We start from the raw sequence: 56824 nt of genomic DNA on the forward strand, positions 1-56824 counted from the left end.
CATCAGTGAGTATCCTGCCAATAACATCAAGCATCCTAACTTTTATGGTACCTAGTCCAATGGCCTTGCACCTAGTATCATTGCCCATTAGCACTGTACCCGCATTACAAGATTTAAATGTGTCGAACCACTGCCTATTCGGACACATATAATATGAACAAGTAGAATCCAAAACCCAAGAGTTTATGTGATAATTTTTACTTGAGGAAACTGAAAGAACATCTGCGCTAACCTCGCTATCATCAGACTCACCATCGGCCACACTAACTGAATCTACGGAACCTTTATGATTCTTCTTATCTTCAAGGTCTTGTTTCATCAGCCTGTAAAATTTTATATAGTGCCCTTCTTGTGACAATAATAGCACTCCACATCTTTTGCATCTAACCAAGATTCTCCACCTTGTGCCGATCGTGACATAGATCGAGATTGCTTACCTTTGCCATTCTTCCCCTTACAACTTATCTCTTTCGTGCTTTGGCTCAAATCGTGCCATAAGCCCATTAGCCTGATCATTGACAGGTTTTCTTCGCTTCTCATTTGACAAGAGAAATTCCGTCACCTTTTCAAACGCCAGAGTCTCTTTTCCATATAAGAATGTCGTAACCAGGTGATCATAAGAAGGGGGAAGCAATGCCAATAGAAGTATTGTTTTATCTTCTTCTCCAATTTTCACTGCAAAATTTAACAACTGTGTATTCAATATGTTGAACTTGTTGAGGTGCTCCAGCAGATCTGTATTTTCCTCCATCGGTAAACCATATAGCTGCTTCTTTACGTACAACTATTTGTCAAATTCTTCCCCATATACAAATTCTTCAATTTATGCCAAATTGATTCTGTCTTTTATTCATCAATCACATTGTGAATGACTTCATCTAATAAATTAAGACGGATCGCACTGATAGCCTTCACATCCATCTCTTCCTAAACATCATTCTCCATCTTCTCTTGTTTCTTCGCCTTTCCCAATAACGCCTTATGGACTCCTTGCCGAATCAGCAAATCCTTCATTCTTCTCTGCCAAAGACAGAAATTGTTCTTCCCATTAAACTTCTCCACTTCAAACTTGATACTCGCCATATTTGCCATCAATTTGATTCCTCGAACCTGAGCTCCGATACCACTTGTTGTGCAAAAAACGCACGATCACAATTACGGTTAAATAATGCGAGAATAATCACACATAAAATAACACTAAGATTTAAGTGGTTCCCTTAATGTAAGGTACGTCCACTGGCGGAGGCGATCACGAAGAAATTCACTCTGAAAAATGGAGTACAAAAATATAATAGAGAGAAAATCACTCAGACCCAAAATCTCAATACACCCAAATCTCACTATCACACAATAGAGATTATTCTCAAAAGAGAAAACAAAAGACAGAAATACTAACTCTTCTTCTTTTGCTAGGATACGATGGCCAATGGTCTCTTATATTTTTTCTCCCACTTATTTCTCTCTTGCTTTCTTTGCGGCCCATACCCTGTATGGCACGACAAAAACCAAGAAGAAATGCTCTCTTTAATTTTCCGTTGCTGAAAAATCACAAGAAGCTGTGCACAATTTGCACTGACTTCCAGCAGCCCATCTTGACGTGCGGCTCTGTTTAGTGTGTATTCCAAAGGCTGAATATGAGGCTTTATATAGGGTTAAAAGTCTGTGCTAGGTCTCCAATATTCATACTACAAGTAGGTCTTCTATTCCAAGTTAGACTTGGATTTCTTGTCTCCCACACCAAGAAGTAAAAGGAAAAGAGTAGTGGTCCCATACATTGATGGGTTATAAGTCACCCACGTCAACAATATATATATATTGGTCTCTCCCAAGCGTTTACTTGACACTTGACAAAAAGGTAAGGTGTGGGATTGGGTTCAAATATTAGCAACGCTAATGCAGAAAATATTTTATCCGAAATATGTTTTTGTATTTTTGATGTGATCATGCATCAAATGAAAGTTAAATACACTTTCTTCCAAACTATTTTTGCCGAATGATCGAGGAACAAAGTTTCAAAAATTAACTTGTACTACTTGTCACTTTTTTTTTTCTTTTTTCAATAATGCAAACTTACAAAATTTATAATTAAATATTTAAGAAAAGAGAAAGACAGAGATGGAGAGCAATAGAGATGGAAATAATGATGTTCAATGAATTTACACCTAATGACAAACATTTATATGACAAACATAATGATTCCCGAAGTTTACAAGAAGTATGTATTTAACATTTAACATTTTAAATATTGCATTCTAGTATATGAATCATTTAAGTTTTTATGATTATCATTTTTTGTCTTATAAATCCTGGGACATGATTTATCACATTAAATAGCTGAAGAACACAAGTTGATGATGATTTGACAAGTCCATATGAAGGAGGAAGATCAATAAGAGAAGACAAAAACATTCTTAAACAAGTAAAAATACTACAAGTTTCTTTAGTTAAAATATCATTGCATTATATCAATTAATGCTCCACTCGCAAAGGTTGTTGTGAGTGTGGAGTCATCTGCTACCCACTCCAATATGAGAGAGGGTGAATTGTGGATCTCGTCGGAGAATTTCACCTTGCTTATCTTGTAAATTTAATAATATATTAAAGAGTAGTTCAATCAGTTATGAATTTTGCCTCATGAAGTGAAGGTTAGTAGTTTAATTTTTTTTTTTTTTTTTCTTGTGTGGACATGTTTATATATATATATATATATATATATATATATCAAGACGAGGGAATCTTTACCTAAAAAAAGAGCACGAGGGATCTTTCTATTATTAATTCCCACCAATTTGGCATAGAAAATAAAAAATGATTCCATTAACTTTAACACGCAGGGTTTCATTTTGTCTCTTTCAAACGAGGTCTCGAACATAACAAAACCAGAGGGCTGTTGCCTGTACTAGTAAAACGGTTCCCAAACTAATGCTTCGAACTATTTTTTTATTTTATTAAAGTTGGTATGATTTTTTAAATATTATTAAATTTCAGATAAATTTCCTTTAAATTTTAATTTAATGATAATTTTAAAATTCACATCCATCCTATCGTTATTAGTAAAGGCAAGGCCAGCAATTGTACGATGCCACGTAATAGAATACGCGGTAATTTTAGTTTTACGAGGCATACCATAATAACGCCCTTTTCTTCTTTAGTATTCAAACATTTTGCAGAAAAGGATTTATCAACTAGCCCAAAAGCTCTCCTCCTCGTCTATATCCCTGTCCTTCCTCTGCTCTCTCTCCCTCTCTCTGTTAGCTTAAGAAGCTCAATCCTCTATGGCCTCCGTACTGAACACAGTTTCATCTATTATTCTATCGAACACCAACGCCAACCGAATTCGGTCTCGGCCCGTTTTGGAACCGATTTCTGTGTCATTCACTAGTGAGTTCACTCATCAATGCTCCGTTTGATTGTCGGGAAAAACGAGGTTAAAATGAAGGAAAATTTGGAATCCGAAACTACTGTTTTATATCCACCTCATTATAAGATTAGTCAAAGATTTTTTATTCTACCTACTAAACTTTCTCGGCAACCAAACGTTGGCCTTAGATTCAGTTATTGAGTTTGAATTGTCTGTTTTTTCGATACTGAGGATTTCTGTGGAATTTTTCAGGGCGGAGACTTACGATTAGAGCAACGGAGACTGATGCCAACGAAGGTCTTGTGAGATTCAATTTGTTTTTTAAGATTTTGGTTGTCAATAAAAAATTCAAGTTGTATGTAGTAGAAATAGTGATTCGCAATGTGGGTTTTTAGGGTTTTAATGGATTCTGTTTGTTTGTGAAGCGGTTAAATCTCAGGCACCGGATAAGGCGCCGGCTGCTAGTGGTTCGAGTTTCAATCAGCTTCTTGGCATTAAAGGAGCGGCACAAGAAACTGTGAGCTATTTATTTATCTTGAAGTTAATTTTGAGTTCTCTGGTATAACTTGAACTGGGTCTTGAAAACTAATAGCCTCCATATTTCAAGTACGGCTTTCATGCTATGAATTGTTTGAGATTCTCCGTATTTCAAGTATGGCTTTCATAAACTTAGGGTAACTTCTGATTTAGTTGTTTTAGGATTTGCTTTCTGTAACATTTTACCATGTTTCTTTAGGATATAAAAGAGTAAATGCCTTGCAAACCGTTTTATACTAGAGTATAAACTGTGATTTTTGTTTTGCAGAATAAATGGAAGATCCGACTTCAACTTACAAAACCTGTTACTTGGCCTCCACTGGTATGGGGAGTGATTTGTGGAGCCGCTGCTTCTGGTATCATTCTTGCATATTATGGGATGAGTAACATCTTTTGTCATTAATATTTCTGATCCTTCATTTTAAGCATTTGTTTGTTCAAAAATTCTGTCCAGTCTTTTATGTGTTTGTCCTAAGAGCAGTCAGTGTTTATGCTCTTCTCTACTAAATTTACGTCTTAATCTTCTTCCCCTATCTTGATACCTTCGCTGTTATTATAGAATTAGTCCTAGATCTATATCATGAAAACCTACAGATTGCGATTGTGGTGTCCATCACCAATTCCCAATTGTGATAAATCTTGTCAAGCTTTGGCCTCAGATCCATGGAGAATCCAAGAATCTTGCCACATGCCTATAATTTGGTTATGTACAGACTCTATGGCCTCAATAAGTACATGTATGTGTGTGTGCGCGCATGTGCTTGTATTTTTTATTCTTCTAATTCAATTTTGCTCTCATGGCAGGAAATTTTCACTGGAACTTGGAGGATGTTGCCAAATCAATTGTTTGCATGATGATGTCTGGCCCGTGTCTAACTGGCTATACACAGGTGCAGTCATTCGGGGATACAAAATAGGGCTCCACTTTAAATGAATAATAGCTTCAAACTCATCTAACATAAACTTCTCTGGCTGTTTCATTTTTCAGACACTTAATGATTGGTATGACCGAGATATTGATGCAATAAATGAACCTTATCGTCCAATTCCTTCAGGGGCAATATCTGAGAATGAGGCATGTAACTTATATTTTTCTTTTACCCCCTTTTTTGGGACATGTTGATCTAACCTATTGTAATGTATGCACTTAAGTGCTGCCAATTATAATGTTTCTGTTCTTTTTCTAAATATTTCCTCAGGTCATTACACAAATTTGGGTTTTGCTTTTGGGAGGCCTTGGCTTGGCTGGTATATTAGACGTGTGGGTAGGTAATTTAAATGTTTTTTACATGTTACTCCTTATGAAATATTGAAGATGAATGTCAGCTCCTGAATCCTTGTTCTTAATAGGCAGGGCATGACTTCCCTATAGTTTTTTACCTTGCTCTTGGTGGATCCTTGCTATCGTACATATACTCTGCTCCACCTTTAAAGGTACTTACTTTTCTGGTCTTCCTTGTCATTAAGTCAAACCATTATACTTTCCTTCATGTTGCTGTGGACACTTTGTTTTAACCATGACTAAGTTCCAAATCTGGTTGCAGCTGAAACAAAATGGATGGATTGGAAATTTTGCCCTGGGAGCAAGTTATATCAGTTTGCCATGGTACGATATCCTATGTGTTACTGTCCTTGCTAAAATTAATGTAACTTATAAATATTATCCAGGGGTCATTAGCATGTAGCGTTTTTTAGTTGGATGATCATCCATTTGCTATTCTTCAGACCTTTCAAGAGAAGAGTGTACGTCTAAATGTAAGTGTTTATTCACATGATGCACATAAAGAGGGGAGGACATATCCAATGGATTCTAAGCAAGGAATTCCTTGGTAATCAAAACTCAATTTATTAAATTACTATGATAACCAATTCCAAAGTTTTCCCTGAAAAGTTATAGGTCTTCTTCACTTACAGCCTAGGATTTTGATTTGATGTTCATCATTATTGCTTGTTTGTGGGGTTGGGAGCTTTCTAGGAAGTAAAGTCATCCAAGTAGTAAGTTCAATTCTTCTCCATGGGTTGTCTCAAATATGTTACTTGAACTCAAATTTCATGCAATAGGCTAATCAACAACCATCTTAAGTCTAGTTTTCTAGGTTAATTGACTTTACAAAGCTGTACTATGAACTTCCATCATGTTGCACAACTAGTTTCAATTCGCTCTCATTGACAGGTGGGCTGGTCAAGCTTTATTTGGGACGCTTACACCAGACATCATTGTTCTGACACTCTTGTATAGCGTAGCTGGGGTATGTTTTCAGGAGATGTATCTCGTTGTGTATGTTAAATATGTGATCCAATCATAAGTATTTGATTATTGCTACATCACATGTCAGTTGGGTATTGCCATTGTCAATGACTTTAAAAGTGTTGAAGGAGATAGAGCACTGGGACTTCAGGTATCTCTATTGTCCGTTACATATTTGTAATACTAATTCTTGCTATCTTAGAAACATTTAAATTGCTCATCCTTAGAAGTGGCTGTCGCAATCTTTTGTATATTAATGTTGTTTGAGCAGTCACTTCCAGTTGCTTTTGGTGCTGAAACTGCCAAATGGATTTGTGTTGGCGCTATTGACATAACTCAGATATCTGTGGCTGGTATATCATTTTTATCTATTTTTACTATTAATATTTCTTTAAACATATATTTTTTTTCCCTGATATTATGTCAGAATTTGCTCTTCTATATTCAATAATGATTTGGTGGTTGCAGGGTATCTGCTCGGGGCTGGTAAACCATACTATGCCTTAGCCTTACTTGCTTTGATAATACCTCAAGTCGTTTTTCAGGTAAAGCACTGAGAATGGTTCTCCACTATTGAATTCTTGAATTCGTTACCTGTTTGCTTCTTGCCATGACAAGTATTAAGCTGTTATGTTTAAAATAATATCGTAATATATGATTGTGTTTCTTTCTCATTATTTATTTTAAAAAAAGCACTCTGCTAATACCAATTTTTGCTCATTGCAGTTTCAGTATTTCCTCAAAGACCCTGTTAAGTATGATGTTAAATATCAGGTATGTCATTTATTTAGTTCCACCGGAATTTTTTTCCTGAAATTTAAGCATACTGCCAAAGCAGGTTCGTTGAGAATGTGCCTTCTACTCACATATGGATAGTTCTACAGCTTATTATACATAACAAGGATCTCAAAAATGGATTTAGCTTAGATGCTGTACAAATAAGTACATGAGATCTCTTCTTGTTATTTCAACGGTTTAGATTTGATTCATCTCTCTTTCTCATGGAAAACTTAAAATATGGACCATACAAAAGCTAAAAAAAAAAGCTACATATAGTTATTTTTTACAGAACCTAAGCCAAATCCCTAAAAAATTGTCCACATAGGCACCACTCTGTGGGCAACCTATTCCTACAAGCTCAAGTTCTGGACATCCAAGACCCTCTCTAGATCTTCCCAAGTCTGATTCTAGATTACCATATGGTTGTCCAATATGATGTGTCATGACCCGAGCAAGGTCGTTTACTCCAATGCTAGATACAATGCCGTACGCATTTAGGTGCTTCTTCATTAGAGGATCTTGCATTTGCCCTATCTCTCATTTTTAGCATTAGAGAGTAAAATTTTAGTCTACATGTTTCAGGCAAGCGCGCAACCATTTCTTGTGCTTGGTCTTTTGGTGACTGCTTTAGCAACCAGCCATTAATCTCACAATGTCACGCTTACCAAAGGACGCTACGGGGAGGAGAAGAGATGGGCTCAGAGTGAAAAGCTCACTGAACAGCTGCTAAAAGGCACACAATTAAATCACGCCAGTTCCACTGAACCCTTTTGTTAATCATGTTGTACCGATTAAACTGTCATAATTTTCCACTTTCCTTTTCCCCTGAACAGAGAGAGAGATGTAGGCCTGTGTATTTACAGCAGAATGCGAAACTAGAAAGCAGCTATTGTAAATGTGATGTTTGTTGTAGCATTGTGCTTTTGTCGTTATCTTACATTATTTGCTTCTCATTGCACGGAAGCCTCAAATGGTGCGATCCTGATTGTACTATGTTTTTGCTTTTCTTTGTATTTGATTTTGTTTCTCACACTGTCATTGTATTTCACATGCTACTTCGCACTCTTGTTCTCACTAGTCTACTCCAGGAGCTCCCTATAGCAATTAACACGAAGGAATAGCCTGCCGCTCGTTCACTCGTCTGTTGCTCCGCTCCCCGAAGCAATAAACACAGCGTTGGCTGATGGAAAGACCTAATATGTTTGATTTTGTGATTTCAAAAAGCGCTATTTAAAATATAGCAATTTGATTTCAAAACATGCTATTTAAAATATAGCAGTTTTAATTAGAACGTGTGATTTTAAAAACAGTGTTAAGCATTTGATAAAATCACTATTTAATCTTTAAAATAATGCATCTAAAAACATTAATTTTTTCACGTTCTCCCAAATGAGATGATGAAATTTTGTTTAAAAATGCATTTTTAACCTGTACAGTTGCACGATCAAACGGACTCTAAATTGAATATGGCAGAGGGCCAAATGTTTGGGTATGTTTCCAAAAGATTTGGTTTGCAAAACCGAGCAATTGTTTAACATATTATTCATGGAAGGAATCAGGCTGCCGATTAGTAGTCTAGTAGATATGCTTATCCGATTAGTCGGTTGGCATTTTTGGATTTCGCGCGACTAAACAAGTGTAATAGAGCATATTTTATTTAGAGAGCTTTGAGATTGGGTTTGAGCGGTTTTGAAGTAAGAACTTTTGGGCAAAAGCATTATTTTTTAAGTTTATGTCAAAAATGCGTTTTTTTACCATTTTTAGGCTTTTTAACTCTTAAACACGCTTTTAAATTTTTTACCAAAACAAATATTTTTTTTTCAAATAAACTTTTTATTGTCAAAAGGCAATCCAGCCCTTGACAGATTTTCCCGCAACCAAACAACAATTTGTACGGCATTCTAACAAAGGCACCAAAAAGGAAAAAAAACGCAATAGTTTTGCTGACTAGCCGACTAGCTGGCAAAATGGCCTTGCGTATTAATTATTGTCCCCCGTCTTTCACAAATGTTGTTGAAACGCTACATTCGACATTATTTCTATATGGGTCGGCTTGCGCTGTCTTAATGTCGTCGTCTCGAGATGTGTCAACTACGTAATTTCAAGTTGGTTTGGACTTTGGCGTATGTTTGCTCCATGTCATCAAAGTCCTTTCTTAGATGGTCAGAGACTCTTGCGTTTAATGTCATTTTTATATGATAAACGACGCAGCATTACATGTCTTTTATATAGATGTAAAAGGGTACTGTCCGATGGAGGTAGTAAAGCCAAAGCTGAACCAAAAGTCAGCAGCTACTATTGAAATTAACATCGATCAGTTACATAACATACAAAAAAAGGCACTATAATCCCAAAAAACCAACATCCAAACACCATATAATGCCTTTCCCATTCTAACTGATCACCAACTGACACCTAAAGCAAACCACTGCTTTACCCAACAGATACACACCAGTGGATTATAAACACAACGACACGTACGTTATTATTGGGCAAACTACGAAACCTAAGACACTTCTTTATAAGGCTAACTTCCCAAACTTTCTATATATAGTCATCAGCGGTCCCTAGTCTTGTACTTGGACTCGTCAATCTCAATCCCTTCCTCAGAAGCGCGCTCTCCTCCAGACTTGTCTGTTGAGCTGAGTCCACCTTTGCGGCCCATCTCCTGGTACCCCTCATGTCCAATCTGCTCTTTCCTCGTCTGTCCTCCTTTGCTTCCCAGCTCCTGGTACCCTTCAGGCCCCAGCTGGTCCTTCCTCGTTTGTCCTCCTTTGCTTCCCAGCTCCTGGTACCCTTCATGCCCCAGCTGGTCCTTCCTCGTCTGCCCTCCGCGGCTCCGCCCTTCATCACCACCAACATTAATATTGCATGCCAATTAGCACCACCAAAAAAAAAAAAAAAACGCAAACCTTGAAATGATTGCCAAACGTACGTACACATGCAGAGACAGAAATAGATTACCTTCGGCAAGGTGCTCCTGGGCTTCAAGGCTCTTCCCACCAGTTCCACCAGGGACGACTGTCTCTCCCTGCCCTGCCTTGGCGTCAAGTTCTCGCCTTTCCTGCTCGGACGACATTTCTCTCTTTTGGGACTTCTCTCACAAATGTAAAAAACCGATCTTATTATTACTCACCAATCACACTGATGATCGATCTACTGCTGTGAAGAGCCAAGGAGAGAATAATGCTTTATATAGAGTATATATCCGAAAGGGAAGTGAGAAAGGAGGGGCAGAAGGTAGACGACGCGTCAGCGTATACACGTTGCAAAACAGTAGCAGTGGTCCGTGGAGAGATACTAGAATCGCACGCAGGTGCTTGAGTAAGTCAAAACAATGTATTTACAGCAATCAAAATGACACGAGTCCTGGCTTTGCATGCATTTAATTGGCTAAGGTAGCTAACGTCTTCCACGTGTCCTTTGCGGTCGCCCATTCCTTATCCTTCAATTCAGTTGGCTATTCGCTAGTCTGGGCTTGCACCAGGCTGCTGGAAGCCTGGAACCTCGTACACATTTGGGTTGGAAAAATGGAAAATTTTTGTTTATAGTAGTTTTTTTATTTGAATAGTAATAAAAGGTAATTGATGTAATATAAAAAATAATAATATTAAAAGTTAAAACAGAGTTTTTTTACTATTGTTATCTCACTCCTGATCTCGTTGTCAATATCTTGTCGTCTGTCCTGTTCTGATATTGTAATTTCAAACAGAGTTTATAGGTGTAAATGTGAGTCCACACTCACTAACTATATATATTCTTCCAATAAAAATGGGTATAAAATTAATGAGACCCTAATTACTTTAAAACTTCTCCCTCTGTTTGTTTAATAGAGTCATATATAAAAAGATAAAATCAAAGCAAACCTTTTTTTTTTTTTTTTTAAGTCAATGCATTGTTTTAGAAAATTTGTCGCTACCACGCGACCTTTGCGGAAGCGTTAGTATTCCTTTAATTCTGAAATGAGAGAAACCTATTCTTTCATTGACTCCATATCATATATTTTCCTTAGTATTTTCTTTTCTAACAGGCTGAGCCAAGGGTTTGAAAGAGTTAAATGCCAGCTCTAAAGATGGCTTTTACTTGTCTTGTCTCGCCATAACAAGCTGAGCTAGATGGGCCCGAACCTGCTCTTTCATTGGGGGCAAGCAATATAGAAATCCTATATTTTAAAATCCCACCATAAACTCAAGGTAGATAAAAAATAATTGACATTTTTTCAGGTAGCTAGATTTTTTTTTTTCATATTTCTTTTTAATGAAATAGATCTAGTGTGGCGATGACCAAATTCGAAACGTGAGCTCGACCTTTCATCGATGAAATGTCGATTCCCTGATGAAGGTGATAATAATCGTGTGTGGCAACAATAAAAGGGTGAATGTGAGCTCGACAATGGCACTAATAAGGTGCGATGCACATCCAAATTTGAGTGCAAGTTCAACATGGAGAAGTCGACAAGAGACAAAGGTCTCCACCGTACACGACTACGAATTGTTGCCGGAGGTGGCGCTTGTGAGTGATGGAATTGGTAGCAAAATGACAGCTAGACGGTGGTTGGAGATGGTGGCAGTCAGACGGTGGTTGGAGATGGACTGAAAATGGGCTAAAACAGGGCCTATGAACAAAGTTGACTTGCAATAATAAATGTGGCAACAATAAGCGGTCAATTGGCTAGACAACAAGGACAACTATGAGCCAATACAGGCCAGATTATTGGGCCAAGCGATAGGGTCACTTGGGCCAAATGAATGACCTAGTTAACCGAATCAAAACAGGTCATCTGACTTGTTGATGCAATTTTCGGTCCACATTACTGTTTGTCAGTGATATTTCTTCATGGTCGGGTAGTCAGTGAAAGTCCTGTACATCTATGATGTTCCTGCAAAATAAAAGAATGGTCAAAGGTCTTCAGTTGGGGCCAAAGATTCTCTGATGTCTAAATTAGCATAAGGTAAAAATACATAATTGTGATATGCTTCATACACCTAACAATTTGAGATATATGAAAGAGAGAAAAAGAGGTAAGGGAGAGAGAAGTACCTCCTAGAAAGAAGGAGACGTGGGAGAGAAGGGAAGCCTCCTTTATAAAAGGAGAGCTTTCTCGTTTTATACCTAGGTGTGATCAAGGTGGACACTTGTCACCGTGGGTGGGCAATGGCATATTATTAAATAAATATAAATAGGGGATAAATAAACACAAAAGGGGGACCCACGAAAATATACTTGGGCATATTTTCTCCTCAACAAGACTCATGATAGGCTCATGCACTACACGCACAAAATAAAATTGGAAGGCTCGTCAAAAATGCATGACAACGTGTTGCAAATCTAGCGGACCATAGAGGCACGTGGCATGATTGGCAAAAACTTTTGGTGGCACATGTGGGCGGGTGAAACCTCCGATTTGGTTGATTTTTGTGAGCTTGTGTAGATCGGTCTATCATCTATGAACTTTTGATTGATGTGTTCACAAACTTGGTAGAATGCTCGGAAAACAAGAATCCGAGATGAGAAATGGTTGAACAAAGAAAATGAGTCTCAAGAGAGAGAGAGAGGCACTACTGGGAAATAGAGGAGAGAAAAATAAATAAATAAATTACAGTCCACATGAAAGTGGCCTGGACACCATGTGAAGATTTAAAAGAAATATAAATAGAAATTATGGAATTGTTTGGTGTTAGATACCTATCTCCATACTATGAATCATCTTAAGAGCTACATCGTGGTATTATTTATAATAAAAATGGCTCACATTTATAGTAAAATATGGTAGGTAGAAAGAATACAAACAAGGTAGTCAAATTGAAAATTTTAATTAAAATATTAACCCAATACAAAAGTCCTATATTATAGCATACTCCACCTAATTATTTATTTTGTCAAGTTGAATCGCATTTGAAGGCTACAAAATGTAAGGAGCTCCCACTATTTCGATTGATTATGAAGTCAACAACATTAAACAAAATTATATCACACCTCAACCATGCATGATTAGTAAAATATACCTATTAGATTGCATAATTGATGTTATTATTTACTGGAAAAAGAAAAAAAAAAAAAAGAGAGAAAAAAACTCTCGTTTTCTTTAAGAATATGTTTTCAAAGTTTAAGAGTATGATATTTTTATATAAAAAAAGAAGAAGCTATTATACCTATAGAAAATACATGAATTTTACTATTTTTTATACTAATATTCTCAGTACTATATACTACTATATCTGCTTTTGTTGTCAAGTTAATTACATGTTATCCAGCTTTCATTTGTTAATCCTTTTCATATGGTATAATGTGACATGAAGATAAAAATAATTTTGAGTATTTTATGTTTTAGATTGTTTATTAATATTTTTATTGTGAAAAGAGTAAACAAAATGAGAGAAAAAGGAAAATGTTATCAAACAATTTATATATATATATATATATATATATATATATATATATATATATATATAAGGAAATGTTAGGAGTTCTTCTAGTGTTCTCCTAAATGTGATGTGGAAATGCTAGGTGTTCTCCTAATGTTCTCCCAAATGTAATGTGGCTTTAAAATTACCGTTGAATATTAGATTATCATTATTGACTTTTAATTTATTGGTGATTTTAAACGTCACATTACAATTAGGAGAACATTAGAAGAACACTATTTCTCATATATATATATATATATATATATATTTTATTTTTATTTTTTGTGTATAAGTTTGAAAATACTTTCATAGACGAAAGTTAGAAGTTGTTCACCTGAAACCGTTGGCTATAAAATCACATGCTGCAAAAATTACTTCGGAGTTGGCAAATTCTTCCCGCTGGCGCTCCTCGTCTCCCTTTTAACCGCTCACTTTCTCTTTTAACCGTTAGATTTTTAAATACTTTTCAGATAGCAATATTTAAATTTTTTGAATTCAAATAGCAATATTTTAATAGTGGTACATCCGTTCATGTACAGATCAGCAGCCAATTGTCCGCATGTTCATTCCTTGCTCGCAGCCAATTGTCCGCGTGTTGATTCGTTGCTCGCATGTGCTGCCTCTTGCTTAAGGAGAACCACTACAGAAAAGCTCCTGACTATTCAAGTGTTGGGAAGGGAAGAAAAGAACCTCCACAGGTCTTGTCCTCTTCTCTCTGCGCCCGTCAAATTCCAAACACTAAAACTTCAATTCCACCCCAAATCGAAGAGAACAATGACCATGAAAGAGGAACAACAAAGTCCCAAGAAGACGATCCCACCGTACATGAAAGCCATATTGGGCTCTCTCGGCGGGGTCGTGGAGGCTTGTTGTCTACAGCCCATCGACGTCATCAAGACCAGGCTACAGCTCGACCGGTCCGGGACCTACAAGGGCATCATCCACTGCGGCTCCACGATCTCGCGCTCAGAGGGCGTGCGGGCTCTCTGGAAGGGGTTGACCCCCTTTGCGACGCATTTGACACTCAAGTACACTCTTCGGATGTGGTCCAATGCGATGCTCCAGAGTGCGTTTAAGGACTCCGCAACTGGGAAGCTCAGCAACCAAGCGCGCTTGCTCTCCGGATTCGGTGCCGGGGTTCTAGAGGCTCTTGTGATCGTTACGCCATTTGAGGTCAGTGCGTTATGGTTTTGATTTCAATCCAAATGTACATTTCTAGATTATTGTTTCTTTAATTTTCTGTGGAAATGGAGTTCCTGGGTTGGTTTAGGGTTAATTAATGCACCTCTTGGATGCTTCTCAGGCTCTGTTTGGATATCGGGATTTTGCGGGAAAAGAAAGGAATAATGTTTTGGAATGTTTTAAAACGGCATTATCATCTTTCTTTGATTCTTATCTTCGTTTTTTATTTATTTATTTATTATTTTTTTATAATGCTTTAAGATGGCCCATTATTCTAGTAATAGGATTCTCTTCTCGATTTTAAATAGGAGAATATTCAGTTAATGGTTAAGATTTTTTTTCTGAGGTTATAAATAGAACATCTGTCCCATTAATATATATATAAAATAATATTAATAAATTAAGGGGTGGCCAGCCACTCCCAAGGGCCAAATAAAAAAAGAAAAAAAATTTGGCCCTTGGGATGACTGATCTACCCTCAAGGGCCATGGGGTGGCTCCGGCCACCCCAAACCGGTCCTTGGGGGTGGCTGCTAAGTCATTTATTTATTTTACTTTTTTTATTTTTTATTTTTATTTGGCCCATGAAGGTAACCGATCTAAGGGCTATGCGGAGCCACCTCCAAGGGCCATGGGGGTGGCTTCAGACACTTGCCGGTCCGGCCACCCCATGGCTTTTGGGGGTGGATCGGCCACGCCGGCCTTCCCTTAATTTTTTATTATCATTTTTTTTTTTTAATTATTTTTTAAAAATATATAATATTTTATTATTATTATTTTTTATTAATGAGACAGATGTCACATTTATGCCCTCGGGATCTCTCTAGAAAAATTCTGACGATTAACTAGATATTTTCCAATTTAAAATGGACTGGAGATGATCTGAATTCATTAGGTTAGTGGCAGTAATAAGTGTAATTCATCCATAAAAAATAAAAAATAAATAAAAAAAGTCACGGGAAAATTATGCTTTTATTTTCCTACCAAATGAAAGATTCTCAGTCCTTGAGTATATTTCTTTAACTTCCTATTTTACTTAGAAAATGAAACTCTTTCTTGATTATCTTCAGCCTTCCCAATTTCTTTCTTGCTTCCAAAGATCCAAATGGTTAATGATTTGATAATCGAATTGCTAAATATTGTTATACTCTTCGAGGCCAATAATTGAATTGTGATACCTATAAATTATAATACATGTTATTGAGGCGCGTCTATTTTAACTTCCTGTATGTTTTCCTTGCACATGAACTCTACTTGGTCAGAGGTTAGTTATGTTTTCTTATAAGTCTTTCTCTTTAGAAATATTAATGAAATGATTAAATTTATCATTTCTTATCAGCTTTAACTTTTAAAATTAATGGTAATTTAACATAGTTTTAGAGCAGAAGTCTTAAGTTTGAGCCACACTTACAATTTCGTATCAACTTAAGCTTAAGTTAAACTTTTGGGATAAATCATGATTTAACACATGTGTTTCTTGTTCATTCTTGGCTTCTTTGAGATATATTGGAACATAATTTGCAGTTGATATTGTGATTTAGGATGATTAAGATGTGTGAGACCTTAAGTTAAACTGACAAATGTACTAGGTTCAAATGTAGAATTGCTAACTCTGTTATGTCTCAAGCACTTCCCCAAAACATTATGTGTGTAATTTGCTTGGAGATTGGCTTAAGTTGCCACAAGAGTGATATATTTTTACTAGTAGCAAGTTTTGTGAAAGTTCTGGGCACTTTTTTTTGTTTGCACAATCCCTTAGATATGGTCTGTTGTATGCTTAAAATGCTTGTGATTAGAATCAAAATTCGAAGAAGAAAAAAAAAAGTACTTTTGGTGATGTGGATACATTGAGGGGATACTACTGTGCTTTATGTAGTTGGGTGGAGTGATTAGACTTATAGCTCACACGCATTATCTACATTCTCTCTGTTCTATGACAAAATTGGGCATTACTTGGTGTAGGTGGTCAAGATCAGATTGCAGCAGCAGAGAGGTTTGAGCCCTGAGCTTCTGAAGTATAAGGGTCCTGTGCACTGTGCTCGCATGATCATTCGAGAAGAAGGTCTCCGTGGTCTCTGGGCAGGGGCTGCTCCGACTGTGATGCGTAATGGGACAAACCAGGCTGCCATGTTTACAGCCAAAAATGCTTTTGATGTCCTCTTGTGGAAGAAACATGAAGGTGATGGGAAAGTCCTCCAACCATGGCAGTCTATGATATCGGGATTTCTTGCTGGTACCGCAGGCCCCGTGTGTACTGGACCCTTCGATGTTGTGAAAACAAGGTTGATGGCTCAGACCCGGGAGGGGGGTGTGTTGAAGTACAAAGGTATGATCCATGCCATAAGAACAATATACGCGGAGGAAGGGCTTCGTGCCTTGTGGAAAGGACTTCTGCCCCGGCTCATGAGGATTCCGCCTGGCCAAGCCATAATGTGGGCTGTGGCTGACCAAGTGACTGGTTTGTATGAGAGGAGATATCTTCGTAGTGCACCCTTGTAGGAATCATTCAGATTGTTTTGCTTGTACTGGTTTTCAGTTTTGTTGCAAGCGTAAAGTGGACAACTTGTTTTCACATTGAACGTACACCATTGTCTATGATTGTATCGATAATTTGGAGGCGCAAGAAAGAGGCGGAGGGCAGATGGAGCGGGAATCACTAATCTTGCCCACAATGGATATTTCAGCACTTTCATATTTGCCTTCTTTGGAGGTAAAATAGTCAGCTGCTATTTCACATGCTCTGTTGTTTAGAAATCATTTAACATTGTTGAATCAGGCACCCTTTGTTACGGATTTGGCTTACGTCTCGTAAATTTTTCAACAAAGATCTCCTTTTAAAAAATGAATGGACAAGATTGCAAAATTAGAGTAAAAACCAAATCTGATTTTTATCGTTTCGTAGGAACGGAGATTCATGCTTGCTAACACTTGAAAAATAAAAACCCCAAAGAGATGGGATTTAAAATCACTCGTTAAAATCATACCAATGACTGTGTATAATGTCTATAATGGGGGCATATTGCGATATAATTTCTAGTTGTTTTATCATATAATTTTTGATAAATCTTATATTTACGGTGAGTTGAATGCTATATGTGTTTTAAACATAAAGAGAACATTAAGAAAAATACTATTAGATTATAAGATTATTAGTGTTTAAAACAATTCTAGGGGTACGCAAATTAACCATTTACCGTCTACTGACCGCTTATCGACCGCCACTAAACTGTCACTGACTGATAACCGACTTTCGGCGGTCGATAGGCAGAATAAAAATATTGTTTCGACATTGGTTCGGTTCAATAGGCGATAGAAAAAAAAAATTTCTTGGTTAACCGATTTAGCCGATTTTTCAAGTGAATTTTGAATTTTATTTGGCAACTTTCCTTATTTTGTTTGTTTAGCTGATTTATGGTTGTTATTTTGATCCATGTTTCATGAATTTACTTTTTCTTTTCATTTATAAAACATATTCTTCATTGATTTTGTAAGTACAATGAAATTGATAAATCTTAACATAAAAACTTGTAACTGACAATTAACCGATTAACCGAAAAAGTTAAAACTATTCATTGTCGGTATGAAGTCGGTTAATTAATCGACTTAATCGACTTTTACAAATCGGTAGGCGAAAATGTCCCTATCAACACCGACCAAACCGATACTCATTCCTATTACAATTAAAAAAAAAAAATTAGAGTATCTATTGCCTAAGATGAGATGGTTTTTATACAAGAACCAAGTATGTAAATAACTGGGTTTTGTATGATGTCATGATTATAGTTGATATGGATCTGTCTTCATAATGTAGGGGAATTACGTAAAATAATAGTTTATATATATGATTTTTGATATGTATATTATCACTCGGTCTTTGCTTTAACCACATCTAATGATGATATGCAAAATATCTCGAGTGTGAAGCTAGTAAATAGTTCCAAAAAAAAAAAAAAAAACCAAGAAAAAATATCTGGAACCGTACAACTAATTGCGAAGCTAGTATACATTATATAACTCCTTTTTATTATAATTCAGTGAGGGATATTTTTTTCGCTTTCTTCCATTTTACTTTCAAAAACATCTTTTGGTTTTAGCAAAAGGATACGAACAACTAGAGATTGGAACCACTCACTACAATGAATATGTTAGGAGCCTTTCCAAGGTTTAGCCAAAATCTAACCTTAGTCCCTATGCTGGGGCGGAACTAAAACGTTTGGTTTGGAAGGCAAAATTAAAAAAAAAAAATTCTTAAAAGGGGCAAAAGATAACTTTTAAAGATATATTTATTTATTTTGACCACCCTAAGCGATGGTTTGGCTTCTGTCCCTAGGAGTGAAAAAGCAGTTACGATTAGTGGTTATTGGCTATAACAACTAACCGTAATCGCCTAGGTGGTTAACCGCTAATAACTTTAATAATCGTTAACCGCTTTTTTAAGAATTTTTTTTTTTAAAAAAAAAAATTAAAAACTTAAAACTTAAAAAGAAAAAGAAAAAACAAAATGATATTATTTTTATGATAATATGATAATACCATGCTATATATGACATCATTTTTAGATTTTTATATATTTAAATACAAAAACGACATATATATATATATAGAGGCATTAGTGGTTTTAGATTTTAGGGTTACAAAAAAATCACTAACCGCTTATATATATAGGCGGTTAGTGATTTTTTCAAAATCTAAAACCATTATTCGTAACCGCCTATATGTTTACTAATTGGTAATTGTTTAGCGGATACGGTTAGTGAAATTTATAGATAGTTGCAGTATTGGACCATCGGAGACTTTCCAAATACGGTATTTGTATTTATAAAAAATGAAAAAAGATTAATGCGGCAAATATAGCCAAATGTCCCAATTAAAACGAGAAAAAGTTAAAATAAAATAAAATAAAAAGTAAAATTAAAGCCCAACCAGGGTATAAAATGAAAAATCCTATATAAAGCTAACGCTGCCGTAAGGTTCGTAACCCTAGCTTCAAGTGAGCCACATTTCATTTGGTACTCTCTTCCATTCTTCTCTGCTAAACCCTAGCTCCCAAACTAGCTCGACTCCGTCGCCGTCATTTTCTCCCAGTGAGTTCTGTTTTTTCTTCTTCGATTTATCTGAGTTTCACACTCTTTGATGGGCTTTGTTTTTGAACCAATTTCCATTCTAACTATATATATATATTTTCTAATTTCATTAGTTTCAGCCACAGGAGGGTTTTCGAAGCTCCAAGACGATGTCGGACGATGAAAGGGAGGAGAAGGAGTTGGATCTCACTTCTCCTGAGGTCGTCACCAAATACAAAAGCGCTGCCGAGATCGTTAATAGTACCTCTCTCTCTCTCTCTCTCTCTCTCTCTCTCTCTCTCTATATATATATATATATATATATATATATATATATATATGCATGCGTGTGTGTGTTTTGGTTTTGCTATGTGTTGATATAAGAATGGAAAATTTGCAGAGGCTCTGCAGCTAGTATTATCCGAATGCAAACCAAAGGCTAAGATTGTGGACCTTTGCGAGAAGGGAGATTCGTACATTAGAGAGTAAGCTTTTGTATTTTCTTAGAGTCGAATTTGTGCTAATTACTTGTTTTTGCATTTCAATGTTGTATTAGCTCTTGTTATTCAATTCTATGTGTAATGGTTTGTGGGTCCTGTTGTTTTTGTACTTATGTGAAGGCAAACTGGCAACATGTACAAGAATGTTAAGAAGAAGATCGAAAGGGGCGTCGCTTTCCCAACTTGCATTTCCGTTAACAACACTGTCTGTCATTTCTCTCCACTTGCCAGCGATGAGGCAGTGTTCGAAGAAGGTGACATGTTGAAAATGTAAGCTGTTCTTTGTTAAAATATCAATAATATAACAATAGAATTATTGGGCAATGCTAAATATGATGGTTCTTTCTGGACGCAGTGATATGGGTTGCCATATAGATGGATTCATCGCCGTAGTTGCACATACTCATGTTCTTCAGGACGGTCCAGTTACTGGAAGGGCAGCTGATGTTATTGCAGCTGCTAATACTGCTGCAGAAGTTGCTTTGAGGCTCATAAGGCCGGGAAAAAAGGTAATACATATGACAGTTTAACAATTGTACTTCCTAGTTGTGAAATTTGATTAGCGTTTGCTGACCATGTTAGAATTGTATTGATGTTTGGCATGATCACATAAATGTATACATGCTTTCACAATCTTTCTCTGGTTATTTGAAACAGCTTGCGCCATGATGCTGGTTTCTGTGTGCCCTCATGAGTTGCATTACAATAGAAGTTAATTGAAAAACTTCAAGTGAAGCTTTTATAGTAGTTGTAGTTTTGGGTCATCAGTTACTCTGCATTTAGTCTTGTTCTTGGGATGCTAAAGCATGACTAGGACATTGTTTGAGCAGTTATTCCTTACTGGGGTGTATGCGTTACTACCAATAGAAAAAGAGGAAGAATTCTTGATGATACTTATATTTGATTGGGATGCCTCTAGACATCGCTTTCCATGACAGTTGTATTACAATTTAATCAGATAATTTTTTCTTCCACAAATTTTAAAACTTGAAACAATATGTTTCAGTTCTTCTTGTTGTTTCAGTTCTTGTTGTTCCCCTAAATGATGAACTCCTGTAATAGGCTATGGACATACATCCAGATGAAGCTTTTGTCATAGTTACTCTGATAGGGGAATGCTTTATCTCACTAAACTTGAGAAGGCCCGATTCAATTTTAGCCACTCTGCTATTTTCATAGAATAATAGGCATCGAGACTGGGTGTGTCCGTGTGACATAATCTTTCTGTTGTGGTTCAGCAAGTACTGTCAACTTGAATATTTTAAAGTTCCCATGTTGTTGAGGTCCATGGAGGCATTGGCATTTTCTCTCTGCCCTTCTTTTTGTTTTGCAGGCATGTCTTGGTCTGGGGTTGTGTGTGTGGGAGGGAGGGAGGGAGGGATTCACATGCATTTCAAAATTTTCATTGTTGAAAGTATCAAAACACAGTAACCAGAAGATGCCTACCTAAGCATTAAAACTCAAGGCAACTTTGCCGAGGTGATCGATGGCTTGTTGATTCCCTCTTTTCCCTGTTGCCTATATTGTGCTTGCCCATGATTGTTTGCTATAGGTGGACATAATTTTGTGGTCATGCCTATATCCCAATCTTGGCCAACATCACTTCAATTGCTAGGACATATTTGAGTAGGTTTTTGAATTTTTGGTTGCTTGCTCTAGGTTAATAGGGAATGTTATAGAAATATCTTAATTTCATCAGTGAAATAATCAAAGCACATTAACAAGAAGATGATGCCAAAGCATTAAAAATCAAGGCAACTTTGCCGAGGTGATCGATGGCTTGTGGATTCCCTCTTTTCCCTGTTGCCTATATTGTGCTTGCCCATGATTGGTTGCTCTAGGTGGACATATTTTTGTGGTCATACCTATTCCCCAATCTTGGCCAACATAAGTTCAATTGCTAGGACATATTTGAGTAGGTTTTTGAATTTTTGGTTGTTTGATCTAGTTTAATATGGAATCTTAAAGCAGAGAGAGATTCAGTCATATCTTAATTTCATTAGTGAAATAATCTAAGCACAGTAATGAGAAGATGATGCCTAAGCAAAAAAAATCAAGGCAACTTTGCCGAGGTGATCGATGGCTTGTGGATTCCCTCTTTTCCCTGTTGCCTATATTGTGCTTGCCCATGATTGGTTGCTTTAGGTGGACATATTTTTGTGGTCATACCTATTCCCCAATCTTGGCCAACATCAGTTCAATTGCTTGGACATATTTGAGTAGGTTTTTGAATTTTTGGTTGTTTGATCTAGGTTAATATGGAATCTTAAATCAGAGAGAGATTCAGTCATATCTTAATTTCATTAGTGAAATAATCTAAGCATAGTAATGAGAAGATGATGCCTAAGCAATAAAAATCAAGGCAACTTTGCCGAGGTGATTGATGGCTTTGTTGGTTCCCTCTTTTCCCTGTTGCCTATATTGTGCTTGCCCATGCTTGGGGTACTTTAAGTGGACATATTGTTATTGTCAATACACCCCATGGTGGCCAACATGTATGCTCAATTGCTAGGACATAATAAAGTAGGGGCTTTGAAGTTTTGGTTGCTTGCTCTTAGTTAATATGGAATATTATATGTTCTTAGCGATATTTTACTCTTTTCAAACTGAAAGTTAAACTGTTTGCGTATTGGTGAGGACGTGCAGCTTGCATTATTTTACTTCTATGGTATTTCACGTGCTCACTCCATTTAACCTTTGTATTAGAGGATTTTTCTTTCTTTGACATGATCTCTATATGATGAAGATTCTCATGGGCTATGGATAAACTCCAATGATGCCTATTTTTGTCATAGTTACACTGATAGAGCATCATGTATCATGTTCCATTTGATTTACATAGTATTATTTTAATCTCGCTCTCTCTCTCTCTATCTCTCTCTCTCTTGCCGCGTCTGTGTGAGTAATGATTTTCACTGGCCTTTTTATCAGCTACGGTGTGTAAACACTTAAATATGTAGTTGTCTTAGACTTGTTTTAATTGAAAATAGCTGCTCAGTTATTTTGCATTTTGTTTGTGTTCTGCATGTTATAGTGATGGTTGAGTTCCCAAGTCTCTGAATATATTAAGTATTGTTCACACATCAGAGTCAGTTCATCTTAGAAGTGATTTCCTCGGATGCTATTTTCAAGAAGGCTTATAGAATTAGAATCTTTATGACGTGCTCTAGTGTCCCCATATGATGAATACCTATGAAAGCCATGGACCAACATCCAAGTGAGGCTTTTGTCGTAGTTACTCTGAATAGGGAAACACAATCCATTTTTGGGTTGACACTTCCAAAAGATCTAATTGTCCAAAATCATATCCTCTGCAAATGATCCATTATGGTTCTGTTTTTTTCTTTCAATAATCAAAATTTAGTGATTATTTTTACTATGGTAATATTAAGAAAAGTGAATTCCTATCTTCTTTTCCTTTAATCAATTTTCTCACTAAATCTTGTTTCTTTGGCAGAACAAAGATGTAACTGATGCAATTCAGAAGGTTGCTGCTGCTTATGACTGCAAAATTGTTGAAGGTGTTCTTAGCCATCAGCTGAAGCAGTTTGTGATAGATGGTAACAAGGTTGTATTGAGTGTAGCCAGTCCTGAGACAAGAGTTGATGATGCTGAATTTGAGGAGAATGAAGTTTATGCTGTTGATATTGTAACAAGCACAGGTGAAGGCAAGGTAATTGTGGAGTCATCTTAACTTAAAATGCGATTTCTGCACACTGTTCTTTTGAGTCCTCAAATTTGTATATATGGGATTTGCAGCCCAAGCTGTTGGATGAGAAGCAGACGACTATCTATAAAAGAGCCGTTGACAGGAACTACCACTTGAAGATGAAAGCATCTAGGTTTATTTTCAGCGAAATAAATCAGAAATTTCCTATCATGCCTTTCACAGCTAGGTGTGTTGTGTTGTGCCTTCACAGAATTTTTAAGTCTTTTGGGAATTGTCTTTTGCCACCTACTTTTCAACCTTTCATAGTAAATATGGAGTTTGTTTACAACAGGGCTCTGGAGGAGAAGAGGGCTCGGCTGGGTTTGGTGGAATGTGTTAATCATGAACTCTTGCAGCCTTATCCTGTTCTTCATGAGAAGCCGGGTATGAAACTTCTACCTGCGTTTAATAGCAGAACCCTGGTCAGATTCACACAGTTGACGTTAGTTTTGCTAATTTTGCAACAATGAGTTGTTGGTTTTGCAGGTGATTATGTTGCTCACATCAAATTCACAGTTTTGCTAATGCCAAATGGGTCGGATAGAGTTACATCTCATCCTCTGCAGGAGCTGCAGGCTACAAAGACAATAGATGATCCTGAAATCAAGGCCTGGTTAGCCTTGGGCACGAAGACAAAGAAGAAAGGTGGTGGAAAGAAGAAGAAAGGTAAGCTGGAACATGAACATGATAATTGGTAAACTAGAACTTTATTATCCTGAGTTATGTAATGGAAGTGTTTTAATTTTTGGGATTACTTGATGTATTTCAGGTAAAAAGGGTGACAAAGCTGAGGAGCCAACAGAAGCCGAGCCCATGGATGCAACAACAACAACAAATGGTGCTGCTTCCCAAGATTGAGTCTTTTTTTTTGTCCTGTTTCATTTTTCAACCCCCTCGTCAATTTTGGTACTTTGTTCAATCCATTGTATCAGGTTGGATTGAGTTGGTTTTATAATAGTGTTTAGACGCTGATCCTAATCATGTTTCCTGCATATACGCCCTTCTATGTATCTTTTAAGTACTCTTGATTTCTCCGAAAATCTAGAAGCATAGAATCTAGCTTCGATCAGCATCGTGGCATGCTGTGCGACTTGGGTGGGGTTACTCGAAGTTATAATCGAGGCACAATTTTTTATTTTTTATCTTTTTCTCGAAAAAAACAGTAACGGCCCTATGGCTATCAGCCTATCATCAAGTAATATATGTTGAAGTCGGTTGGGTTTTATTTTGTAAAATCACTCCCACCGTAACTTTAGCCGGTTCTGCTATGGGGAGATTACGTCCAACTTTGTTTAAGCTGAACCATTAATTTTTTGAGGTTCCATCTAACGTGGGCGTTGATAATTCTTCCACCTTAAAAGATCTGGTATTTAAAACTAAAAAGCCAAAGATGAAAGATTTGTTGAAGAAAAGAGTGATTTATCAATTAACCTTTCATACGTCAAAGAATGAGATTATTGAGAACAAAGTTCAAAGCTAAGGAGATTAAATAGACTACCATCGACAAGTTATGGTAATAGATGGCATTTAACTGGAATTCTAATTAATCTGTGCAAATTAAATCAGAATGTTGTCATCTAGCTGGAAGGATAAGATAAGATGTGCGATAAGCTTGCCACTAGCTTCAGTAAAGAAAGTTTGCTTGTGTGAACAGTTTCTAGTGCTAAATACTTGGATCAATTTGCATATGCCAAAAAAGAAAGAATGTAAGCACGAGAGTTTGCCGGTGGTTGATGGCTCCAATGCTTAAGACAATATAGTGTTTGGGAATGAAATATAAATGCACCAAGTCTGAATTTTAAGCTTAGTGCGAAAGTCTCTTTTAGTTTGTTTGAGTTTCCTGTTTTAGCATATGTTTCAGCCTAATTGTGGGTTTACCCCCATGATTGCCTAGGTATTCGTATCCCATGTCTCATAAATTAGCAACATATTGGCATAGTGGAATTGGATTGAGCATGGTTATTGGCTTGGAGTGCAATTCATTGATCCCTCGTACTATGCATGTCATAGTGGAACTGAACTTGGGATTGATTTTGGCCTTGTGGATCGGTTTTGTGGTTTTTGCATATGAATTTTGTGGGATGATGGGCCTATTGACCCCAATTCCCAACATCTTAAATACCAAAATTTTGTTAACAGACTAAAATGATAAGATAAAACATGCGAGAAGCTTGATGAACTATTTTGTAAAAAGCAAAGACTCTGTTCGCTAGTATAAAAAAAGTTAAAAGCTTTAGCCAAAACGGCTGAAGCTAGCTTTATTTGAAGTTGTAATATTAAATCCAAGTAGCAATTATCATGTTTACAACTTGATGGGTTAAATATAAACCTTCACTTAGCCTCATTTTCTTAAAATGAAAAATGATTTTGTAAACGAGTAATGTTATCTACTCAATTTCTATCCTATTGGACTAATATGACTATTCATCATCGATTCTTAAATCAATCTCGATTAAAAAGAAAACTTAAGAGTTGAAGTGTTTAAAATTAGTCTTTTGTAAATTGTAATAACCAAAGCATTTTCCTTCCGTTAATATACGAGCCCGACCCAACAAAAAAAAAAAAAAATTGCTCCATAAATAGTAACCGACCTTCCCTTGACGTGCGAGTCGCCACCTAAGCTCAAGCTCCACACACACACGCTCTATCTCTCTCTCTCTCTCTCTCACAAAGTTGGTAGCAATGGCAAGCAATGAAGCGCAACACAGAGAGAAGGAAGAAGAAAACGCACCGGCCGAAGACGAAGACACCGGCGCGCAAGTGGCCCCGATAGTCAGGCTCCAAAAGGTGGCCGTTACCACCGGCGAGGAAGAAGAGGACGCCATCCTCGATCTGTGCGGACGCCTACTCTTCATCTTCTAGGGTTTCTAAGTTTTCGATCATTTGGTTTCTTTTAGCTTTCAACTTCTTTTCCCCGATTAAAGTAAATTTTTGTGTGTGTTGCGTTCAGAAAGGCAAAGCTGTACCGTTTCGATAAAGGAGGGAAGCAGTGGAAGGAAAGAGGCGTAGGCAATGTGAAGCTTCTGAAGCACAAGGACTCTGGCAAGGTCAGGCTCGTAATGCGCCAATCCAAGACCCTCAAGATCTGCGCTAACCATCTAGGTTTCTTTATTTCTTTATTTTTATTTTATATTTTTGCCGTTACGCTCTGCTTGGTTGCTTAGAAACTGTAAACGAACAAAATTAACCGAATCGGAGAAAAAATTTAGTTCCTATCGCTGTTGTTTAGTCTTGTGGAAGCTTGTTTTCTTGCATTTAGTAAACCTGAGTAGCTTAAATCATAAAATTTGGCCATTGATGTTTTCTATCATTTTCTGAGTTTTCTTAGCAACCAAACGCGGGGCTTCTCTCTCCATCATGTTCCTGTTTGTTATAACTGAAAACTATATATGACTTTCTAAACGGCACCGTTTGATGTGTTGGGCATGTATTGCAGTTGTTCCCACAATGAAAGTGCAAGAGCATACTGGGAATGATAAATCATGCATATGGCACGCCGCCGACTTTGCCGACGGGGAATTGAAGGATGAGCTCTTCTGTATTAGATTTGCATCAGTTGAGAGTACGTGTCGTTTTCGAACTAATTATGTATTATTTTCTTCGCCTGCCTGAGTATTCGTATAATTATTTGTTGAGTTTTCCTTGCCTGTTTTCATTCTTGTGCTTTGTTGGGTTTGTCATATGCTCTTTCGATAAAAAATTAAAAATACAAGATCTAAGATTATAACGGATATAAGGGAGTTTGGTTATGGTCAAGGCCCGGTTGATAAGTAGTTTGGGCATTAAACCCAAGTGCTGATCTGCTTAGATGGGCTCTGATTCGCAGAACCAGAAATTCTGATTTGGGGGTGGGGGCAAAACTATAAAGATACGTGTTTTGTGGGGGAAACTTTAATTTTTAGGTGTCAAAATTATATATTTTAAGAGATTTTTTAAAAGGTAATGTCTATATTCGCCCCTGGTATTAATTTAAATAATAAAATTCATAATTTTCTATCAGATTAAGATTTTGTAATAATTAGAGTAAAGATTTTGAGTTTGAACCTTGAACGACTATAGTCTATACGAGTGCAGTATTCCCAAATTTAATGGGAGCATAATAGCTGTTTTTATTCAGACTGCAAGACCTTCATGGCAAAGGTTGAAGAGGTTGGTGAAACACAGGGAAAGAAAGAGGATGCGTCGGATACCACCAGACTCTTGGAAAAGTTGAGTGTTAGGGATGGTATACCCAAGGGGAAAGAGCTAGAAGAGAAGGCTGCTGCGTCCAAGGCTGTAGGTGAGCATGCAAAACCAGAGGGGGATAAGACAGACGAGCCAGCTTCATAAGACCCAAAAAGAGCAGAAGTCCTGGTATGTCTTGAATAAACTTTGTCAATTGTCGGATGGATTGGGTGTTGTAAATGTTTTTCCCACCAGGTCTATGTACTTTAGTTTATCGGCATGTTTTGGTAAATCTAGGTTCAGTTTTGTTGTAATTAAAAGCTTTTTGGTTTTGAATTTTTTTTTTCTTGATCAAATGTCCAGATTCATTTCTTTCGAGTTTAGTGTTTGCAGGTTTCTGGTGTTCGATCTTCATTTTCATGTATAATCCCCACCCCCTCCCCCCTTTTTTTTTATGGAACTAAATTTTCATTATTATTATTAGGTTAAAATACATATTTGGTACTTAAGAAATACTCTTAACTTAATGAACTAAAAGATATCTGTCAAATTAATCGGTCTCTCAAGAAACATCTCTTTGGTCTTCATTTTCTTACGGTTTTGCGGTGGAAAGTAAACGTTTATGGTTTAGATTTTGGTTTGTTGGATCCAACGTTGTATATATCATGTTATTCAAGGATACCATGTAATAATTTATAGTACAAATTTAATCTGAATCATAAAATGAATTCTCTAGTTATCAAGGGAAATGGAGAGGCGGTACTCATGAGTCACAGGATCAGTGGCGGACCCAGGAAATTCGTCCATGAGGGGCATGGGTTTTTTTTTTTTTTTTTTTTTAAATGAATACAAAAAATAAAGTTTAACAAAAATATAACAAGCCGAATAAGTGAATAATTCAACAAAAAATTTAATTATGTTCTAAAACATGTAAATATAACTTACAATTTGTTTTGTCACGACTAGCACTAAGGCAATTGTCTTCGACGAGTCTTCATACCTTGGAATCGCTTCATGATTTCTTCATTATTGATAGTCTTGAATATATCTTTCTCAATGTAAGTAATCTAGGCATTAAATGGTAGCTTTTGTTTTACCGAGGTTTAAATGATTTTATAGACCACTAGATTTAAAATGAAGGGCCACGATTAACAATTGAAGAATTTTCAATTTTTTTTCAATTGAAATTTTTTTAATTTTTCCCTAATTAAAGGAGATCCGGATCCGAATTTGCAGCCTGGCCTGCCCCCTTGGCCCATGGCCTTGGACTTGTCTTACACGTATCCCCTGGAGGCATAATTTGTTTTTGTCTTGTGTGTTGTGTCAATGACAACATATTATAATTTTATTAATTTACAATATTATTTTTTCCACTCCAAAGTCCAAAGCAGGCTGAACCTGTACAAAATTGTCAAATGAAAAACAGTGCATTTGAAAACTGAACTGTTCATCATCTTCAAGCTTTCAACATTTCATTTTTCTGCAAGACTGCAACATTCAAATTCTTAAAAATTTTCAAATTTCAACGGAGCATAATATGGCCAGAGCTTGAGGAAGGGGGCATAATCATGAGTAAGAGGGGCATAATCAGGACATAAAATCTTTTTTACCATACTAGGGGGGATTTTTGGGAGTTGAGGGTGGGCGGATGCCCCCCCTCGACCCCCCCCTGGATCCGCCCCTGGTGACAGGATGCACACTTGTTCCACAAATAAATGACTTGTGTAGGACAGTTTATGTGAGTGACATGTAGCAATGCCTTGCGGGTGGGCCAACCCGGACTTCTAGTTGGAAGCACTTGGCCCAACGATGGTCCAAATTTTGCATGAGCCTAATCAATCCCAGAATGGAAAACTTGGAAGGTAGCATGAACCACCTAAATAAGAACGGGCTTCGCAGGGCTCAGTCCATCTAGAATTTGGTTTGCTAGTTATAAGATAACATCTGAAATTACCTTTCTAAACGTGTAACAGGTTTGCTGTGCGAGTAGTTGAACAAATCAGCAACCAGGTATCTCAACACTGGGAGCCATTGTAGGCATTTTATCATAATATTTAAGCACTCTCTATAATGTAATTTTGAAGTGGACGTCTTATGGAAAATTGGAAATTAAACATTTTTTTTTCTCTCCTTGTTTCCTTTTTCTCTTTATTATATTGCAATGAAACACCAATTTCATGTATTTAGAGAAGTTGTATTACGTTACGTTACAATTGTGTTAAAAGCATGAGAATAAGACAATATCAATCATAATTCAATTCATTTAATTAAATAGATCAAATGATAATTGTATCAAGTTCGTGTTGAGCTTGCATGTCATGTAAAAAATTTACCATCCCTAAATGTTGCATATCAAGTTCAAATCATATCAAGATTATATATGTCAACCTAATCCGACCCATTTAATTAAACAGGTTAGGTGCGATTCGACACTAGGTTTGTTTACCATGGGACTTTTAATAAGAGAAATCATAGGGCAACAAGCAAAAAGAAACCCTGGAATTAACAGTGGCAATTTTCAGTCTTATCTTGTTTTCTGAAAACAAATAAAAACAAATTCACAAATTTCTTCTCTCATTTTCTGAAAATTTCTCATTTCATTTGTCTGCATTCCCTTAACTTACTTCCACCACCCTCTACACCCCGTATACAATGACATACAGATCCGCAAGCTATTTACAAAGCTTCGTGCTGTCAAATTTGCACACAAATGAATTTGAAACTATAACCCGAAACCAAAACCCAGCCCAAGAAATTATGAAGGAAAAGAAAGAAGGTAGAACTCACAAATTCATTCCCAGAAGCTTCAATTCACCTGAAGGAACAGAGATATTATAAGGACATTGCCAAATTTAAAATATATAGCAACCGGGCAATGTTGGAAAAATGAACATAAATCATCCCCTTCTAAGGGGACAAATACTTGCCGAGAGAGAGAGTGCGCGTGTGTGTGGGTTTATTCATAAGCAGCAGAATAAATACCGAGGCTTGAAAAACTCACCCTATATCTCACTCTATGGAACAACTGAAAACTGGAAGGGCCCTGGACACGAGAGCACCCAATTGATTAGAAGAATTGGAGGCACACGAGCTACGGCATCTTCAATGCCTGCTTCAATTGTTTTAATACTGCTGGATGCATGTTACCAATGGCTGAATTAAAAGATTCTCCATGAAGGGCAGCGCATGTTTGAAGATTTTCTCTAACCGATGTCTCTAATGACAACTGGTTGACAGGATCAGAATACTTGATCTACATAGGGAATAACAATTTATCAGGAAATTTTTTTTTTTCTACAATTCGAATTTATTCGTCAGAATTCTGCAATTTCAGGAATATTCCCAAAAATGTTCACCTGTCTTCTTCTTAACTCTTGACTCGGAATGGTGCCCTCACCGTGAGACCTGCCAGAGCTCATATTCTCACCACTGCCATTCACAAGAGAAAGAAATAAGAACCAAGAATTGAAGTCAATTCTAGAAAATAACCATTAACAATATGGACAAAGCACATACCTGGACTCTTCCTCAGCCAAGTCCACATTTTCACTCAAAATTACAGTCGTACATACACTACATGAATCAGAAAGCATCATTACAAGACTCATATAGAGGCCACCCACTACTCAAATTGCAAATAATGTATAAAATACAAAGATTAACACGTACCTCAGAATCTGATCAAGCATATCGAGGACTTGAGGCAGTCTCAACGTGAGAATTATTGAAAGGGCTAGGCCATATGTCTTCCTTTGGATGGAAGATACATTGTCTACCTGTGAGCAAATAAAAATAATTTGATTAGAAACAAATGAAGCAAGAACTTAAAGCAATAAGATTAAAGCTTGTAATATTGTGTTATATTCATATAGTTGAGCTCATTTTAATATAAACGATTTTCCAATTCCAATTATGTCACTATGATAAAAGCTCAGAAAACCCTGAAGTGCTAGACAGTAACTTAGATAAACTTGAAATCATGACTGTAATATATATATATATATATATATATATATATATATTCTTTTTTTTTTTTTTTTTTTTTTTTTTGTTAAGAATGAAAAAAAAAAAAAAAAAAAAAAAAAACACACCCTTTTGAACACAAATTAGAGCACAACAATATCATATAAGTTAACAATATCGCTTTCCGTTCCCCGATAAGTATACATCAAATTATTACTGTAAGAGCACATATTTCAGCATAAGTTCTCTTACTCCCCAAACCAAGGAAGTCAGAGATATACATAAATTAAAAAAACACAGGTCTACACTCTAAATATATAAAACAATGCAACCCAGGTTTCTCAAAACATACACATACAAGTGAACTGCAAAAGGACACTTCAACAATCATTGCAAGCATCCTTATCATGGAAATGCGTGCACTACTGACCTTGTCAAGCCAAATGTCAACCAGACAAAGAAGTATATTGTCTTTGATTGGGACGCCTGCCGTCTGGAGCAGTAACAAAGTTGATTGATCTGACATTAACTGGGCAAGGTAATTGGTATTCATCACCAAAATCCTTGCCAGTATGGCAGCAGAAGATGCTTTAACAGCTGTCTTAGAAGGATCACGGTCGTCTCCTCCACTCAAACATATAGCAATCAATTTCTGGCAACATTGGAGAAAAAGTAAGAGCTTTATAAGAGACTTATTGATTGGATTCAGCATATCAACACAGGCAAACAACCCTACTTACTTGTAAAGTACTGCTGATCAATGGAGGTACTTCTGCAGGGAAACACTGTAAAGTAGCAAAAACAAATAAAAAGAGATTGGTTGGACAACGAAGTTCATTTACTGCTATAACAGTTCTAAAACCTTAAATCTACAATAAACACATACTACAAACTTGGGAAAATGGATTTTTTTTTTTTTCCCCACAGCAATCCAAGGGTTCCCTTGAATGGATCTACATAAAAAGGAATCATCACCACATATTCTACAAAAGATGAAACAATACCATTCCATCCAATCCTAAAAAGCTAGGAAGAACCAATCTTGAAAAGGGACATAGATAGGAAATGATTCAGATCTGATACGATGAGCATACGTTAGATGTATATCTTATATCAAATTTTTGGTTTAAAAAATAAATATCACAAGGTTTAGCAAAAATACTAAGAGCCTGTTTAGGATTGCATTGAGAAATAGAGCTATTGTCTATAAAAAAATCCTTGTTTTTAAGCTTATCCCAAAATGCAGTTTTGAGATTTTTTTTAGAGCAAAAAAGTCAAGGAAGTGCTTTTTAAGTTTTATACCAAACATACCCAATTTTGCCTAGCACAACTTATTATGTACTAAAAACACTATTAAAACTCCTTAACGCAATCCTAAACAAGCTCTAAATACATTGTAACTTATTTTTATATATTTAATAAAATTTGCCTCCTTCAATTTGTTTAGACCATATGGTAAATAGGCCTGCAGCTCATCTCATTTTTTTTTTCGCAAGTACAGCCCACATCATGATAGTCTCCCACTTAAAAAAGATCCTGTAATACCTAGTCCATCAGGTGATCTTTATCACACTACCCAACGCACCTTACACTGCACAGGACCAGCCCCTCAACTACGCGGCCAACTACCTCTGCGATCTCTCACCTGTCAGCATCTGGCTCTTCTTCTTTTTTGGGATCATTGTCCCGGTTTCTATTGGTTTTTACTGGGGGAACCAGCATTGGCTTGGGGGTGGCAACTTAGAAGAACTTTGAAGGGACCTTCTTCCTCTGATCTGTAACAACAATCTGGGGTACCGGCTTCCTCTCCTCCTCCTCATACGGGCCCCCAGTCTGAAATCTTTCATGACATGTCCCGTCCGTGTAACAAAGGTATCCAAATTTTTTTTTTTTTGATAAGTCCAAAGGTGTACATTTTTAAAAATAACTTAAATTCATTGACACATATAAGATACGTATCTGGCCATGTCCATACTCAGGTACAAATATGGAGGGCCTTTCGAAGTGTGCTTCCTAGGTGAAACTCTTCTACAAGTTCAGTAGAAAGAATCTTATTTTAAATACCACCATTAATAACATTCGTTTCATGGATGCATCAATCACAGATTGAGCTACAATGACATTTTGTAGTGAAAAGTAACCATGAAAGAGCAAAACTTGAATATTGTGATGCTAAATAAAACGAGATTATAACTCTCTCTACATAGTAAAAGGAAATATATGGAATATACAGGAAAGAAGATCAGCAGCCAAATTATACTTTGGCTGCTAACTTCCAACCTCCAAAATTGACTATTCTTCATACTATCTACTACCGTAAAAATGTGCACTTGCAAATAGGTAAATCCAAGTACCTGTATTAGAATATCAATGACTGGAAGAGTTGAGATAATTCCTTTGTCATTGACATTTCCAACAACCAGATCAAGAATTTTAGCCACACTGGAAGCATGCATGTTTAGAAACTCAGTTCCGCCCAAAATAATGTAATCCTCAATTATGCTGACAGCAACCTGAAATAAATCAAGATTAATTAAAATGCAAAGGAAGAATATAAAAGGAAAAGAACAGAGTAACCAGCAATCCAATGGACGCAAGAGCCAAAATCAACAACCAAGTACAATAATGCAAGGGTATCTACATGGTATTAATGGTACCTTGTAGGGAAAAATAAATAAAACAAGCATTACAAATAATATTTGGGGCAAAAGAAAAGGAAGACCAGAGTCAGAAAGAATCTAGGTGATCTTGGAGCCAATAAGCACCAAAACATGAGAAAGGAAGTAAAAGAGACGATACTAACGATCAGCAAAGTGGACCCTCTTTATTAAACTATGAAGAAAGGTTTATATGAATTTTTACGGGCAAATTCTCTGGTTCGGCTATACTTGACCTTTTAACAAATGAATTATTGGAATGTAGGTATATACACAATATTTAAATAAACCTGAATTTCTTGCCCAAATTCACAATTCAGGCATACCAGCTCTCTTAAATTAACATTTAAATTTCAGAGTTGAACATTAAAAAAAAAAAAAATACAGCATAATCCCAAACAAGTTCCAAACTACCAATGAGTAGTACATATATGAAGAATATAACGACAGGCACAAAATAGAGGATATTATATAATCAGAAATCCAGTGCGTCCAACCTGCAAGTGATCAAAACTTCTTTCCATGATTTCCACAAGAGATGGGAAGTATGCCAATAGTTGCGGCACCAACGAAGGGGCACAAGAAAGTGTAGTTTCCCATAACTGGAAAAATACAACAATTGAACTTAGCACGAGATGCCATAAAGAAATGCTCACCTAGAACTAAGATTGAACTGTCAGACTAACCTGCATGCTGTCCTCCAGAAGTTCGTCTGGGCTATTTATATCAATTCCCTTCTGTAGAATGGGCAGTAGCATGTTGTAGCAAATGGGTGATTGACTGCCAAGTGCAACCACAAGGTTCCGCAAAGCAATAAGGAGCTGAATCTGCAGCAGGCTCTCACCAGAAGATTCCTCCCAAACCTTTTTAAATAAGAAATAAAATTAAAATAAATAAATAAAGGCAATTCTAATAAGTGCAGAGCCCATCGATTGGCAAAGATTGCCATTGCCACTTTCATGTAAGTGAAAATCCAAGTTTGATAGGATGAACAAGGTTACTAGCCAATTGGTTAATTTTACCAGAGCAAACTCAATAATTCCTCATCTCTATTGAGCGACTTACAGTAGACAGTCAACTCAACCAGAAACTCGGCTTCATGACCTTTATCTCTTTCATTAGTACATAATTTTGAACATTAAGTGACTAAAGACAGAACTATAACTACAATACCTTTTGAAAAAAATGCACCAAGTTGTCCACAAATGGAATGACTTCACTAACATTTGCAATAAGAACAGAGATCAAATTCAAAACCTGAACCTGAAATAAATGAAAGAATAACATCAGTTGAGTTACCAAAATTAGAGTTGTAATGTAAATTATATACTATGCAAAAGAAAAGTTAGCTCTTGCAAAACCCAAACCTACAGTTTGATAATAAGTATATTCAAATAATTGTAGAACATTTAGACAGGAAAAATGCACTACAAAAGCGCAGAGGCATTCCTGTATCAAAGAAAAGTATTGCAGACCCAAATCTTCTTAGTTTTACCACTTGAAACAAGGTGGACGTATGATCAAATTATGCAGAAGGTTAACAAGAAATCAATAGGGAAAAAACATCAATCTCAATGAAAATGACTCTCTTAAGTGCTAAATATCGAAGTGATGCAAAAGCTATGTTTTACCTTTGAGTCAAACTCCTGAACTTCCTCAACCAACTTAAAGCATGAACCCCAACATATTGGAAGAAGATCAATAAATTCTCGTTTTGAAAAGTTCGCATCTTCAATGTGTAAGCACAAAGACCGACAGGCTGCCAGCTTTACAAGGAATGCAGAACTTCAATAGTTGAAACAGGATACAGTAATACAGAATTAGGAGGCAGGAATATGTCATAACCATGCAGAAAGAGCAGGAGAGGTGATGTACAAAAGAAAAATGGACACATGCAACATACCCTGACAGAAAGGTTTTTGTCTTGTAACAATTTGATCAAATCACAGTATACTTGTCTTTTTGTGTCATCTTTAATCTGTCAAAAGTGCAAACATCAGAAGCTTCAATTACTCATTTTAATTTGTGATCAAAGTATGAACAAGAATGGCTCGTCAAAAGCCAGAAAGAAGCACTGTGTGATCCCAGAATTGAATTGCCATAACAAATATCAATTACACTGATAGAGCATTATAGATTCATTGATTATTGCAAGGCTCCAAACATATAAAGAAGAAGACTCACGAATGGCATCATAATAAAACCCTGACTCATTTTTGAAAACTAATGTGACCAACCAGCTATCATCCACAAAAATGGAATATCTTATAGAGGATAGACCCTTAGTTACGGTCTTGAATTAGACATCAAGTTATAAAGGTACAGGTTTAGGACTTCAGCCCAGGGCACAGCTCTATCCAAGCAGAGGGATAGTGCTAGATTTCGTTAATGTATAAGCAAAATATCGAGAAGTTAATGAAGTTGCTTGCATAAATTATGTGCACGCTCCACCTTACATCTATCCACTTCTAGTGAAAAAGAATGCAAATGCCAGTACATTCTTTCCATCTCTCTCCCATGTAGAAGTTACATGTCTAGCGAGACTCATCCATGTTCTTCCCTTTATATCAAATACTTCACTATCCCAGTTTCATCACTTTAGGAAACACATTCACTAAGTTTCCTAGAATAGAATGGACAATATATTTAGTGTTGACACAGGAAATCATTGGAAGCATGAATTCTTCAACGTCATAGAAGTTAGAAGAAACAATTTGGACTAGCTATTGATTCAAAAAGGAGGGCAATACTTGGAGAATCCCATGCAAGCAGACACCCTCTTTACAAAGCTGAGATCCTATAAATCATAACAGCTCATGTACTACACAAGTTGCAAAATTATGTTACCTCAGAAACCCACTGTCCCAATATTAGTGCAACTTTCCTATGGATGATATTCAAATTTGGATGGTCATTTGAGAGTTCTAGCGACAATGCACCATTATACCTGCAATCAATAGTTTCAGGAAGAAAAGCCATAAGCTCCTGTATTACCAATTGAACTTTAAAAGAATGATCAAATGAAAGGAGCATATTTGAAAATGTCAATGCTATCTGATCAACTCAGAACACAGAGAAAGATAATATAAAAACAAATGATCTGAACAATCGGCCAAACTATAGATGGTGATCAAACAAATTTCCCTACTTTTCACTTATAATATGATCTTTTTCTTGCACAAAAGCTAACTATAAATGAAAAATCAAAATGTCTCTACGCGAAGCTGATAGAGAATCAAATGTTCTTGAGTAGCTTTAGTATGATATACCACCAAGTTCTAACACTTCTGCACTACATTTTGCTCTCTTTAAGTTACAATAGCTACTAGAAGTATCTCCACACAGTGGGTTCTTCCTGTCCATATTGTATCCATTGAAGTACAGCAAGCAACATGGTACCAAGCAATCACAAACAACAATCATCTTAAATGCTGCAGAAGTTAATAGCACCTAAATTTGGATAGGTGAAGCAAAGACATATTAATTGAGCAAACACCAAACACATAGTGGAGAATGGACACACCAATCTTTGAAGCTCAGGTAGTTTGAGAGCTCATAATAAACGTAAGCAGCAGCACCATAAGCAGCATCCTTTAGAAGCAACCCTGGAGTGATTTCAGTGACTGAAGTCGGGCAACCTTTCATTGCCTCTTGAAGAAGGGAAACCACAACAGGACCAAGTAGCTAAAATAAAAAGTAAACATAACCTAAGCACAGATCTCATTATCTAAAATGATTAAGGAGTTCAGGCATTAAAAATAACAACACAACATGTTACAGAAGGTAATCTGAAAAAAATGAATGCCACCTACTTGGCTATGGTTTTCAAACAATACAATGTACAAAGCTTCAGCACAAGGCCTCAATTTTTCTGTCCACTGAACCATATCCTGCTCATGATGAAAAGCTTCTGGGTTCTGGTACAACTCTTCCAAATCACTTGCAGTTAAAACGAAATACCTACAGAGACATCAATAGCACAGTTTTAGTACAACAATTCTCTGAAAGGTATACACCAAATCCAGAGGGACTCAATATATTTAAAGGTTCTTTCTTAACAAAATACTTGTGGAATAACAGTATTCAAAATCACAACCAGATTACAAATCATAGAACAATTTATTTATTTTAAACTTAGTTCTCTGTATAATCATATATGATTACCATCACACTGGTGCACTGGCCCACTATGAGCATTTTGCTCCCGGAATCATCAAAATCTCCAAGGCCAATGATTTTAAACCTATAAGCCTGATTACTAACACTAATAATATCATAACTAAAGCCCTTGCACCTTAGTGCATTCTGGCCATGACTTGTCCCCCAGAGGCTTTCAATTATAGTGAGGAAGATCACTTATGTCGTACTCATTTCTAATGAAAGCAAGAATCTACTAAGACAAAATAGATGGTTGCATTGATTGATTCCAAGGATCTGTTTTTTTCTTCTTGAGATAAATGCTCAATCTTTGGTGGAATAATTGAGTTATGGCATCAAGCAGTACAGCTTGTTTAATGTCATGCGCTCTATACCTCTGGGAGCCTTCCTTTCAGTGCTCAACAGCCTGAAAATGGATAGGAATTAACCAGGCAAACCAATGAAGTGAGGCAGAGGTCACAGTACCTTCTTATCAATACATTACAAAGGAGTATTATCCGTTCATTAGGCAGCAGTGAGGTCAATACACCACCAACAGCACTCGAAATGTTTTTCTTTATCTGCTCTTGTGTAATCCCATTTTCATCCACCACCCGACCAGTAAGACTACGCTTGTATTCCTTACATTCTAGTACACACTTAACCATTACCATAGATTGAATCAAGAATTGCTCAAATGAAAACAACTCTGGCCCAGGATCTGTAATCTTATTTAAGCAGAACTCCATGACAGGAGGAAGCACATTTTTATCCCCAAAAGAAAAAGGATGTCTTCCCTGTATTGCTACCAAGACCTTCATCAATTTAGTACATGCCCTCTTTGTGAAGTCCCAAAATTTAGGGTGTACCTTCTGAAAAGATGAATCTGCAAAATAAGGTACCATAAGCGAAAAATAAAATAAAAATAGAGAGAGAGCGAGAGGATTGAGAAGGCTTTAGTTTCTTTCCTTCCCAAAAGGCACAGAACCCAGATGGTTAAAACATATGAGGGGAAAAAGAAATTTCCTCTTAAAAATCAAAAAGAATGACGGCATCTACAGTATATTAGCTATACACAGCTGTATGGATTAAACCAATGACCTCACCCTCCATCCCTTGATTTTGGGGGTGGAGACGGGGGAAGATGCCAAAGCCGTTTGGTAAAAAGACAATTGACAGGTCACTTTCTGTGTCATTGAACATTTCTAAAGGACAAAACGAGAGAATTGTGCAAATTGACCAACTAAACTCAAATACTAGATCAAACTTTCAGGCATCTCATGCTAGGCCAGAAAATATTTTCAAAAGAAAAGGTGCTCAATATTCCATAGCTGATAGTAATATACCTTCACTACTAATTTATAGACAATTATAAGAGAACCTTGGTAACTTATAAAAAATGACAGCAACTGCTTGTAGCTTTTAACAAGTCAGTTGCTCATATTTAATATCTAGATACAATTAAGGATTTTTAAGAATATCACAGTACAAAGAGCCCAAGGTCCACATGCAAAAGTGAGAGACAGAGAGCTTAGTGAGCTCCTGAAGTGTCACACATGGTGGTATACAAAGTGTATCTAATTACTAAGCCTTTATCATTCAATTACTCCAGTCCTTATCCTAAGTTAATTAATCCAAGATTATTAATCATAAAGGACAATCAACCCTGATTTAAGTTTTCATATTTCTTACAAAACTATAAGGCTAACATAGTATGTTGATACTAACATTGTCTTTTCGAAATAACTGAAAAGTTGGATTTGTTTTATGTAAGATTATCTATGTGTAGTATATAAAAGCAACAGGCTCCATAAGTTTGCATTTAGTTAAAATTTCATATTAGTTACTACTTAGTCAGAGACTTTGATAAAACAAGGGAAAAAGACAAGAGGCAAAAAGCAATTGTTAATTACAGCGATATGTTAGAGAGAGAGAGAGAGAGAGAGAGAGAGATCTCACAGTATGGAAGAAAGGACTCAATGCCATTCAAGAGAACAGGAGAGACCTCCTTAACTGGTCGGACCTCCTAATACATAGAGATAAGTCAGTTAAAACACTCACTTCAATATGTCCAGCTTAACTAACTAAATTCTGAAGAAAAAAAAAATCCATAACAGGGAAATTACTACCTGTACACATTTTGAATCACTTGGAAACCCTGAAATTATAAGCTGGCGTATTATCTTTAAACACAACAACCATCTCTCACACATTAGATAAAGCTCATCGTGATACTGGTTTGGATCATTTGAATTATAGCTTTGAGAAAGAGTAGAGAAACCATTTAATATGGTCTGCAAGTCTCTCTGCCAAATGTGCCAGCTAAAATCAAAGAGATGGGACGATATCTGTGAAAAGAAGTCATTAAGAACGATCAGCCCAAAAAGAAAAAACAATTACGCAGGCTTCATTTTGATATCTGTTATTAAAGAGTAATTATGGTCCTTCTATTACCACAGAACATGTGCAGTTGCATAAGAGACTTCTTAATGCCCAAAATGCAACTTTTTTTGTTGGGAGTTGGGGAGGAGAGAAAGAAAACTTTTTTTGATAAGTAAAGTGGATAAATAAAAAAGTATGAATAAATTAAGGGGAGAAAGAAAACTTATGATCATAGAAAATGGAAAAATAAATCTGCAGGATTGAAAGAGCACAGCAGTCTATACCTCTGCAAAGGTCCTTTGGTCTGAAGTAAGACGTTTAGTGGACAATTCCTTCAAGGTCCGAAAAATAATCATAAAAATCCGATGGGAAGTAAGAACATCAGCTGATTGGAGCTGTTGTGCTAAAACAGAAAACAGCTCCGGCCTGGATAAGTCATTGAATCAGCAAATCAGTATGCATGGTAAGCTTGATGAGGGAACATTCACAAGACAAAGTTTAGTTAAACATGCATTTACAACAACCATAACAATCACTAAGTACAATGCAGTGCATATTGCTCCAGCTCAACACGGAGGAAAAAGAAAATACCAATCAAGAAAACTGCATTTTTTTTGTATAAGAATCAACCAAGAATGAGCAAGTTCTCTTTTTTCAATGAAACAACAGTTTGATCTGGTAGTTTAGATCACAGTCACCTCATCACCCTGTGCTTCTGAAACTGTTATTCTGCTTCCGTGACGTTTGTTTACATTTTGTTGTTGAATAAGATATAATATGCACATGAAAGGCAATGTTTGGCAAGGCAAGATGTAAATGGCTATCATACTGACAAAATTTAAATGGAGAGAACTCAAGATGTCTAGCTTATGCTTTCTAAAACACAGCAAGTAAAATGGGCCAGAATGCATGGAAGCAAAGTGTCCATTCCTTCTATCTTTTTAATAAGCGTAGCCAAAAACATCACTAGGTCGTGCTTCTTAATTGTTCTCTCTGATGATCAATTCATCTCACAAGAAGTTAACAATAGCTTTTCTACAGCAAGAATCCATTACTGACAACATATGCTCAACCCAGAAGCGACACAAGTCTTTAACACCAGACACTTCAAATTTATCTTAGAATTCATGCAAGTACAAATAATTATATACTCAGGAACTTCATAAACGTATTTAAGTAGTTGTTTGAGCAACTTTTACAATTCTAAATTTTTTTTGGAATATTGGAGAAATAGGTCAAAAAGTGTACCATTCTTTGGGGTAATCAATACGAGCAATTTTGGATATGAGCACAGCCAACATTAGAGCTATCTGTGTATGACAAACATGGTATACACAGTAAATTAGTAAATTTTATCACCAAATCGAGTAAATTGCTGAGGCATTCTAAAGTAAGTGTGTGTGTGTGTTTGTGTGCACATGCACGCGCGAGAGAGAGTGTGCATCTATCATTGACCTCAAAATCCAGCAGAGATAACATGAAGATAGATCGTATTTTGTAAAATCATGAATTGGTGAAGTCCATATTATATCTTTGTGATAAGGGCTCTTTTCTTTTTTCCGAGCCTTTGTGATAACTGATAAGGGCTCATTTGGGTAATTGCATTGCCCCATTTGTTTTGTGTAGGATTCCATGTACAAGTTCATCACGCTGAATGGACATTTCTAAAAGAGTAGCCATTGACAAACATGGATTGTGGAACTTGGAAGTGGTAGCACTCTAAGAAATCATAAAAGCAATTAATACAATTGATTTTGGTGGTGTTTTGTTCAAAAATGGCTATTCAAGAAAATAGTATAAAATATTCCAAGAATCAAACGATTTCCATGGGACCACAAAACATGACCTGGATATCATCCTAAAGCCAACAAACATATTATAGTAGTTCCAATTAGACGGATGTTTCATATTTCTAAAAACAAAGAAAAAGGAAGAACAATAAGCACAAGAGGGAGAAAAAGCTTCTGGAAACACCTGATAATTCTCTTCTCTCAAGTGCGACAACAGTTTTTGTCTCAGGTGTATTTTCTCCTCGTTGCTTATCCCCCTGGACAGAAATAATTTGCACATTATAATCCAGCCTATAACTAAAAATCATATGTTTCGTACGCAGCTAAATATACGTAATAGTAAAAGACACAAATAAACACAGTCGTCATACATTCCAGTATCAGTATCCGACCGCCATGAAAATTACATGTTTAGCAGCCAAATATACTTAATAAGATACATAAAGAACCAAACCGATCATTGCATTGCACAAAATCATATAACACTCCTCCAAAAACTCAGAGATTGAAATTTTGGCCTCTAACGCAACGAGCATTACCAGTACATGACCTTTCAAGACTATCAGACACTTTCACAACAATAGAACTTCAAAAAGGACGAAAACAACGGATTACAAAGACGAGTATCTTACGAGGAATCGCGCTTGTTCCTCCAGTACCGATTAACACTATTCTTGAAGTACACCGAAGCCATCAAACGGATATCAACCTGAGACGCTAAATCCTTCGCAGTAATTATTTCCTGCATTTACATTTACGAATACACATTTCAAACATTTAAGCTCGATTAAGATGACTACAGAGAATAAAACCATAAAGAACCCTAGAACGGAAGATTAGAAGAGGTGAGAGAGTACCATGAGGCAGGAGCAGAAGCCAGGCCTGCTCTCCGACTGAGAGAGAGCCGTCTCCGCCGGTTTCCGGACACTCTCGTCGCCGCTCATTGAATTGGCGAGAAACGAGTACATCGCTGGTAGGTCAGAAGCCGAGAGCGCCATCGCCGTCCGTACGAACTGAACCGGTTTGCCAAATAGTGATTCGGAGCGACAAAGGGCTTTTGGTATACAAATGTATTAAACAATAGCTCTGTTTGAATCTTTAAGGTTTGTGAGGAAATTCAAGTGCGGAAAATGGCGATGAGAGCGATGCCTTTCAGGCGAAGAAATGGAAAGTGAGCGATTGGAGCGCTGGTCGTCGATGTTTGCCGGGTTTATATGGTGCTCCGAAGCTGGTCGTAAAGAAAGCCTAAAACCTGGCCAGACGATTCTACCACGTGAAGCGGTCTTGGGCCCTTACGGTGTGTCCCTCTTCAATTTGGGTCATTGGGTTTGTCTAGAACAGATCCATCCATTGAGAGCATCACGATGGTTTGATTACGATCGGATTGTCGCGATGCTCCAAATGGACCTCTTCACTTGGAAAAGCCCAGATGCAGATGATCAGAACCCAAGGTATGAGTATAGTATTTATGTTACATGAGAGCTGGCAGACGATGTCAAGGTGTCAAGGACCATGAGATTGTCCCAATTCTTCCATGATGATCAGTTGATCACATCGTGACTTTTAGCGCGACCATAGGTGTTGGTAAACTTGGTTGATCTGTTTGCCCTATTTTTATTTTTCCTTGCCATTTGCCAAACAATGATGACATTTTCTTTCAAATTTGAATGAAATGATTAAAAATTCAGTTTAAAACCCCCTTTTTTTTTTATAATCTCAAATTGGTTTTAAAGTTAGTTTGGCATTGCGATTTTGTATATCAAAAGTGTGATTTTAAACCAAATTGTATAAAATATATTGTTTACGAGTGTGCTTTTAAAATACTATGATTTTAAAACGTATAAAAAATTTGAGGTTTTAAATTGCGTGCAAGAGTTTTTTTTTTTTTTTAATGCATTATTTAAAATGATAAATTATGATTTTAAAAGTTAAACTGCGATTTTATCAAATACTTAATTGTGTTTTTAAAAAATCACATGTTTTAAAAATTGATTTTTAAATCGCACATTTTGAAATTACAAACCCTTCAATTTTTATTTCAAAACTGCTATTTAAAATTGTCACATCATCATAGTTGTATAATAATCATATGAGAGTTTACTAAGGGGCTGTTTGGGATTGCGTTTGAGAGGCATAAAAGTACTTTTAACACTCAAAAAATTCGTTTGAAAAAAAAAAAAAAAAATTACTCATTTGGTAAGAAAATTAAAATCGTTTTTTAAGCGTTTAAAAAGTCTAAAAATAGCCAAAATGTGCTTTTAACAAAAGTTTAAAAATGAAATTTTTATCCAAAAGCTTTTTTTGACTTAAAAACTCTATTTCTCAAACACACAATTCCAAACATGCTCTAAATAGCTCTTTTGTTGCAACTTTTATCTCAAACTTCTTTTAAATTTTTATCTCAAAACTAATCTTTAAAACCCTTACCTCAAAACTTTTATCTTAAAAACTTAACATTTCTACTAATCATACAACTTAATATTATATAAAATCATACTCAAGGTATGTAAAACATGGGCTCATAACACTATACAACTATTTCATTCTGTTCTAAACCTTATACCCTATTTCACAACCAATCACCTATTGGTTCTCATGTATCATTTCTCAACAATCACTATGAACCTTGAGATCGGTGTTGCTAGCTAGAGATACCAAAAGAGATTTACACTAGAATCCAAATAGATATAACTTGCATCAAGGGTTCAGGTAGGGTTAACCTGTTAAACACCATATCACAGCCATCCAATTCCATGCATATCAAATCTTCTCATGTATGCACAAATCACCCTCACCAAGACAAAGATTCTGTAGCTATCGAGTATCCTATTGATTACATATTTCCAACCGTCAATAAAGCAGCCAAAGGGATGGATCTTGAAGATTCCAGAGATATGCAAATATGCACTCACTAAGAAAAGGATTCACGTGTATATAATCTCCCACTACCCGCACCCTATATTTCGTCGCTTTTACCATTTTATATGATCATTTTTTTGGCTTTTACTCAAAATATAAATTATCGTGTCGTTTATAATTCCTTTGAGATCATTTTTGAACTCATTTTGTATTTTATGTTTCCAGTTTCGGCACTGTCTAGTTCATTTAAATTTGTTATTAACCAGACCCTTTTCATACTTGCAAAAAATGCAAACGGTACATAACTTGTTCACAACTCACAAGCATATTTTCGTGTCTCTATTCTTGCTGGGTGGGTTTTGATTGTTGTTTGGGGAACTATTATGAAATTTTCATGGTAAAAAGTAATCTATGGTGAAATCAGCACAAGGTTCTAAGTAAGGACATTATTTATAGCTACCAGCCTACCAGCCTACCACCATCGAATTTACATAAAACATTTTCCTTTTGGGGCACGGTGCATAAGCAAAATGAAAAAAAAAAAAAAAAAAAAAAAAAGAAAAAAGCCCAATGCTTCGGGCCTTGGGTTGGGCTGCAATTTAAAGCCTTAAATAGGGGATCCCACCCCCCTCCCTCCTCACCCCGCAAAGAGCGCGTGGCTGTGCGGTCCTTTAACAGGATCAAGAAACTCTAAAATCTCATTGGCCAGCTCGCGTGGGAACATTTGTGACTGCCACGTGTACGAAACCGCCTAAAACCCCCCCGAAGCATCTGGAATTTCTCTCCGTCCCGCGAACCTATATATATACTTAACCTTTAATTTCAATCTCCCCCTCAATCTGTAGCTTTCCGACATAAAATACCAATTATCCGAGTTTCCTACTAATCACACACTCACACTGACACCCGAAAAGTCCCCGTACCGTATCGCAATTCGGATCCGAATATGAATGCCCGTTTGACATCGTGGATCATTCTCTCGGTTTCGCTTTTCGTTTTAATCTTGGAAGCGAAAACGATCGACCCCTACAAGGTAAGAATATCGGTCCCCATTATTGATTCTTGATGTTCTCTGGTCATTTCCCCCTATTTTTCTTTATAGTTTGTTAGAATCTTGTTGATTAAACTTGCTTTCTGCATTGTTGATTTCTATAGCAAATTTCTTTTGCTAATTGTAGATTTGAAAAACGGGAAAGTTTGTCTTAATTTAATTGTTATTATATACTTTAAAGTTGATTGAATTGATAATTGGAATTCACATGTTATCAATTGCGATTATGTGGGGAAGAATGTAGTTTTCAAAACTGGGGGAGATCTTGCGTGTGTTACCTAATTTAGACGCAGCAGAAATAAAAAAGAATCATAACAAAAAGAAAAGCCCAGTTGAACCTGTAATTCGTTTCTGGTTGACTTTTTGTCCTTCGAATTACGCCCGGTTTTATTTTTCATTTTTTATTAATAAGGTAAGCTAATTGGGATTTTGATTCTTGTTAGGTTCTTGGGGTGGAGCGAAATGCAGGTCAACGTGAAATTCAGAAAGCTTTCCACAAGTATGTTTTTCTTTAAACTCCCATCGCTTGTTTTGGAGATTTTGTTATTTCGTAGCCTGTAAATTGATTTCCTTTTCATTACTGCTCGTTGAATGACTATGTCTATCATTTCTTGCTGTAATTGTGAGTAGCATCAACACGTACTAAAAATGATTCTACTTGACGGAAAGAAAACTAGCGTGAGGGGTGGGCAAAAAAATCCGCCCACCCAACTTTCGATCTGGCACCGACTTTTCGGAGGCAGCTCGAAAATCACCTCCCTTGGAGGTGTGTCAGAGGTTTTTCACCTGTTCCGACTCCGGCCAATGCGGAAGCCAAAAAAGGCCTTTTCAACTTGATCGGAGCCGGTGCACAACCCTATATGTCAATAAGGGGTGGTCGGGCACTGATACTTTTGGCACTAATTTGGCGCCATGTGTAGCTTTAAGTCTAGAGACCAATTATGCTCCTAGAGGATATTTGTTGAGTTGGACTGCCTGGAATAAATTAGCTCAGCCCTAGTGTTAACTTTGGCAATAATGGACTTTATGGCGAATGATGATGTGGGGCAATGACGTTTAGTGTGAGTATTATGGTGAGGACTTCTGCAAACAGGGGTAATTTGAAGATCTCAAAAAGTATTTTGCTGAAAACTATTAGTTTTGATAAGTAGTATTTATGAGAACAGGCTAAGCATTGTCATGTTTTTCCTTTTTGTTAAGTAAGAAGCTACGCATCATCCACTTAAACATCGGGTCGCTGAGTTTTGTGAAGAACACGGGTCAGCTTTAAAACCCTGAGATTCATAGTTCGGTTTCAAAAATCTGCGTAGAATTGCATCGTTTGAAAAGGTTTTTGACTAGGAATGCATCTGGTTTAGGATAAATGCATTAGTTTGTATTTATGTATATAGATTACAACATTATAACACACACATGCAGGCAAACCTTCACTAAGACATGCATGCATACACACATATATATTATAGGTTTGTCACTCACGGTAATTCCTATTATTTTTTCTAGGCTCTCTCTTCAATATCACCCAGACAAGAACAAAAATAAGGGTGCTCAAGAGAAGTTTGCCGAAATTAATAATGGTATGGTTATTTCTTATTTCCTTTCTGTTGAGGTGCTTCTTTTTAAATAATTTTTCGAGTCTATTTACATGTCCACTATTATTGCTTGTAGCATATACAACATCTGGATTTGGAGACGAGTACCCTTGTTTTCATCATAATAATAATTTAAATTGTTTTTTCTGTTGAAATTTATGACCAATAAGTGACTACAATTTCAATTAGTTATGGTTCCTGATGTTCATATCTAGTATTAATCACTGGCTTTTATTTTATTGGATCAAGATTCCGCGCTTTTGGGTATTTCTTGTTAGCCATTCTTTCTTTTAGGAAAATATTGACTTTTATCTTCTTGTTTTTTCATCAGCTTATGAGATTTTATCCGATGAAGAAAAGAGAAAAAATTATGATATGTATGGGGATGAGAAGGGAAGCCCTGGATTTGATACTGGCCATCCTGGGGACAATGGTGGATATACTTACTTCACGAGTGGTGGACCTGGACCGGGACACGATCAGTTTAATTTCAGACCAGATGAATGGCAGAGTATGGGTGGGCAGGGAGGTTCCAAGTCATTCTCATTTTCCTTTGGTGGCTCTCGCGGTCGAGATTCATTTGGTTTTGGTATGGATGATATTTTTAACTTTTTTGGTGGTGGTAATACCAAAGGTAGTGGGAGTCGGTTTGGTGGTTTTGGTGGTTCGACCAGGTCACAATCTTCCCCTAGGAGCTCCCCGAAGAGCATCAGAACCATAAATTCACAGGTCTTTGAAAAAGAAATAGCTGACCGGGGAATTACTTGGCTTTTGTTGTCTTACACACCCACATTGAAGGGGAATCAACATATTGAATCAATCCTAGAGGATGTTGCCGGCTCACTTCAGGGAGCGTTAAAGGTACTTATCTGTTTTTATTTGTTGTCTATGATGTGTGCTCTGTCCTTTGAATTCCCTTTGATCATTACATATGCTTAATTTTGTATTCCCTCTGATAGGTTGGAAGCATAAATTGTGAAATAGAACTGTCTTTCTGTAAGGACCTTGGCATATATCCTCGTCGAGGACCCAGGGTGTTTGTGTATTCATATATAGCGAGTGAGAAGGGTTCTCTGGTGGAGTACAATGATGATTTGGCTGTGAAGAATTTGAAATCATTTTGCCAAGAACACTTGCCAAGGTTTTCAAAACGAGTTCACCTGAATCATTTTGAATTTCCCTCTTCGACCACAGAAAAATTACCTAGGGTCATGCTTCTTTCTACCAAAAAGGATACACCCGTCATATGGCGAGTTCTCAGTGGGTTGTATCGCAAACGCTTCATTTTCTATGATGCCGAGGTATGTTATGGCAGCCTATTAGCTTATTTACTTATTTTTCTTTTGGTATGGATTTGTATTGGTCTAAACCTGTACTAATTAATGAATTTGATAGGCGTACAGTGTCAGAATCTATTGGAAAGAATGAGATTATATGCTTAAAAGAATGATCACTCTTTCTTGTGTATACTTAGATTGAATGCATTTGTATTGAAACCATCAATTAGGCTTGGCAGGTTATGTTCCATAGCAAACTGAATCAGATCCTGTCTTATAATGAAAAGGATGCTTGGGCTGTATAAATACTCAAAAAAATATTATGTTTGTGTAGGTTCATGATGTTACTGATCCAACTGTGAGAAAGTTGGAAGTTGATTCACTTCCGGCTATAGTTGGTTGGCTATCAAATGGGGAGAAGCATGTCCTAAAAACAGGGATCTCTGTGAAAGATCTGAAATCTGCAGTTGATGATCTTAGTGTGTTACTTGATGGTTTTGAGAAAAAGAAAAAGAAGGCAGGAGCCAGGAAGGCACAAACTAATACCGTGGAGAAACAGATTCTCCTGCTGACAGGATCTAATTTTGATGCTCTATGTGGAGAATCAACTCCCGTTTGCATTATTGGTGCTTTCAGATCTTCCAGAGCGAGGGAGAAGCTGGAATCGATCCTATCTATGGTGAGTACAATTTTCTTGCGTAGGGATACTTTTCTTGACTATCTTTGGTGGGGTGGTTGAAATCCTACAACAGTTTTTATCTGCTCAGAATGAAAAAAAGGGAAATGTCTACACAAATAGGATCTTGACTGGAGAGGAAAATGAGAGACACCCATTAGTCCTCTTAAGGTTTGTGAGAAATGGGAAGTTCTCTGTTTAAGATTGTAATTTTCTTATTCGATAATATTTGTGCTTTCAGGTTTCTCAGAAATCACTATCAAGGCGACAGAAGTCAGCCTTTGGCTCGAGGGATTCCGTTACCTACACTCTCTTAGATGGCACCAAGCAGCCAGCATTCCTAAATGCATTTGACAAAGCAGGATTTAAATCAGCAGATAAACTCTTGGTGGCCTACAAACCTCGGAAGAAGAAGTTTGCAGCTTTTGTTGGTGAAATGACGGCAGAAGAAGTAGAGGGGTTTATCAGCTCTGTTCTTAACGGGGACATACAGTTTAAGGAGACACGACAGAAGCCAATCGTCAAGTGAGTGAGCCAATCATAGCAAAACTTGGGACTTTTCGGTTTATGATTTCAAGTACATAGCAGAGAAGTGATAGGGGTCGTTAACCCTGGGTACAGCGAAAATACAAACCATTTGGATTATGGATTCGGACTTCCAGATTTGCTACTCAGGTTGTAGCAAAATTGTTGAAATCTTTATCCTTAGATTATAGCAAAGAGGTAGATTTCGATTAGCACCACTTGCCACCTCTAGTCATCCCTCGAGTAGAGAGGAGAGCAGTTTTCAAGATATTTGCATAGTGGGCGGAAAAATCCTTGGCCCTGCTGAAGAAGTTTGTTTCCAGATAATTTAATCATTTTTTACTTTGTTAGTGTAAAAAATATAGAAGTTCGACAGTTTGTGTACGAATGACCTAATCAATCCATGTTATTATGGAGAAATGCTATACTTTCTATTTTTATTTTTTAAAAAAATTAAAAGCTCTTAAATGACATCGAATGTTATCTATTATTTTGAAAAATGTGTTACTAATTTATAAGAGGGTGTCGTACATATGTTGCATTTTTCAGTATTTTGTCAATTGCTGACAAGGCTATTATGGATTTTACTCTTCAATTTTTACATTTAGTCCTTATCATATTTATAAATTAACGTGGTCGTTTGTGTCATTGTGTGATACTACTTATCATAGCAATTAGAACTATCATGTGCAGTCTACGTGCATTTTAGATACTTTATCTTTGTTGGGCCCTTTTTATTTGAAAACCTCAAATGCTCTTAGATGAAAAAAAAAAAAAGAGCCCGGCCCAGCTTGGCGCATTGGATACTAATCCTTCTTATTGTTCTTTTACAACTGGGCTGACATGGCCCAGTAGCGGATCTAAGAATTAGAGTTACCAAGCGCTTAAAAAAAAGAAAAAAAATTTCCTCTTTATATATATATATATTTTAATACAATAAATACAATCAAAAAATAAATTATACTATAACATATATATCACGAATTAAATCAAACTCATCAAATTACTTGACAAAAAAAAAAAAAAAAAAACAAAAACAAAAACAAAAATTTAAGTAATTATTAAAAAATTTTATCTAACAACATCACCAACCGATAATAATTTAAACTACTTGTAAAATAAACTAAGAACAATTAAATGATTAGTAATGTTTTAAAAAAATGAGTACTTTTAGTAGGCTATTAGCATACAACTATTTTTTTTTAGAAAAACTTTAAATCTCAAACCATGAATTACTTTAGAGACTTGGTCCACGTAGAAGAGACTAAAGTATAAATTTAGCAAAAAAAAAAAAAAACCATTTATCTATAAACTATGACCAAAAACTTATAAAATTGACCCACTATCTCTTTTTAATAATAAATTATTATCTACTGTCTCTCTCTACTATTAAAATATGACTTTATTCTCTGTTTCCTTAGTAAAAAATAGTCTTCTTTCTTCACATGATGACCGTTTGAAGGACAAAAAGAAGACCAGGGACGCCCGCCCCAGGTCGCCCTTTTAATGGCTATGAAGCCTATGATGCCCCACTCACAAAAAAAGAAAAGAAAAAGAAAGACAAACGTTGTGAAAAGGAAAAAAAACAAGAACAATACTGTTGCCACGTATTCCCATAAAACAAATAAAGTTGCCATTGGATCCCGTCGTCAGCAGGACAACAGTACGAAGTACGATGTGTATCACGGTGTTTCCGGGATTCTCTCCTGATTATCACGTGATTTCTTGAGACATATTGACACGTTGCAGCTTACGAATATTCCACGACGTAAATTCTGACTTTCTCCCTGACGTTTACAGCCACTTTTTTTTCCCTTACTTTTTATTCGCTAAGCCCACACGCGCGGCAAGGGTGTGCCACGCACTAACAAAGAAGAAAGAGAAAGTGGAACGTTTAAAAAAAAAAAAATTAGAGAGGGCGATCCATTTTATTAAGTAGGATAATTTATCACTTTTATGAACCTTGTATGCCCACTAGCTGCGAAGTTTAGCTAATAAGGCAATAATATCTTGAATATTTTATCTTGCAATCTCTAGTGAACTGACTTTGCTGAAGAGCAATACTAGCTAATTTGCCAATGAATTTCATAATTAGCCAATGGGCTAAAACTAGGGTCGTGTGGATATGTTTGACAAAAGAAATTGAGAATTCGTTTGTTACGCAATTTTGTAGGTTAAAAATGCATTTTTAAATAAGATTACAGAAAATATCTCATTTAAAAGATGTATTTTAAGGAGTGTCTTCTAAAAAATGTTAGTTTAAAAAGGTAGAAAAGTTGCAAATAGATTGTGCGTTTTAAAAAAACACACGACTTTAAAGACAAAATTATGATTTTAAACGTCAAGCTGTAATTTTATTAAATACTTAATTACACTTATAAAAATTACGTTTTCAAATCACTATTTTTTTTTTAAATCTAATGTTTTAAAACTGCAAAACCAATACATCACCTACCATAAGACTTTGTTCTTACAACCAAGACACCTTATTATCTTTGGTCAAAGGAGAACCTGGCAGGCACACCAAAAATCTCTCCATATATTTATTAGAACATAATTATTTAAGGATAAAAAGAGTCATAAAACTACACAAAATTCATAAGAGTTAAAAGTAATAATGAGGAGTTATATGAGATATAAATCACTTGAAGTGAAAGAATTTATAACGGGTGGTAAAGAATTGTTAAAGTCTAGAATTTTAATAAGTGTGCTTGTAACGTGTAAGAATTGATGAGTTGTTTGTTCATTGATTTCATGAGAGTTAAGACCCAAAACCTTGTGTCCATAGAAATTTAATAATACTACGAAATTATAGGCTCCCATAATTCCGCATCATTTTGGGACCAAAAGAGTAAGTACCAAAATGATGTGAAATTTATTAATTAAAACCCATGACATTTATCTTGATTAATTATTTTCATTATTTCTAATAAATAAGCTACACATAATTTTTTCTAATGACTAAAAATTTGATTAAATGGACCCCCACCTTAAGCTATCATGCACATGCCCCCACAACCGTCTAGTCACCATGTGATTTTGCTATTCTACATTAGAAATCTAGGCCAAATTCACTAATAAGTATCTCCGAAAATCTAACTCTCAATTAATTTGATTAAAAAGAAATCAAACACAAATTTCATAATTACACAATTGATATTTATTTAAAGAGTAATGCTACATACTACATCTTCATTTTATTGAGATTTGTTGATCTAAAGGTTATATAATATATAGCATTACTTTATAAAAATAACACTATTTTTATTTTAATAAAGATTTAACTTAGAAAATTATACCTTAAAATTGAGATATGTACCCTTTTATTGGAATAGTAATATTAGTCATCATAACTAAAAAAAAAAAAAATTAAAATAATAATAATAATAATAATTGTCATCCTATGCCTTGGTAGACTGGTAGTTGGTGTACATGGTGGCTGTGCATTTTCACATGGGAGCCCTATCGGCCATGTGTATAATAGGAAAAATAAACCGATAAATGACTTCTAAAGAAATCATTTTCAAAAAGTACAAAACAATTATAAAGCAGATAATTAACAGCAAAAAAAGAAAAGAAAAAAAAAGAAAAGAAAGAAAGAAAGAAAGAAAGAAACAAGAACTAACCATTTCATGAAATCTTAAGCGAAATAGCAGATTTGGAAAGAAAACATTCATCTTTTATATTCATATTCTCTATTTGTCCTCGTTAAGATTGAGTTATGTCTCTCGTCTCATATTATAAAACATTGCGTCGTATTTGGTATGCCCATGCCAGATTATACGACTTAGTATGACGTGAGAATGAAGGGCAATTGATATACCCATGAATAAACTCTTTAAAAATGGACATTAATTTCTGACTCATATGGTTAGCCCAAGCATGCCTATTTTTAATAAGCTTTATGGACTAACTGAATCTATTAAGCATAGATAGACGACCAATGAAGCAATAAAGAGATGTCGTGCGGAGAAAAAGGCTACAAAATAAAATAAAAATAATTTACTTTGTACACACCATTCTAACCAAACAATTTCTTTTACAATTTTCTTTAGTTCACTAGCTTCTTCAATCTATACTAATCATGACAAGACACCTTTGGTCTTGACCCTCTTTTTTTATTGGTTCTCTCGACTCAGAATTAAACCCATATAGGCTTCCTTTGGCAAGGGAAGGTCCAGCACTGTAGCTGGAACGGTACTGTTCCAGCTACAGTGCTGGCTGACACAGAACTGACATTTTCAGATTAAAAATTTTTTTTTTTTTTTTTTTAAGCAAAATATTAAAAAAAAAAAAAAAAGAGGAAAACGCTGGGTGGCTCCAGCCACCCCTTGGCCAAAATGGGGTGGCCGGACCACCCCATTTTTGGCCAAGGGGGTGGCTCGAGCCACCCCCAGGCCGATCTGGGGGTGGTTCGACCACCCCCATGGCCAAGGGGGTGGCCGGACCACCCCCTTGGCCCAAAAAAAAAAAAAAAAAAAAAGGGAAGGGGTGTATTTGGGGGTGGCCGGAGCACCCCCAAGGGGCTGGGGTAGTTTCGGACCACCCCATACCGGCGGTATGGGGTGGCCGAAACCACCCCCAGCCCCTTGGGGGTGGTCCGGCCACCCCCAAGTGCACCCGTTCCCTTTTTTTTTTTTTTTTTTTGGCCAAGGGGGTGGTCCGGCCACCCCCTTGGCCATGGGGGTGGTCGAACCACCCCCAGATCGGCCTGGGGGTGGCTCGAGCCACCCCCTTGGCCAAAAATGGGGTGGTCCGGCCACCCCATTTTGGCCAAGGGGTGGCTGGAGCCACCCAGCGTTTTCCTCTTTTTTTTTTTTTTTTTAATATTTTGCTTAAAAAAAAAAAAAAAAAATTTTTTAATCTGAAAATGTCAGTTCTGTGTCAGCCAGCACTGTAGCTGGAACAGTACCGTTCCAGCTACAGAGTACCGTTCCAGCTACAGTGCTGGACCTTCCCTTGCCAAACGAAGCCATAGAAAACTATTATAATTTTGACGTGTGTTAATCTAATTGTCAATAGATTATGGTTGGTGAAAAGTGAAAGCAGATACTAGTCTAATAGTTTGGAGTATCAATAAATTGACTTTAGTTTTGGTTCAAAATAAATAATTTAATATTCTGTAATTCCCATTACCAGGGACTCTTGCGGTTTCTAAAACCAGCGGATTGTTTTCTTTATGGCTGTTGCTTCACTGGATTCCACACTCCAAAACCTTGCTCACAGTTTTAGTCGGTCAAGACGGGTCGTCCTCGTCCACTTAAGAAGGAAAACAAGTTATTTAAACCCACGCGCTAACGTTAATCACGAAAGTACACAGGTTTTTTAATTTTTTTTTTTTTTTTAGGATTAATAATTTTTTTGGTATATGAATTTTGATATTTTTTAATTTTATTCCATAAATTTTAAAACATGACTAATTTAGTACTTCAGATTTTAAAAAAAGATCAAATCACAACCTCCAATTAAAAAAATTATGAGGGTGATCGAACCACTTTCAAGAAGTGGCCTTAGGGAGCCACCCGCAAAGCTGGTCTGAGGTTAGTCGAACCACCCCTAAGAAAAATATTAATCAGTGCATTAATGTCATATATTTTTAGTTAATAGATATATTAATAGCATAATGAGAATAATTCATAAAGATAAAGCCTTCATCTAAATTGAATTGGATTTTTTTTTTTTATTCAACCTATTAAACTTATATATATATTTTTAGAACATATAATTATCGTATATACCAATAATGTATTTTTGTCCATTTCAATTCAAAGGAAAATTTGGTTCGATTTATAATGTCACCATCGCGACAGGTAGACTTTGACGACGTGAACAACTTGACAAAATGGGGGGCATATAAATTGATAGAAAGACACTTACTTCGTTTTCTCTCTTTTATTTTTTTTGGTTGTGTATTTAGTTTGATTGAACCTTGAACGGTATAATTGAATAAAAAGACTCTTTTCGG

At 36.3% G+C, this 56824-nt stretch overlaps 7 protein-coding genes across 10 annotated transcripts; 5 read left to right on the plus strand and 2 right to left on the minus strand.

Annotated features, from left to right (window-relative positions):
* The first annotated feature begins 3176 nt into the window (after positions 1-3176).
* Positions 3177-7879, plus strand: G4 (UbiA prenyltransferase family protein). The gene is made up of 15 exons (XM_059606794.2): positions 3177-3381; positions 3614-3658; positions 3787-3878; positions 4167-4254; positions 4703-4788; positions 4887-4973; positions 5098-5163; positions 5249-5332; positions 5443-5504; positions 6072-6147; positions 6235-6297; positions 6418-6499; positions 6615-6691; positions 6873-6920; positions 7509-7879. Exons 1-15 carry the CDS (start codon positions 3276-3278, stop codon positions 7569-7571), a joined length of 1125 nt encoding a protein of 374 aa, XP_059462777.1. The 5' UTR covers positions 3177-3275; the 3' UTR covers positions 7572-7879.
* Positions 7880-9188: 1309 nt separating this feature from the next.
* Positions 9189-10104, minus strand: EM1 (Stress induced protein). Its single transcript, XM_059572268.2, has 2 exons — positions 9891-10104; positions 9189-9770 (listed from the first exon to the last, which is right to left on the minus strand). Exons 1-2 carry the CDS (start codon positions 10003-10005, stop codon positions 9484-9486), a joined length of 402 nt encoding a protein of 133 aa, XP_059428251.2. The 5' UTR covers positions 10006-10104; the 3' UTR covers positions 9189-9483.
* Positions 10105-14011: 3907 nt separating this feature from the next.
* On the plus strand, positions 14012-17303 carry MSFC1 (Mitochondrial substrate carrier family protein). Its single transcript, XM_059571952.2, has 2 exons — positions 14012-14506; positions 16477-17303. Exons 1-2 carry the CDS (start codon positions 14108-14110, stop codon positions 17011-17013), a joined length of 936 nt encoding a protein of 311 aa, XP_059427935.2. The 5' UTR covers positions 14012-14107; the 3' UTR covers positions 17014-17303.
* A 2176-nt stretch (positions 17304-19479) lies between these two features.
* Positions 19480-24928, plus strand: LOC132192252 (metallopeptidase M24 family protein). Its single transcript, XM_059607527.2, has 10 exons — positions 19480-19598; positions 19712-19838; positions 19978-20062; positions 20198-20347; positions 20433-20586; positions 23535-23750; positions 23837-23973; positions 24079-24170; positions 24273-24452; positions 24556-24928. Exons 2-10 carry the CDS (start codon positions 19748-19750, stop codon positions 24642-24644), a joined length of 1194 nt encoding a protein of 397 aa, XP_059463510.2. The 5' UTR covers positions 19480-19598; positions 19712-19747; the 3' UTR covers positions 24645-24928.
* A 1449-nt stretch (positions 24929-26377) lies between these two features.
* On the plus strand, positions 26378-30080 carry LOC132191795 (ran-binding protein 1 homolog a). 3 transcript variants are annotated; one of them, XM_059606895.2, is made up of 5 exons: positions 26378-26620; positions 26737-26888; positions 27223-27348; positions 27904-28139; positions 29924-30080. In XM_059606895.2, exons 1-4 carry the CDS (start codon positions 26469-26471, stop codon positions 28113-28115), a joined length of 642 nt encoding a protein of 213 aa, XP_059462878.2. In that variant the 5' UTR covers positions 26378-26468; the 3' UTR covers positions 28116-28139; positions 29924-30080. The 3 variants fall into 3 exon arrangements, with proteins under 3 accessions (XP_059462878.2, XP_088367241.1, XP_059462877.2); XM_088511115.1 differs by lacking the exon at positions 29924-30080 and adding an exon at positions 28687-28702; XM_059606894.2 differs by lacking the exon at positions 29924-30080 and having other exon boundaries at positions 27904-28322.
* Positions 30081-30429: 349 nt separating this feature from the next.
* Positions 30430-44111, minus strand: LOC132161765 (ARM repeat superfamily protein). Its single transcript, XM_059571947.2, has 24 exons — positions 43737-44111; positions 43512-43621; positions 43064-43136; positions 42338-42399; positions 41374-41515; positions 40837-41055; positions 40667-40733; positions 39194-39593; positions 38383-38530; positions 38094-38254; positions 37418-37517; positions 36474-36548; positions 36202-36336; positions 35744-35833; positions 35257-35433; positions 35068-35172; positions 34268-34426; positions 32654-32698; positions 32344-32565; positions 31620-31726; positions 31467-31523; positions 31307-31379; positions 30952-31203; positions 30430-30765 (listed from the first exon to the last, which is right to left on the minus strand). The coding sequence occupies exons 1-23, from the start codon at positions 43875-43877 to the stop codon at positions 31042-31044; spliced, it is 3030 nt and encodes a 1009-aa protein (XP_059427930.2). The 5' UTR covers positions 43878-44111; the 3' UTR covers positions 30430-30765; positions 30952-31041.
* A 2430-nt stretch (positions 44112-46541) lies between these two features.
* Positions 46542-51346, plus strand: ATERDJ3A (DNAJ heat shock N-terminal domain-containing protein). Of its 2 annotated transcripts, XM_059607056.2 has the most exons (7): positions 46542-46771; positions 47233-47288; positions 48293-48366; positions 48713-49242; positions 49341-49682; positions 49993-50337; positions 50576-51346. In XM_059607056.2, exons 1-7 carry the CDS (start codon positions 46685-46687, stop codon positions 50861-50863), a joined length of 1722 nt encoding a protein of 573 aa, XP_059463039.2. In that variant the 5' UTR covers positions 46542-46684; the 3' UTR covers positions 50864-51346. The 2 variants fall into 2 exon arrangements, with proteins under 2 accessions (XP_059463039.2, XP_059463040.2); XM_059607057.2 differs by lacking the exon at positions 48293-48366 and having other exon boundaries at positions 46691-46771.
* Positions 51347-56824: the final 5478 nt, after the last annotated feature.

This window comes from Corylus avellana, chromosome 10, assembly GCF_965113065.1.
Source record: "Corylus avellana chromosome 10, dhCorAvel1.hap1.2, whole genome shotgun sequence".
NCBI classification, from domain to species: domain Eukaryota; kingdom Viridiplantae; phylum Streptophyta; class Magnoliopsida; order Fagales; family Betulaceae; genus Corylus; species Corylus avellana.

Coding starts and splice junctions, on each gene's coding strand:
- G4 (XM_059606794.2), top strand. CDS start 3,276: ATGGCCTCCGTACTGAACACAGTTTCATCTATTATTCTATCGAACACC. Junction 3,382..3,613: donor GATTTCTGTGTCATTCACTA/GTGAGTTCACTC, acceptor GGAATTTTTCAG/GGCGGAGACTTACGATTAGA. Junction 4,974..5,097: donor GGGCAATATCTGAGAATGAG/GCATGTAACTTA, acceptor ATATTTCCTCAG/GTCATTACACAAATTTGGGT.
- ATERDJ3A (XM_059607056.2), top strand. CDS start 46,685: ATGAATGCCCGTTTGACATCGTGGATCATTCTCTCGGTTTCGCTTTTC. Junction 46,772..47,232: donor AAACGATCGACCCCTACAAG/GTAAGAATATCG, acceptor GATTCTTGTTAG/GTTCTTGGGGTGGAGCGAAA. Junction 48,367..48,712: donor GTTTGCCGAAATTAATAATG/GTATGGTTATTT, acceptor TTTTTTCATCAG/CTTATGAGATTTTATCCGAT.
- LOC132161765 (XM_059571947.2), bottom strand. CDS start 43,877: ATGGCGCTCTCGGCTTCTGACCTACCAGCGATGTACTCGTTTCTCGCC. Junction 43,137..43,511: donor AGGAACAAGCGCGATTCCTC/GTAAGATACTCG, acceptor ATTTCTGTCCAG/GGGGATAAGCAACGAGGAGA. Junction 34,427..35,067: donor GAAGTTTTGATCACTTGCAG/GTTGGACGCACT, acceptor GATTTATTTCAG/GTTGCTGTCAGCATAATTGA.
- MSFC1 (XM_059571952.2), top strand. CDS start 14,108: ATGACCATGAAAGAGGAACAACAAAGTCCCAAGAAGACGATCCCACCG. Junction 14,507..16,476: donor TGATCGTTACGCCATTTGAG/GTCAGTGCGTTA, acceptor TACTTGGTGTAG/GTGGTCAAGATCAGATTGCA.
- LOC132191795 (XM_059606895.2), top strand. CDS start 26,469: ATGGCAAGCAATGAAGCGCAACACAGAGAGAAGGAAGAAGAAAACGCA. Junction 26,621..26,736: donor GAGGACGCCATCCTCGATCT/GTGCGGACGCCT, acceptor TGTTGCGTTCAG/AAAGGCAAAGCTGTACCGTT. Junction 26,889..27,222: donor GATCTGCGCTAACCATCTAG/GTTTCTTTATTT, acceptor CATGTATTGCAG/TTGTTCCCACAATGAAAGTG.
- LOC132192252 (XM_059607527.2), top strand. CDS start 19,748: ATGTCGGACGATGAAAGGGAGGAGAAGGAGTTGGATCTCACTTCTCCT. Junction 19,839..19,977: donor CGCTGCCGAGATCGTTAATA/GTACCTCTCTCT, acceptor GAAAATTTGCAG/AGGCTCTGCAGCTAGTATTA. Junction 24,453..24,555: donor TGGTGGAAAGAAGAAGAAAG/GTAAGCTGGAAC, acceptor GATGTATTTCAG/GTAAAAAGGGTGACAAAGCT.
- EM1 (XM_059572268.2), bottom strand. CDS start 10,005: ATGTCGTCCGAGCAGGAAAGGCGAGAACTTGACGCCAAGGCAGGGCAG. Junction 9,771..9,890: donor CCAGGAGCACCTTGCCGAAG/GTAATCTATTTC, acceptor GTGGTGATGAAG/GGCGGAGCCGCGGAGGGCAG.